General features: G+C 40.2%; 3 protein-coding genes and 3 non-coding genes across 6 annotated transcripts; 4 read left to right on the top strand and 2 right to left on the bottom strand.

The window, feature by feature from the left end:
* Positions 1-17,107: 17,107 nt before the first annotated feature.
* Positions 17,108-20,164, bottom strand: LOC117477501 (hepatic lectin-like). Its single transcript, XM_034124171.1, has 9 exons — positions 20,054-20,164; positions 19,711-19,788; positions 18,565-18,654; positions 18,378-18,434; positions 18,197-18,268; positions 17,956-18,015; positions 17,686-17,834; positions 17,466-17,590; positions 17,108-17,374 (listed from the first exon to the last, which is right to left on the bottom strand). Exons 1-9 carry the CDS (start codon positions 20,115-20,117, stop codon positions 17,203-17,205), a joined length of 867 nt encoding a protein of 288 aa, XP_033980062.1. The 5' UTR covers positions 20,118-20,164; the 3' UTR covers positions 17,108-17,202.
* A 5,014-nt stretch (positions 20,165-25,178) lies between these two features.
* LOC117477500 (C-type lectin domain family 4 member E-like) lies at positions 25,179-33,054 on the bottom strand. The gene is made up of 9 exons (XM_034124169.1): positions 32,972-33,054; positions 32,706-32,783; positions 26,653-26,766; positions 26,449-26,505; positions 26,268-26,339; positions 26,027-26,086; positions 25,754-25,905; positions 25,537-25,658; positions 25,179-25,445 (listed from the first exon to the last, which is right to left on the bottom strand). The coding sequence occupies exons 1-9, from the start codon at positions 33,033-33,035 to the stop codon at positions 25,274-25,276; spliced, it is 891 nt and encodes a 296-aa protein (XP_033980060.1). The 5' UTR covers positions 33,036-33,054; the 3' UTR covers positions 25,179-25,273.
* A 731-nt stretch (positions 33,055-33,785) lies between these two features.
* On the top strand, positions 33,786-56,866 carry ak2 (adenylate kinase 2). Its single transcript, XM_034125027.1, has 7 exons — positions 33,786-33,989; positions 37,026-37,151; positions 40,914-41,024; positions 41,958-42,052; positions 50,259-50,331; positions 52,550-52,769; positions 56,649-56,866. The coding sequence occupies exons 1-7, from the start codon at positions 33,891-33,893 to the stop codon at positions 56,654-56,656; spliced, it is 732 nt and encodes a 243-aa protein (XP_033980918.1). The 5' UTR covers positions 33,786-33,890; the 3' UTR covers positions 56,657-56,866.
* Positions 35,316-35,453, top strand: LOC117478505. The gene has a single exon (XR_004555469.1). It is a non-coding gene; the product is annotated as a small nucleolar RNA SNORA57 (small nucleolar RNA).
* Positions 37,757-37,894, top strand: LOC117478504. The gene has a single exon (XR_004555468.1). It is a non-coding gene; the product is annotated as a small nucleolar RNA SNORA57 (small nucleolar RNA).
* On the top strand, positions 48,404-48,541 carry LOC117478503. The gene has a single exon (XR_004555467.1). It is a non-coding gene; the product is annotated as a small nucleolar RNA SNORA57 (small nucleolar RNA).
* Positions 56,867-58,816: the final 1,950 nt, after the last annotated feature.

Genomic DNA, 58,816 nt, shown 5'->3' with positions numbered 1-58,816 from the left:
TCTATATCTATATATATCTCTATATATAGATATCTCTATATATATATCTCTATATATCTCTCTCTCTCTCTCTCTCTCTCTCTCTCTCTCTCTCTCTCTCTCTCTCTCTCTTGCTCTTGGCACATGTATACTATAGGACAGTAAACCAACAATATCCTTTAAAACTGGAGAGATTAAAAAATATGGATGAATAAATAAATGTTAACTGATAAAATAAGATATAATTGAACCAGCAAAAATCTTGCCTAGGGCAGCAAACGGGTCAGAACCGGCCCTGGTGTCATCCCCACAGCACCCCCCATTTGAAACATGTTCCCACGGCTATGTTTTCATATTTAAGTTTGTAGCAAGTAGAGGGCTGCTGGCAGGCCCGGACTGGCCATCGGGAGGGCCGGGAGGTTTCCCGATGGCCTAGCGATTATCATTTTTTTAATGTAGGCTATTGTGAACGCAACGCTGCGCAAATGTGGGTTTGCCTCACACAGGGTGACTGTCTGTCTACATGATGTGGCATCTGTTTCAGATGGGTGTGCACCAGATTGATGCATTTAACTCCAAAATTAAAAAAATATCTTACCAGGGGGGGCATGCCCCCGGACCCCCCTAGAGGATTTGAGGTCCACCCCCAAAATATGTTCACATGGATAGGTTCCCAAATACATTTGCAATTTTTTTTTAAATAGTAACCCCTGTTCATATGTTTATTATTGGTGTGTGTGTGTGTGTGTGTGTGTGTGTGTGTGTGTGTGTGTGTGTGTGTGTGTGTGTGTGTGTGTGTGTGTGTGTGTGTGTGTGTGTGTGTGTGTGTGTGTGTGTGTGTGTGTGTGTGTGTGTGATTGAGTTTGAGTGTGTGTGTGTGTGTGTGTGTGTGTGTGTGATTGAGTTTGAGTGTGTGTGTGATTGAGTTTGAGTGTGTGTTAGTTTCAAAGACCCCCATAGAGCTCAGTTTATAACTCGAACCCTGCTGATATATAATCATCAAATACACGGAGCCTGTCTCTTTTTCCTCTCTTCTGACAGCGTCAGTGTCTGTCTCATGCAGCAGCTGATCCTGTAATGAGTGACCCGACAGTAAAAATGAACATATTTATAACTAGTTTAGTTTGAGAGGTAATTAAAATAGCTAAGGGTGATGATCTGACTTGAAGTGTGTGTTTTGCTCCCGCTGCATCACAGCGGCAGGAGCTGCGTGTCTCCGTCCTGTCAGATTAGACTTCACTCGCGTTCATGTCCATATCGAGATAAAGATAAATAATCTGAATTCAAGGAGGAGCTCCTGTAGATGTTGCACAAAGAACTGTAGCATGGTCAGTAGCGACTGGAGCACGATAGCAACCCTGCGGGGGAGAGGCGGGGCTATGAAAACGAATGACCGTATAGGCGACTCCACGGCCCCGTTGGACCCCCCAGAGCGCTCCGTTCCCAGATCTATCCACCTTTGGACCCGTTGTCGTTTGCGGGGTCTGTTTCTACGTTTCCCTTACGGCGTCGTCGAGCTTAGAGGGCTATACGCATGAGAAATATGCGGATTCAACCCGTTTTCGTCCTCGTGGAGCCGGGGCCTCAAAAGGACGACATTTCAATCTGAAAGTTGGATTCAAGGAGTCTTTAAACAGCATGTAACCACAGCTTAGTTTAGGGGTTTAACTGCCTGGGATTAATGGGTAAAAGGTGAGTGGTGAGGCAGCTTATAGAAAAACCGACCGCAGTGATACTGCAAACCAGGGGCGTCGCCTGGACCTGAAAACATTCGGGGCTTAGCCCACAGTGGCGGCGGCACTACAGTGGCATTTTTCACTGCAACACTCCCCACACGCACACACACAGTACACCCGCGACTGTTACAATGAAGGCTCGATAATCAGCTCACGGCATATAGGCAGGGGTAAAGTGGTATTTTTTATGAGTGGGGGGCTCACCTCCTCTAGGGGGTCCGGGGGGATGCGCCCCCAGGAAGATTTTTTTTTAAATATTGAAGTTAAAAGCATCAATCTGGTGCACTTTGAGAGCAAAATGAAGAGATCTATGGATACCTCTCTCAACACCAAGCAGAACTGTAAACAGATGTACTTTTTCTTTATGGATATTTTACTAATCACTCCCCTTTTAAACTCTATTCTTGTTTTACTGCCATATAGTATTTCATAACTGTTTTTCCTTTATTCTCTTTTTTTTAATAACTATAATGATCATATGAAGGTGTGCCGCGGAAATAATCTTTTGAATAATTTGTGACCAAACCGTTTGAGACCCACTGAGATAACTTAGACTAAAGTTAACTATCTAAACACTCAGAGAGTCCTTTAGCTCACCTGAGTCTCTCAGTCTGAGAGGAGAGGACTCTCCTCCAGCTTCTTGTGGAACAAACAGCTCCTTATGTCCGTTAGTGCAACTAGCTAACCAGATGCTAACAACACGGTCCATGCTGACACCGGTCCCTCCCTCCCCCTCTCTCCCTCTCTCTCTCACACTAAATGCGCTATTGCCACACACACACACACATACCCCTTTCACACCAACGCAACTCCGGTTCAAGCTCCGTGCTAGAGCTTTTCAGGTTCAGAACCGGTACTTCGGTTTAGCTCCGGCTCTTTTCACACCGCTCAGAGCCCGACTGGTGCTACCGCTGCTGCGTCATGACGTCACAGTTTACGTCGCTGATTTTCTCCCCAACGGAGCTCACCTCACAACAACAACGGGCCGGGGACTGCGTCGGGTCGATGATCGTGTTGCTTTTAATCATACGAAGCCAGATTAAATTAAATAACGACTTCTCCAACCTCATACTTTTCTCCAGAGTGCCGTGGTTCATTGTTTATTAATGTGTTTCAGCGGCATTTACCGACCGCTGCAGTGCTGGCTGCTCTTCCACGGGAGTGTATTCTCCCGTTAGCTCACACGGCTCTAAAGTATTCACTGTCTGACTGTCACACAAGCAGCTGATACATATCCCCAGTTCCCCTTAAGTGAATGTGTGTCAGTCTGAATTGACGCTGTTTGGCATCAAAACGCTGTTATGAAAGTTTCTCTGGTATAACATGGGTGATGTTAGCATAGCAACCGAAGCTAAACTGACTATTTGCTAAGCCGTTTTCTACAGGCACTTTTTACCGGCGTATTTTTCATTATGATTCTACTTGTGATAGTCGGACATGACAACCTGTGCAGCCCATGTATTGATTCCATCCGATAGCTGCTATAATAACAAACAAAACGTCTGCCTGCTCTCCACAATGATCAATAACAGCGAACGGATGGTCAAAGTAAGGTACAAATAAACAGAATCACACGAAGCCTGGTTAGTGTTGCCTGACTTTATAAAGCGTGTTTTTTTTTTACAAGTGTGTGGTTGCGTTCTAGTCACTTTGCTCAGCACTACTGCTTGTTACAACTTTTATTTGCCGTACTCGCCTTAACTGTTAGCTCAGGTTAATCTCGCCCCCCTCCGACGTAAGCGTGACGTATGCGGTTCTTGCTTCTAGACGGACAACTTTTTGGTGCTCGAAACGAACCGGATTCCGGAGCTTAGAGGCTGCTCCGCTGCGGTGTGAACAGGAAAACCCGGTGCTTTTCAAGCTCCAGCTCCGAACCGGCCCTGAAACACCGTTAGTGTGAATGGGGTAACAGAGCCGAGCTTGAATGACACAAGCACACGTTTATTTCCATGCAACTCTCTGATTGGTCTGGTGTCATGCCTCTGTTGCATTCACTGAACACGGGAAATTACAGTGCTGCCGTCCTCTCTTGTGTCATGATGAGGTTCACGTAAAGCACGGTTAATGTATTATATTATTGAGGGAGAATTGTCCGGGGCTACAGAAAAAACATTCGGGGCTAAAGCCCCGGATGCCCAGGCCAGGCGACGCCACTGCTGCAAACAAACAAACACACACACGTACATGTATACACATAAACACACAGGTCAGGTCATTGGTCACTGTAACCTTGGACTCGGGTGACCAAAACACAGAGTGAAGTCAACCCCACCACCCTGACAGGTTATATATAGACTTTATAAATCAAATAACACACACACAAACAAATAGAAACACGCACACACACACACACACACACACACACACACACACACACACAGTAACCAGCAATTCCATTTGGTGGGAACCAGAGAAGAGGTGGAGAGAAACAGTGGGAGGTACAGTCAAACCACTGAATTTGAAGAGAGGGGGGGAAGGGCTGCAAGTCAAGGCCTCAAACAGGAAACACAAAGTAGTTACTAACAGGGTGTCTCTTTGGTGTCTGTGTGTGTTTGTGTGTGTGTTGTACGGAAGAAGTCAGGAGGATCTAATGGGACAGATTTGTCTCTGCGTGTGTCTACCAGTCTGCATATGTGCTCGCGCTTGTAATGCGATTATCTAAAGCACACTGAACTGCCTTTGTGCTGAAAACAGAGTTTGAAAAGGGGGGATTTCTGTGTAACTGACACCCAAGTCTGGAAACCCCTTTAGTACACACACAACTCCCCAACTCTCAATGAGGCGACAGAGCAAGGCGGCGCTCATTCAGTCCTGTGAATGCTTAATCCACAAATTAACCTGATCATTAAACCACAAGAGTAGATTTGCACAGTAAACAGGCTAACTTGTGGCCCATGGGTGTCTGAAATCAGGGCTAAGACTATAGCCGATAAGGACAAGTAACGATTGTCTTCATGATGGATTAAAATTCTCAAATAAATGTTTGGCCTATAATACATCAGAAAACCTTGACAAATGGCAGAATATCAGAGACTAAGTGACTATGAAAATTGTAAAAAAAAAAAGTGAATTTATTCTTTAGCTTTTGAGATTGCTTTTTGAGCATTTCTTAAGAAAAGTGCAGAAGTGTAGTAAATTGTAGAAAAGTGCAGAAGTGTAGTAATGTAAAGAGAGACATGACATGCAACAAAGGTCCCACAGCTGAAATCAAACGCTTGGAGGCCTGAAGCAGAAAACAAGCCACAGAAGATGCATCAGTCAGAAAACTGCAAGAAATATATAGCATTAAAATGTCTGATGCTGCCATAAGATTCAAAAAGTGCACAGATTTGAGGGTGCGGATGCTCTTTCATCGGGTTGATAAACGGTCTCTTTTTTTTTTTAAATGCAGCAGAACGGTTAGACAGACCAGGATTTCAAACATGAACAGACACAGTCTACGGAAGGCCTAAGTAGAGGCTACTGTCACATGGATTGGATTTGCTGTGCTGTGGCTGCAACACACAATAAATACACATAACATTCACACATATAGCACAGAGAGTCAACATATTAAATTCAATATGGAGCAATGGCTACTTGGTGTCACAACAACAGAGCATTGGTCCGCATGAAAGGTATCAGTTGCTCCTTGGTGTGTATTTCAGCTCATGTTTTATTCCCCACCTGGACTGATGTACGACACACAAGTCATGCACAGGGGCGGACTGGCCGATCGGACGATGTGGGCCGGTCGGATAATGCCCACTAAAGTCAGATAAAATATAGCACCCCCCCCGGTCGGATAAGTCACTAGCACCCCCCCCCTTTGACAATTTACTAGCGGTGATTACTTGCAGTACGGAGGTGGGCCGGTCGAGAGTCCCGGGCTGATTTGTAGTCCCAGTCCGCCGCTGGTCATGCAAGTAAAGAAAAAACGATATGCCTCCTTTTCTATTATGATTACCCAGATTCCTTCGCTCTGTTTCCCGCCTATTCTGTGCTGCGTGTTACAGCAGCAGTCACTTAGAACCTTTCACGTTGTCATTATTGACCAAAAGGAGTGCCGTACAAACAACAAAGATATGCAAACAAGCTAATACGCTGGTTGGTAGGGAGTTGTGAGCTGTTGTCATATTGTGTGTGTGTGTGTGTGTGTGTGTGTGTGTGTGTATGTGTGTACGTGTGTGTGTGTGTGTGTGTGTGTGTGTGTGTGTGTGTGTGTGTGTGTGTGTGTGTGTGTGTGTGTGTGTGTGTGTGTGTGTGTGTGTGTGTGTGTGTGATTGAGTTTGAGTGTGTGTGTGTGTGTGTGTGTGTGTGTGTGTGTGTGTGTGATTGAGTTTGAGTGTGTGTGTGATTGAGTTTGAGTGTGTGTTAGTTTCAAAGACCCCCATAGAGCTCAGTTTATAACTCGAACCCTGGTCTAGCCTACGGAGCGCTTCGTATTTATGTCACGTGATACGCGCTGTTCGGTTGCGTTGCTCCAGCAGCCTGCTAGCAAATTAGCTTACAAGCTAACTCAGCTGAAAAGGATCCAGAAACTTTACTACTTTTACATTTTTTGGAGATCACCGTCGGCGATGAATTAAAGAGGACCATGGCCAGGTAAATAAGATGAAGCTGTTCCTTTAGCCCCCAGTAATGTTACATTAGTAAGTTAACAAGTAAATTATATATAGCTGATGTAATTTAATCATATTATTTCATATTTAAAATAAGTCTTAATTTTTCTGTACTAATAAAACAATATGTTTTTTAAATGAACAAAAGCATGTTGTATAGATTGATTCTTAACAATATTAGTCTTCTAATCTTAATAGCTGTGATCATAACAGTTTATATTCTCCTTCTTCCCCTAAACCTGCCCAGATGATGTCCCACTGACCCCAGGTCAGCACCTCCAGGTCCAGCAGCACCGTGACCCCCCCGCTCTGCTGAAATACACAATTAAACATTTTCTATGACCTTTTTTTTGTATTAATAAAATTAAACTGAAGACAGTTTAATGACCTAGAGATATCCTATTATTCCACTGCTTATGTGTACATGTTGGAAATAATGGTTAAAACCTCAGTAAATGAAATAAACAATGTGTTTAACAATTACAATTTAATATTGTATTTTCATCTTATCACAAAGTAGAGGTAAGAATATATCCATCCTCTCTCTGCAGCTTCATGTCTTCTATTATTATAACTTTCATCATTGAGACAGAGGAAATCAATCATGTTATTTAACATCAGCAGTAAAACAAATATCAGCAAAAGTGTGTTTATGCAGTTGTTTATTTGTATTATATGTGCAGCAAGTATATAGAAGCAGTTGTTTGGGGAATCAGACAGACTCAAGCTATAATCGTTACATATCTATTAAAAGAAAGGACACATGCAAAATCATATTCTGAAACTAAGACACAAGTCTGTAGGACGGCAGTAAGCAGAGGTCTGGGTGGAGGATGTTCCTGATCGCCGTTTTGCTTTCTTCAGCACCACGGGGGGTCCAGGTGGATGGCAGCTCTGTCCTGATGATCCGCTGGGGTTAGGGGTCCTTCTCCAGCACCACGGGGTCCAGGTGGATGGCAGCTCTGTCCTGATGATCCGCTGTGCACTTTTCAGATCAGGGGTCCTTCTCCAGCAGATCCATTTCTCCAGAATTTTACTAATTACAGAGAAAAACAAGAGAAAAATAAAAAAGTGAATTAATCATATTAAACACAGGGTTGTAGAAGTATTATTGCAAAATGTAACTCTAAGCATTTCAGACAAACAATCCCTAAAGGATCATTTAAAATTATGTACTATTCTGGTTTTTAAAAAACTAAAGAGATGAAGACAGTCACACGTGCATCCCTTTGACAGCACGGCACAAACTAACATCAAGCAAAAGGCTGCTGTCTATTTTTGATTGTCTTATTATTATGGGATTAGGATAAATTAAATAAACTTTAACCTTATAAAAGATGATCAAATCTGGTGGAAATATTTAAAATAGGCTTTTCTTTTAGCCCTACCTCAAAGCAGCATGAGCTGAACACAAAGGTTGTAATGTTGTCCCAAAGTTTAATAAACAGTAAAACATTGCTACATGTCAGAGAAATAAATAAAGCAAACAGCAGCTACACGTCAGGGTAGCCTTTTATAAATCCCACCGTACTGTAGGCTATACCGGTCTAAATGTCACTTTGGTCTATTTATGTAATATAAAGTATAACTTATCTATAACAGAGCCAAGATCTCTGTATGACTTTAGTAAACTTCTGAATTGAATTAAAAATAAGTGTAAACAACAGTGCAGTACGTCCAGCTAGATAGTTAGCGTCACATATTTATCCGTATTATTTAACGAAAATGTACGTTTTAATGCCCCTTGGGTTTGACGTGTGTGACGTTAGTTAATTTAAAGTAAGTTAAAACCCAATACTCACATTTATTAGTGATTCCTCCGCTTGCTGTTGCTTTTAAATCCACTCTGCTGGGGAGACCAGAAGCCATTTCATTTGAAAAAAACTCACTCTTCCCTGCGTGCATTGCACCCTGGGATATGGTAGGCCGCGGAGTGTACATCAGATGTATCCTTCAAATTGGGGAAAAGTAGGCTGCATTTGTGGGCCGCATTCGAAGGAGTCTCGTCTTTTTTTAAAATTGGGACAGCCTTCTTTCGGCGGAAGTGACGTATGCGGTCTACGAATGCACCCTTCGAAGGATGAAACCCCTGAATTGAGACACGGCCGAGGGCTGCGTTTCACTTCGGTTAAATGGATTCCTTGCGTCCCTCACTTGCGTCGTTTCCCTGCGACTAGTCCCTCCCACCAGGGAAGCATGGAGAGACGCAAGGAAACCACGAGAAGCAGGGAAATTAGTTTTAAGAGCAATGGGACGTCCTTTCCTCCGGAGCGTCACGTGAAGCGACGTCCGTTTGTGATGACGCCGCACAGGTGATCGTGCAGCCAGCTCTGTCCCTGTTATTTTCAGAAACACCCCCGCCTCTGTTCGTACACATTTACTGACACAAACATTTGTATCATCTGTTGTAGACCCAAATAAATAAAATCAAATAAGAACTAATTCTCAAAAAATATAAACGCCATTCTTAAAATGTATAAACGAATATTAGTTTGATTAATATTGATGAGAGTGCACAATATAAATAAAAGAATTGAGAGAAGAAAAAGAGATATGTTATCTATCAAAACCCAGTTAGATTAACATTCATTGGATTGCACACTTAGTTTGTTTGTGTGGATATGTAGCAAATTAACATGTTAAATAGCACTTAATGACTGACTGAATGGAAATGACAATAAATGAAAATGTAAAACGAAAAAAGCGATCACGAAAATGTTTCCAATAAATGAATGAAATGATTTTTGTCCACTTTGTTGTTCAGATATATCACATATTTGTAACTGAATGATGCATGCATTGAAACAAAACACAGTATGAACTGAGGAGTTAGTCACGTGAGTTTCATGTGTTTTCTTCACTCCGCTGGGAAACTGCTCATGTCAAGAAGCATCAGATCATTGCATGCGCTGCATCGTCCAATCAGTGAGCGATACTCAGTAAGGGGGCGGGGCGAGTGTCTGAGGATTTCATCGAAGGATGGTCTGGTGGTTCCTCGATTATAGCTCCTCCATTATCGCTCCTCGCTCCTCGCTCCTCGGTCCTCCGGCAAAAATAAGGCCATTGGGACGCTACTCAAGATGGCGCAGACAAATCAACTTCCGGTGAGACCGAGACCGAGGAGCGAGGAAATGAAAAATAAGAGAAGTGAAACGCAGCCGAGGTTTCTCTAATTTCCCCTCCTCGACTCCTCGACTCCTCGACTCCTCGGTCCTCCGGTAGTGACCCGGAAATGGATTTCAGCGCGCCATGTTGAAGGACATCTAATTTCTCTAAATGCACATCGAGGACCCAGGCTGCTTCTCAGGTCGATTAAATGGAATCCTTGCGTCCCTCACTTGCGTCGTTTCCCTGCGTTTAGTCCCTCCCACCAGGGAAGCATGGAGAGACGCAAGGAAACCACGAGAAGCAGGGAAATTAGTTTTAAGAGCAATGGGACGTCCTTTCCTCCGGAGCGTCACGTGAAGCGACATCCGTTTGTGATGACGCCGCACAGCTGATGTCTGACAGCAGCTCTGTCCCCGTTGTTTTCACACACACCCCCGCCTCTGTTAGTACACATTTACTGACACAGACATTTGTATCATCTGTTGTAGAACCAAATAAATAAAATAAGAACTCATTCTCAAAAAAGATAAACGCCATTCTTAAAATGTATAAACGAACAATAGTTGGATTAATATTGATTAGAGTGCACAATAGAAATAAAATAATTCAGAGAAGAAAAAGAGATACGTTATCTATCAAAACCCAGTTAGATTAACATTCATTGGATTGCACACTTTGTTTGTTTGTGTGGATATGTAGCAAATTACAATTTTAAATAGCACTTAATGACTGACTGAATGGAAATGACAATAAATGAAAAACGAAAAAGCGATCATGAAAATGTTTCCAATAAATAAATAAAATAATTTTTGACCACTTTGTTGTTCAGATATCACATATTTGTAACTGAATGATGCATTCATTGAAACAAAACACAGTATAAACTGCAGTAGGGCCTGGCTCATTTCGTGGCATCTGCAGGCAGTGGCAAGTACTTCCGGCATATGCCACAGATGCCACAACTTGCCACAGATGCCACAACATGCCACAACATGCCACAACTTGCCACAGATGCCACAACTTGCCACAGATGCCACACCTTGCCACAGATGCCACAACTTGCCGAGGCATCTGCCGCTGCTGAACGGGAGTTGCCACAAGATGCCAGAGTAAGAGAAGGTTTACGGTAGCTGCCACTCGCCTTCCGTGGCAAATGCTGCTGTTTAAACCCGTATTTATCGTGTAAAATGTCGCTGTTTAGGCATGACTTTATCGAACTGACCTGTACACTGGACTGATGTGCGATCTCTATTTTTCAAAAAGATTAAACATTATAATTTCTATTAGATTTTACTTGGAGAACGTGGTTTGTTAAAATAAATAAACGTGCTATTTTTATGATAATACTCAAGATATATTATAAGTGAATAAAGACAATTTATTGACATTAAGATCTATCATTGTTGACCAGAGGTGGGAAATAGGCTAACTAAGTATATATACTCAAGTACTGTACACTGTGGACCGCTGTGTCGCCTGTCAGCGCAGCTTACATGATGCCGTTTAAAATATAATATAAATATAATAATATAGGGCGGTGTCGGCCGTCAGCGAACCGATCCGGCCTTTCTGCGCGACTGTCACTCAAATGCGGGACATAGTCTTAATTTCGTGGTACTCGGGACAAATAATAAAGATGCTGTGTGTGCAGTGACAGTTCCGCACACAGCGGGACATCTGTTCACCCTACACACAAACACACACACGGTGCTGCCCCTCACACACACACCCGCTTCAAATCAAGTTGCATAAATGCTTGAGCTACGTTTTTATTACAACTACTGTGAAATCTGCCTATTATGTTTTCGTCATTATTACAACAAATACATACTTGCAACTGAGGCAATGATTTTATATTTATTAGACTATTAAAAAAATGCATGCTTCAAATAAGTGGGGGTACGGCGTACCCCCGCGTCCAACGCCCACTACACCACTGGTCATGCCTAAACAGCGACATTTTACACGATAAATACGGGTTTAAATAGCAGCATTTGCCACGGAAGGCGAGTGGCAGCTACCGTAAACCTTCTGGCATCTTGTGGCAACTCCCGTTCAGCAGCGGCAGATGCCTCGGCAAGTTGTGGCATCTGTGGCAAGTTGTGGCATCTGTGGCATATGCCGGTGGCAAGTTGTGGCATCTGTGGCATATGCCGGAAGTACTTGCCACTGCCTGCAGATGCCACAAAATGCGCTTGCTGTCTCTCATAAACTGAGGAGTGAGTCCCGTGAGTTTCATGTATTTTCTTCACTCCGCTGGGAAACTGCTCTCATGTCAAGAAGCAACAGATCAGTGCATGCGCTGCATCGTCCAATCAGTGAGCGATACACAGTAAGGGGGCGGGGCGAGTATCTGAGGATTTCACCGGAGGATGGTCTGGTGGTTCCTCGGTTATCGGTCCTCCATTATCGCTCCTCGCTCCTCGATCCTCGATCCTCGGTCCTCCGGCAGAAATAAGAGCCATGGGACGCTACTCAAGATGGCGCAGACAAATCAGGGAATTGGGGAAATTGGTCCGTGCGCAAAGCATTGTGGGGATTTTAAGGACGCGAAGTCTACCCATGTGCAGCCTCGAAATTTCCCCCAAACCAAGGACGCGGCCTCGGTGGAATTCCAAGAATGCTGGAGATTGGAACAGTCCTTCGGCGGCACTCGATGACGTAGCATCCTTGAAATATTGGCTTGGAAGCCAGTTTCCTCGAGATTGAGAAACGGCCACTGATGGGTCCTCCACGGCTCCTCCGCGGATGCATTTCCGGGAACGGTGGAGGCGTGACGCACGGCCGGACTTATCTCAGCCAATGACAGCTCTGCATGCATCCCCTGGATATTATTTTAGTAACTGCTTGAATGGCGACGCGATGTTTACAGTGAGAACAGCTGTGAGATCCGTGCAGAAAGCAGAGCAGTGTGTAAAATATATATCACTCAGTATAACAGGCCTACATTACTCTCTGTGTTTGTATGCTGTAGTTTAGTAGATATCTACAAACAAAGAGTCGATATTTTTCGAAGACCATTTAGTGTTTCACATAATAAAATACACAACGGCTGTAGCCTAATTATGCTTTAGGAGCTGTAGGTGTGTGTTGTACAGTGTGTAGGTGTGTGTGTTGTACAGTGCGTAGATGCGGCGGACAGACGGGTCTCAGTTGGTTTGGTGTCCTATGCTTACTTTTAATACTTGTAAATACAACTTTTGGCCCGTAATTTCAATTCCCCATTTCAGCGACCAGAGAGAGGGGGGGTGATATATCCAGTCTCTGATTGTGTTACGTTATTATGAGAGTGCTCTCATACTTGTTTGATTCTGAACTTGTATATATTTATATAAATATATAATGTGTGTGTATATGTCTGCATCTGTAGCGTGTTATTGTCTCATTATACCGAACTGTCAATGAATTAAAAGTAAATATATAAGTCGTCGTGAACACATCTGTCCATCAGACTGTGGCCGTTTCTCAATCGCGAGGATGCTGGCTTGGTAGCACAGCCGAGCCGAGCATCTTGCTTCAGAAGCAAGGCAAGAATACTTCCTGGCATTCGGAAAACAAAGAGTGGAACAGGCTAGCAAGTGTGCAGGTGTGCGTCATATGAGAGGCCCCGCCTTACATCTTCCGCCACAGATTTGGGGAAATTGGTCCATGCGCAAAGCATTGTGGGAATTTTAAGGACGCGAAGTCTACCCATGTGCAGCCTCGAAATTTCCCCCAAACCAAGGACGCGGCCTCTATGGAATTCCAAGTATGCTGGATATTGGAACAGTCCTTCGGCGGCACTCGATGACTTAGCATCCTTGAAATATTGGCTTGGAAGCCAATATCCTCGCGATTGAGAAACGGCCAGAGTGCTGCTGTGCCTCCTGACATCATTAATGGACGTCTCTTTAAAATGACCGCTCAGAGGAGAGGAGTTCTCATTTCTCTAACCGCCTGCTGCTTCCCCTCCTCTCTCCTCGGTTCCCCTCCTCAGTCCTCCGCTCGCATCTCCTGTGGGCGGGACTAAGTCTCGAGGATAGGAGTCCAGGAGGGGAAATTAGAGTATTGAGAAACCTCTAACGTATCCCTTATTATTGTTCTTATTATACATCCATGGTGTATCCTCGGTTATAGCTCCTCCATAGAGCCTCCTCGATGCTCGATGCTCGGTCCTCGATGTGCATTTTTAGAGAAATGAGATGTCAAATCAAATCAAATCAAAATCAAATCAAATCAAGTTTTATTTATAAAGCACATTTAAAAGCGATTTTTGGTCGAGCCAAAGTGCTGTACATGTAATAAAAACACATTACTACAATCACAATAAAAGACAATAAATTACAACAGATATATATTAAAAAAAAAACACAAGGAAAAGTCAGGAGTCGCACTCCGCTCTAACTAGAAGGCCAGAGAGAAGAAGTGTGTTTTTAGTGTAGATTTAAAAACCCCTAGGGTCTGGGCCGACCTCACATGGAGGGGCAGAGTGTTCCAGAGCCTAGGGCCAGCTGCTGCGAAGGCTCGGTGCCCTCGGGTTTTAAGCTTGGTCTTGGGCACTACCAGCAGCAGCTGGTCAGCAGACCTTAAAGCTCTGGCTGGGGTGTAGCGCTGGAGGAGTTCAGCTATATAGGCCGGAGCCAGCCCATTTAGTGCTTTAAAAACAAATAAAAGGATTTTAAAATCAATTCTGAACCGAACTGGAAGCCAGTGTAGTGAGGCCAGATGTGATGTGGTCACGCTTTTTGTGGCCAGTCAGCAAACGTGCAGCTCAGACCCGGCTCCAGGATGAAATGACTGGCAATGTAATGAATTGACACACCAAGCTTTTTTCCTTCTCACTGCTCTACAATCTCTTTGCTTCTTTATTTGTATTCCGGATTTACCCCTCTCATTCGGTTCTTTTCCTCTGATCTTTAACGATAGTACATTATTAGATGGCTGCACTTTGGTTAACAGACTAACATTGATTTCCTCCATTTATAAATTGACAGGCTCTGTATACCATAACCTTTTCTCCTCTATCCCTTAACTCGTCTTCCTATACAGATTGACTTACTTACTTACTATCTACTCTATATCAGGATTAAAGAAAAATTAATCTGGTTGATTTTTTATTTCCAGGATTGAATGTTCAAACCAAGGCCTAAAACCTGGCATTTCATAACAAAGTGACTAATATATAAACTAAATGTAATATTGGATAAAATACTACACCAAATGGACAGACACAGATTAAACATACAGTCCCCTGGTTTGTCTCTAGAGTCTAACTGCCATGAGAAAAATCAAATCAATGTTCCAAAATCCTTCACTGTCGCTCCTTGTACCAATATGGTTTATATAATACATAACATATTATTATTATAGTAAAAGGGCTCGCTTTGGCAAAATCCTGATCCATACAGGCAGCCCTAAATAATAACAAGTAACCATCATGTGTGGTGCTATCTGTAGATGTCTGTCTTATTTTTTGTCGATTTCATATTGTTTTCACAGTGCTGTGAAAATGAATTTCCCCCTGGGGACAATCAATCTAATCTAAACTCATTTAAAATTCAATCCCGTACTTGGCGATTGAGAACATACATTCGTAATTTACCTTGTTTAAAGCACTTTTGTTCTAATACTATGGATTTAGTTGACACTACTAGCCAAGTTTCTTTTGTCCAATATTTTTGCGGGAAGGTACATTGAATTAGAAGTAGAACAAGAAGAAGAAGAAGTAGAGGTAGAAGAAGAAGAAGTAGAGGTAGAAGAAGAAGAAGTAGAGGTAGAAGAAGAAGAAGTAGAGGTAGAAGAAGAAGAAGAAGAAGGAGAAGAAGTAGAGGTAAAAGAAGAAGAAGTAGGGTGTTTCTCAATCGCGAGTAAAGCTGCTTCAGAGCCACTATTTCAAGCATACTACGTCATCGAGTGCCGCCAAAGTACTGTTCCAATCTCCAGCATACTTGGAAATCTACCGAGCCCGGCGTACTCCGTTTGGAGAAATATCGAGTCTGCACATGAGTAGACTTCGCGGTCTTAAAATCCCCACAATGCTTTGCGCACGGACCAATTTCCCCAAATCTGTGGCGGAAGATGTAAGGCGGGGCCTCTCATATGACGCACACCTGCACACTTGCTAGCGTGTTCCACACTTCGTTTTCCGAATGCCAGGAAGTATTCTTGACTCGCTTCTGAAGCAAGATGCTCGGCAGACATGTGCTACCAAGCAAGCGTACTCGCGATTGAGAAACACCCGTAGAGGTAGAAGAAGAAGAAGTAGAGGTAGAAGAAGAAGAAGTAGAGGTAGAAGAAGAAGAAGTAGAGGTAGAAGAAGAAGAAGTAGTAGAAGAAGAAGTAGTAGAAGAAGAAATACGCTAATGCTACAAACAGGCACAACACTGTTACTCTGTTTTTATTGACATGTAACATTTGATTTCACCTTGCTCTATGTTTTTTAACGCACATTCAAAAACTGGAACATTTTCGCGAGTTTCAACCGGGTACCGGCCACCGAAAAAGGGGACTTTGCCCGGAAAACGGGGACGTTTTGGTCACCCATCCGACTGTGTTTACAGCTAAGCACACACGCTAACATTAATTAAGACTACAAGCTCACTTGGGGTTGAGGCTTTTTTACACGTTGCTTGACTGCCTGCCTACATATCTGATCTAGACATAGTAACGTGTATTGGGGAAAATAATTATTTAAAGTTATTTAATAATTGTGACATTTATTTTACTTTTCGATGGATGAATGATGCTCAAAGTGAGGGGGCAAATAAGACAACTGAGGGGGCAATGCCCCCTTTTGCCCCCTCGTGGCGCCGGGCCCGGTGCAGCTGCGTTTTGGACTAGCTGCAGGCGTTTAATTGAGGCCTGGTCCATACCCACATACAGAGCGTTGCAATAGTCCAGTCTTGAGGTAACAAAGGCGTTAATAACCCTTTCTAAGTCAAATGTCCTTCAACATGGCGCGCTGAAATCCATTTCCGGGTCACTACCGGAGGACCGAGGAGTCGAGGAGGGGACATTAGAGTATTGAGAAGCCTTCTGGGTGGAGGTTTGCTTGGTAGCACATGTACCTCACGTTCAATCCACGTTATTCTAAAAAAAAAAAGCTTTCAAAGTTGCATACAAAAATACAAACAAGACAAATTATAGATGAAAATAATTTATTTCATTTTACAATTGACCAGGTTGTCGTAGCACAAATGAAACAGTTCGGTAAAATGTTTGTTAAATTCTTGATTACAATTTGAAAGTACTCATGCCAACTTCTACTCCACTACATCTCAAAGGTGAATACATTTTTGTATAAAAGTCTTGCATTTAAAATTATTACTCCGACTGTTATACCATTTTATATTATATCATCAAATTATTATTACCTGTCCATTCATATGATTTTACTGTTGGAGTCGGTTGAGGTGGAGCTTACTTTTTTTATATTTTGTATTGAAATGCAAATAGTAATAATTATGAATAAATCTGCTTATACATTTTTCCATACATTTTAGGATTAAAAGAAATTCTGTAAATAATGAGAAATGCTGTCACATTAACCCGAAGTCTAAAGTTACACTTCCACAATGTTTGTTTTGCAAATCCAATAAAATGATTTGCATGAAAAAGGACTTAAAGAAAAAGTCAATAGAGTACCTCCTCCTCCACTGGTTATCTTTCATCTCTTCCTCGATGTTGAACACATTCAAGAAACTGTTCTGTTTGCAGGACCGAATTTATTTATTTGATCATGAGCTTTAAACATGCTGAGCGAGACTTAAGCTGAACTGTTTTCAGACACACTTCAACTGTCAAGGTTCTTCTGGTTTCTCACAGATACTTTTGTGAGGGTCTATACAAGGTGCATCAAACCAACACATCACGTGTGCTGCTTTGCCTCTCTCCCCCATCCTCGCACAATCCTCTCCATCAGAATGGACCTCTTTATAGTTGTCTGGCTCAGTTCTGCTCCAAAACTTCAAACTGAGATATTTGGAATAGAAAGACGTGCTTTAATTAAAGTGATGACTCTGATATTGGAAATTGACAAATAATTTGTTTACAACAATCAAACCTGTTGTCCAGTGCTGACCCGTCTGTCCACAGCCATGTTCTCTCTGTCACTGAGTCCGTCAGTCCGATCCAGAACTTGTCCTGATCTGCAGTCATTTCATCTCTCACTTTCTGCTCCAGGAATTCCTGGACAGCAAAAACAAATATGTTGAATAACTTCTCTGTGCTAACTACTGCAGAAACAAAGTGGTGAATCGTGACCCTGCAGCAGTGTGTTATACCTGCTCCTCTCTGCTCTCTATCTTAACCAGATCTCCTCCTTTACGTCTGCATTCATCTCTGCTACTTGTCCAGGTTGCTGTATAGGTGGAGAAATAATAGCATTTCCCTCCATGACGCTCCCAGCCGACTGGACATTTTGGACAGTCCCCTTTAAAGAGATCAGAGCAAAGTCTTTATTCAGGTGATACACATCTGTTTTTTGTGTGTGACAATCTGTCACTTCATCATCAGAAGATGCAAACATGTGAGAAAGTAAATCCATCACTGACTGTTTACTTCAGGGCACTTTGGTGACTCCGGTTTGCATGGTTTTACTGCAGAGAATCTCTCTGTTTGGGAAAAAGATACAAAAGATTTCACTTTCATCAGAGGTGTCTCTTGAGAACCTGAACAGAGATCAAAACTCTTCCATGGTTCACTCAGTCGAGAAGAGACACAAAGATGAATATTTAACAGAACAATAAGAGTGTTAAAACATTTGAAAGAGATCTGGATGTGGACAAAGTTTACCTGTGAGGTTTTCTATCTCAGCGTCACGCTCATCTATCATCTTTTGGAGAATCGTATAGTTTGCAGAGCACACTATCCATCAGAGGCAAAACATTCCAAGGTCAATTTAGGGTGAAGGTTATTATTTTAGAGATATATAATGATAATATATGAGTGTTATTACAAAATGAGTTAAAACAACCTTTGAGATTATTTTCCACAGCCCCAATACTTTCTTTGGTTTGGTTGTCTTTATACACTGATGGTTAAAAAAGAGAAAGAAAGTATGGTTTGTAGAATAGTAGTAATCATTCCAATTTAGAGTGAGGATTATCATAAGGAAAGATCAAGGTAATAATTGAAATGCAGAGAAGAAGAGAGAAACTCACAGTGTAGGCCGAGAGTGATGAGATAAGCTGCCAGGAGAACGCTGAGAACAAACACAGCCGCTCTCTCTGAGGTGACTCTACATCGTCCATCTGAAAATATCAAATACTCTGTGCTCAGAAAGAGAGAGACCACTTGGGATGTGTTTTCAAAAAGGTGAGGGTCATTGTTCTAAAGATGTTCTCGAAACATTGATTTATTTTAATGAAGACATTTGAACTTGTAATAATCTCCACAATGGTCTTTAAAGCAGAAGTAACCCCTCATTTGTATTTGAATCTGTTTGTATGAGGGTGAATAGGTTAAAACATGTAACTTAGATGTACCAACATTTAAAAAACTTTAGATACAATAATTGTACAAGTTTTCCAAAATGGTATGTTTAAATATTCAAATGTGGCAGTATCTTATCAAATAACTCACTCCCCATTGATGCCCCCTGCACCCAGATCCACAACCTCTGTGTCATATTTGAACAGACCGTCTTCTTCTTCCCATGGCAACCATATCACCACATTCCCCCCCCCCCCCCCCCCCCCCCCCCCCCCCTCAAGAACATTGCCCGCCTCCGACCCTCCCTCTCTTTTACTGCTGCTGAAACCTTCATCCACCCCCCCATCCAGACTCTACTACTGCAACAGCGTCCTCTACAGTTTACCAAACAAAATCACCCACAAACTGCAATACGTCCAAAACTCTGCCTCCCTCCTGCTCACCTCCACCCTCCACCGATACTGATCACTCCGGTCCTCCACAACCTCCACTGGCTCCCAGTCAAAAACAGAAGAGTCCACAAAATATCACTCACCACCTTCAAAGCCCCAAACAACCTGCCCCCCCCCCCTATCTCTCTGACCTCGTCCACCGTCACATCCCCACCCGTTGCCTCAGATCTGCAAACACCCTAAAGACCACCAGGACTACTCCAGACCTGGGTCGACAGGGCCTTCTCTGCTGCAGCATCCCTCTGGAACGCCCTCCTTATACACATCAGACAATCACCCACCCTATCATCCTTCAAACAAGCCCTCAAAACTCATCTCTTCAAACTGGCTTTTCCCTTGGACCCCCCCCCCCCCTCCATGTCATAACTCTGCTAGGTCATTTTTCTCCTTTTATATTAATCTTTTATGTTTTTTATTACTAACCAGGAAGCTCTGTAGATGGCCGTCTCCTCACAATGCCGAATTCAGAGTAAGTGGTTTCAATCGGTGAGTTAGCGCTCCCTGAAAACACAAAACAAACACAAAACTTTCTGAACAAGCTGTGAATCTGTCCTCAGCATTGATTTAAAGCGAGATGAAACATTCATATCCCTCAAACATCAGAAACAAAGGCGTCTTCGAAGTATTTCTTAGAAAGCTATTGTACCTTTTTTTTTTTTTTTTTTTTTTTTTATAAATATGATCGATAGATAGATAGATAGATAGATAGATAAATAAATAGATAGATAGATAGATAGATAGATAGATTATTATACTTCAGACTCACCGTCAGTGTTTCCCCTCTCCATTATAATCTCCTCATTAGAATACACAACTTCAGCTGCAGACATTTTATCGCTGTGATCGTCAGTGACTTTGAAAGAGAACTACAGGAACGTTTCACTGCACACTGTTAGAAGAAAAAAAGACTTCCTGTTGGACCCGTAGATGGGGATGTCTTTAAAGAGAGTTCCTCAAAAATGTATCTAAATGAAGTCCTTATAAGGTTGTTTTTGCTTCCAGTCAAGATAACTTAACTGTCAGGTCTACTAAATATAAACTTAACACAAAAAGTAAGGCAATTTGTGTTTGGTAGACGATTTCTATGTTGTAACAATGCTTGTTGGCAATACATCTTATACTGTTGGAAAGCCTGTTTTCTGACCTTTCCAATGTTACCACATTTGTGAGGAACAAGCATTTGTGGGATGAGCAGCAGAGCTGAGTATGTGGGGTGCGCCCATGACAAATGTGACAAATCTCCTCTGCCAATGCCACAGAGCAGCCACTCTCCGGTCTCGTATGGCTGCTAGGAACCTCAACATGTGGAGGAACATTATGTTCAGAGCACTGGAACCTCAACATGTGGAGGAACATTATGTTCAGAGCACTGGAACCTCAACATGAGGAGGAACATTATGTTCAGAGCACTGGAACCTCAACATGAGGAGGAACATTATGTTCAGAGCACTGGAACCTCAACATGTGGAGGAACATTATGTTCAGAGCACTGGAACCTCAACATGTGGAGGAACATTATGTTCAGAGCACTGGAACCTCAACATGTGGAGGAACATTATGTTCAGCGGTGAGTCCAGATTCTGCCTACAGCACATGGATCGTAGGGTCACATCGTGGAGAAGACGCAGAGAAGGCTTTGCTGACTGCTGCACCGATAGAGTAGGAGTGGAGAGGATGGCCTGCAGTCCTGACCTCAACCCCAATGAACACTTGTGGGATCAACTTGGCCCTGCTGTCCTTGCCAGAGTGACCAACACAACCACGTTGGCTGACCTGGGACAAATGCTGGTTGAAGAATGGGATGCCATCCCACAGCAGAGTGTGAGCAGGCTGGTGACAGCATGAGGAGGAGAGGCTGTTGTGGCTGTGTTTGGTTCTTCCACACGCTACTGAGGCTGCTTGTTAAATGAATCAATTGTTAATAAATCAATTGTTGCCAATATGTCTGTATTTGTTAGACTTCAATCATCCAATCCACCAAACAACACCAAACTAGAGTCAGCAGCAAAAAAAACTATTTGGCAGAGGAGATTTGTCACATTTTTCATGGGCGCACCCCACATACTCAGCTCTGCTGCTCATCCCACAAATGCTTGTTCCTCACAAATGTGGTACCATTGGAAAGGTCAGAAAACAGGCTTTCCAACGGTATAAGATTTATTGCCAAAAAGCATTGTTCCCTTACTTTTTGTGTTAAGTTTAGTAAACAAGTCTCTTCACTCAGGTGTTTTTCCACAGGCCCTGAAAACTGCAGTCATTAAAGCCCTCTTAAAAAAGAATAATTTAGAAGCTTCAGTAATGAACAACTACAGGCCCATATCAAACCTCCCATTTCTAGGTAAAATCATTGAAAAAGTAGTTTTTCAACAGCTGAGTTTCCTGCATTTAAATAACTGTTTCAATGTGTTTAAGTCAGGATTTGAACACAGACAAAATATAATTTGTTCATCTATTTGTTTGTGAAAGAGATATTTCAATTGTTCTCTGTTTGGAAAAACTACTACTAATTATGATCTGTAACAATGGAGTCCTTATAGAAAAGGGGTTGGTTTGTCCTTTTTCTTCCACAAAAACCTGAATTGACAGAATCCAAAATGACCTTAAAGACTGTTCTGCATAAACACTAAACACTGGAGGTCAATCTGTTCCATTCAGTTTCTCAGGATTACATTTTTCTGGACTCTGGAGGATCTGTTTGTTTAGAGCAGGCCCAAAAGCAGAACAGATCATATTTGATCGTACATGAGTCGTTTTATCGTGGGAAGCCTCAATACCCCCACTGAAACACTTGATATACACAAGTAAATAACGTGTTAAGATTCTTAAACTGAGTGATGCTTAAGAAGTGTTTAGTTTAAAGTACATGTTTGTTTGTCTAACAGTTAGATGTGTATTGTATAACCATAGGTAATATCAGTCCAGAGCAGAGGTTTAATAAATGAAGCAGGAGCTGAATCACCAGAAGAAAAGACTAAATGTAGCTAATACAGTATAACAGTATAGACGTAAAGTAAAAGGTCAATCTGCCAGTATCTGATTTGTCAAATGTTGTTTAAGTACAATTCTAATTGTAGTATATGCTACAAATAGTAAGAAATTGAGTTTGAGTGAAATAGAGTTTTTGGTCATTTTAATATTTTGCTGTTCAGAGAAAAATATCAACAGAAGGTTACTGTTCTGCGTGTGCAATATTATTGTAAAAAAAAACATATATATATATATAATAATAATTATGTTTGTTCTTACATGTGTTTGTTGGATGCACAGTGAAGTTCCTCTTTATTGAAAGGCTGTTGTTAAAATGCAGGATGTTCATTTGACTTGATAGTGTTTTTGTTGTTGATCATTCTGTGACATTTTTTGAGCGAGCTGTCGAAGCACAAATAAAATGTTCTGTAAAAAGATTTTTAAATACTTCCCTTTACTAAAGTATACATAATTATGTTTTACTTCTTACTTCATAACATGCATCTGACAACTTTAGTTAGTAGCTACTTAACAAATACACATTTTTGAATAAAAAAGTGAAGAGATTATGATGTTTGGTTAGAAGTTAAACACAGCAGTTTATATAAGTACTGCTTAAACAAGATGTTGATTGACAGAAGGTAGACTAATACGTTCTAAAGTAATAATATCACTCAAAAAATATACTATCACCAGTAAAGCCCTGCAATATTATTAATAAGTAAAAGCACTCAAAGCTGCGATCGTTATAATATATGACCTCATATCCAGTGGCGACTGGTCATTAGGGGCAGGTGGGGCACAGCCCCACCTAGTGTCAGCAGAAAGTATTACAAATAATGATTACAAAAATGCAAAAAAATAAATAAAAAAATATATAAAATATATTTTAAGATCATGTTTAATCATCTGATTCGTCTGTACATTGCTGTTTTAGTCTGTGTTCTTCTAATTAGTGTGTCTACAGTCACAGTGTGTGCCTATTGAGCTGTTTAGAGCCATGTGGGACAAAACCTGATTATGCCCCTTCCTCTCGCTGTGAAGTCAACGGTGACTGTAAAAACTTCACTGCGCATGCTCAGAGTATTTTGTAATGTAATGTGTGTGGCAAAAAAATAATGACCAGAGGGGCACGGAGTTACCATCCCCACCATACGTCATCTCAAATCATTCAGAGCTGATTGGCTGTAAATACGTGTGCCGCGAAAAGTGTGGTGCTTGAAGAGGAGACGAGAGAGCTGCAGTGGCGCGTCCTAAAACCAGGAAGTAAGCACAAAAAAGCAATGAGATTTCTCCAGAGGATTTTAGAAAATAGCTCGAAATAAGATCTGTGGGAAACGTACCTGTTAGATAAATGCACGTTTTGATTAGCCGGATAACATCCACATGTCTACCCTACTTTTATAATTTTTTTATCATAAATCTATGGATTAGATTTATGATAGACTTTTGAAACTACAAGAACATAAGGAGGACTTTTACAAAAAAGTAATAGAAATGTTTGTCCAGAAGGATAGGCAAATGGACTTCATCTTCAAGTCAAGTTAAGACCGCCATTTGATTGAAAATGGGATCTTACTAAGAGAGAACAATTCAATATTTAAATGATAAAATTACATTTTTTGGGTATCCTTTTGTTGAACTGTCTGTTTAAAATTAATCGAAGCATCACACAAAAAAAGCTTTTGAAAATAATATTATATTTTGGTTTAGGTCAAAATATAATATTTGTAAACCTGAAGAGTCAGTGCCAGTGCCTCACCAGCCATGAACCTCACTGCACGTCACTGCAGAAGCTTATATATAGACATCTAAGTTTTTTGTGCCCCACCACTTTTGTACATATAAAAACGCCACTGCTCATATCTGATCAGATTGTTGTGCCTAATGCATACATTTTATTGTACTGTTGGAGTTGGTGGAGTTGGATCTCATTATTAAATGTTTGTATTGAAATGCAATGAATATAATCATTATAGATGAATCTGCTTAAATCATTTCTCCATCATTTGAATGATTGCTTGATTTGTAAAAATTGTGATAATATGGAGAAAATGCTGTCTCTCTGAGCGGTCATTTTAAAGAGACGTCCGTTAATGATGACAGGAGGCACAGCAGCCCTCTGTCTGATGGACAGAACTGTGTTCATGACGACTTATATATTTACTTTTAATTCATTGACAGTGCGGTATAATGAGACAATAACAGGCTACAGCTGCGGACATATATACACACATATATTTATATAAATATATACAATTTCAGAATCAAACAAGTATGAGAGCACTCTCATAATAACGTAACACAATCAGAGACTGGATATATCCCCCCCTCTCTCTGGTCGCTGAAATGGGGAATTTAAATTACGGGCCAAAAGTTGTATTTACAAGTATTAAAAGTAAGCATAGGCCACCAAACCAACTGAGACCCGTCTGTCCGCCTACTTGTATTTAACTGTAGTTTTTTCTTCTCATGCCAACTTCTACTCCACTACATCTCAAAGGTGAATACATTTTTGTATAAAAGTCTTGCATTGAAAATTATTACTCCGACTGTTATACCATTTTATATTATATCATCAAATTATTATTACCTGTCCATTCATATGATTTTACTGTTGGAGTCGGTTGAGGTGGAGCTTACTTTTTTTATATTTTGTATTGAAATGCAAATAGTAATAATTATGAATAAATCTGCTTAGACATTTTTCCATACATTTTAGGATTAAAAGAAATTCTGTAAATAATGAGAAATGCTGTCACATTAACCCGAAGTCTAAAGTTACACTTCCACAATGTTTGTTTTGCAAATCCAATAAAATGATTTGCATGAAAAAGGACTTAAAGAAAAAGTCAATAGAGTACCTCCTCCTCCACTGGTTATCTTTCATCTCTTCCTCGATGTTGAACACATTCAAGAAACTGTTCTGTTTGCAGGACCGAATTTATTTATTTGATCATGAGCTTTAAACATGCTGAGCGAGACTTAAGCTGAACTGTTTTCAGACACACTTCAACTGTCAAGGTTCTTCTGGTTTCTCACAGATACTTTTGTGAGGGTTTTCACAGCATACATCAAACCAACACATCACGTGTGCTGCTTTGCCTCTCTCCCCCATCCTCGCACAATCCTCTCCATCAGAATGGACCTCTGCATAGTTGTCTGGCTCAGTTCCGCTCCAAAACTTCAAACTGAGATATTTGGAATAGAAAGACGTGTTATAATTAAAGTGATGACTCTGATATTGGAAATTGACAAATAATTTGTTTACAACAATCAAACCTGTCCAGTGCTGATCCGTCTGTCCACAGCCATGTTCCCTCTGTCTCTGAGTCCGTCAGTCCGATCCAGAACTTGTCCTCATCTGCAGTCATTATATCTCTCACTTTCTGCTCCAGGAATTCCTGGACAGCAAAAACAAATATGTTGAATAACTTCTCTGTGCTAACTACTGCAGAAACAAAGTGGTGAATCGTGACCCTGCAGCAGTGTGTTATACCTGCTCCTCTCTGCTCTCTATCTTAACCAGATCTCCTCCTTTACATCTGCATTCATCTCTGCTCCTTGTCCAGGTTGCTGTATAGGTGGAGAAATTATAGCATTTCCCTCCATGACGCTCCCAGCCGACTGGACATTTTGGACATGAGTCCCCTTTAAAGAGATCAGAGCAAAGTCTTTATTCAGGTGATACACATCTGTTTTGTGTGTGTGACAATCTGTGACTTCATCATCAGAAGATGCAAACATGTGAGAAAGTAAATCCATCACTGACTGTTTACTTCAGGGCACTTTGGTGACTCCGGTTTGCATGGTTTTACTGCAGAGAATCTCTCTGTTTGGGAAAAAGATACAAAAGATTTCACTTTCGTCAGAGGTGTCTCTTGAGAACCTGAACAGAGGTCAAAACTCTTCCATGGTTCACTCAGTCGAGAAGAGACACAAAGATGAATATTTAACAGAACAATAAGAGTGTTAAAACATTTGAAAGAGATCTGGATGTGGACAAAGTTTACCTGTGAGGTTTTTTATCTCAGCGTCACACTCATCTATCATCTTTTGGAGAATCGTATAGTTTGTAGAGTTCACTATCCATCAGAGGCAAAACATTCCAAGGTCAATTTAGGGTGAAGGTTATTATTTTAGAGATATATAATGATAATATATGAGTGTTATTACAAAATGAGTTAAAACAACCTTTGAGATTATTTTCCACAGCCCAAAGACTTTCTTTGGTTTGGTTGTTTTTATACACTGATGGTTAAAAAAGAGAAATACATTATGGTTTGTAGAATAGTAGTATGTTCATCAGTGGAGAATCATTCCAATTTAGAGTGAGGATTATCATAAGGGCAGATCTAGGTAATAATTGAAATACAAAGGAGAAGAGAGCAAACTCACAGGTCAGTGCGAGGGCGATGAGAGAAGCTGCCAGGAGAACGCTGAGAACAAACACAGCCGCTCTCTCTGAGGTGACTCTACATCGTGGACCTGACTCAGATTGCTGTTGGGTATCTGTTGAGGAGAACAAGAGAGAGACATGTCTTTACATTAAGTTAAATATTCCTTGTTACTATTCCCATTTCTAGTTTTTCACCCCCTATGTCTGTGTTTACTCCCTGTCTTTGTGTTTTCCCTCCTGTGTGATGGTGAGATTCTTTACACCTGATGCCCTTCTGTCTTAGCATGCTCTCCCCAGCTTTGGGAAAGTGTGATATTTATGAACATTTCCCTTAGATTTGTACTCCTATTTAAAGCCTCACAAATATGTATCTGTTATGACATCTGTTACAAATAATAGTATGATAATAAATCATAGTCATTTTCTTGACCTTATTTTATTTGAAGACTTTTATTTTTCTGAATATTGTTGTTCTTTATCCTTTATTTTGTATGCCCTGTAATCATATTATCTTTTAAAATGCAAAGAAAAACAGTTTTGCTCCTTGTGTGTTGAACTTTTAAGACGCTATATCAGTAAAACCTTAATTCACATGTTCACACCCTACTGCCTGGTTCAAAAACCAGTTTCCTTTTTTGGACATTTTATAAAAATGCAGTCCATTACAGAGCATATTTTCACTATCTCCATTATCACTCCAAAAATCTGAAAAATACTGTCAACAGTCACAAAACAAATCTAAAATGCTCTATAAATCACGCAATAAGAACCTTAAGAATATAGATATACAACTGGAAGATTTGATGTGAGTACTGCTGACGTGGACATTTCTGGTTAGAAAGTATATGAATAAAATAAGACATTGCATTTCTAGCTAGTAATTTGAAAACATATAGTTGGCAAATATCAATGACAATTTATTTTTGTGTCACAACTTTATTTGAAATGTTGAAAAATGCAAATGAGCAGCTGAAATAAATTTGAAGAAAGGAATCAACCAGTCCAAACCCTAGACCTTTTTAAAAAAAGTTTTAAAAATGCTATTACAGTAAAACCACATTTGACACGTTCACATAAAACCTGGTTCAAAAATGAGTTTCCTTTTTTTGGACCTTATAGTCAAATGTTTTTTCAATGCAGATGTTAAATATATAAATAAAATGCTATACAAGTCAGGCTTTGAATGATATATGAACAAACGGGGGGTTACGTATTGTAACCCTAGTTCTATAAGCACAGGCGGAGTCCTCTACTGGACTCTATGGGTACTACTCTCATCAATGACATGCGAGCGTTCACATACTGAAGTTGTATAAACGTAGCCGGCCAATCAGGGCGAGCCTACCTGAATGCGCGCGCATATAAGGCAGCTACACCTCCTGATGGGTATCGTTAGGTACCGGTATTTTTCTATACTCTTATCGATACTTTTCAATAATTTGGTGCTCAAAATTATAGACATGATTACAAAATGTGAAGATTAAACAACAGTCATTTTATTGTAATTTATTTGTATTTATTATTTAATGTAACTTAGTGTGTTTGACAGTGTGTCTCTGGAAGGGGAGCGGTAATTAGGGGCAGTTCATAAATCCATGTAAACATGACCATTATTCAGTTAAAACGAGACGCTGCGTGCGCACCTCCTAAACCAGAAGCTCCGGTCGGCTAATATATATATAATATAACCATTATAATCCATTTATTGCGTTAATTATTTATAATTGTAATGATGGATTATCAGTAATCATTTTAAAGTTACACAGAGACATTGGATTAACCGTTTTTATGATAAAATGACGTTAGCCCCGTTAGCCCCGTTAGCCTATTTTGCTAAGTGTTGTTGATTTAGACTCTTGGTTCCGTGTAGGTAAAATGGTTAATATCGTCTGTTAGCTGAGTTTTTCCCGTTAAGTGGGTATGTATCATTAATAGGTTGTTAAATGTTAAGAAGCCTTGAGACGCTGTTTCTAGCAAGATGTTGCGTCTGCCCCTATGGTCTGCCCCCGGGAGTCTCACAATAATAAGAGCGCTGTTAGGAGAGATGACGAGTGGCATTCACAGTGGCCAATCAGAGTGGTACTCAAACCGGATACGTCACACGGGATGAGGGTTCCCAACCAACCAGAATTGTTTAAACTAAGGAAGTAGCGTAATTCATATACCGATAGCAGCACCGTTTGTCCAGCGGCTTAACGGTATACCAATACCGTCCAATCAGGTACCGGTACTGACTTAGTACCGGTTCTCGATACCCATCCCTACTCCTGACTGTCATCCTACACCCTCTTCAGCGAGCGGCATAGGGAAGACAGGGCCCCTAGCTCAAGGGCTCCGCCTGTGCTTATAGAACTAGGGTTACAATACGTAACCCCCCGTTCTATCAGACACAGGCTCCGATGAATAAACGCCCTGTTGCCCCACACATCGCCCCACCACACTGCCCCTGACCGGCCTTTGGTTAACAGCCATCGCACCCCAGCATCCTATCACCCGGTTGTGACCGCGGAGAAGTCGGGGCCGCAGCTTACTTGGCTGAGTAGAGCCTAATTGGTCTGAATAAGCCCATAGCTCCACCCTGCAGGTGCCAGCGCAAGTGACTACACACTGCGCACCACGTTTCCCAGGTCCCTAAGGAGCATGGGAAAACGTAAATGTACTATGTCTTCCACACTCACATGCTTACCTCGTGTAGAGTGTGCACAGACCTTATGGCGCGTTTCCACTGCAGAGGCGGAGCCCCGTTTAAGAGAGCTGTGACGTCAGCGGCCCGTTTTTGGTTGCGTTTCCACTTGGCCTAGTACCGGCTAGCGGGTCCTAATTCACAGTTTTTCTGGCCCCATAAAATTGTGGTTCTAGGGCCAGGAACAACCAGGCTGAGTCGGGCTGAGTATGCTAAACTAGAGAGAGGATCGCTGGCAAGGGGGCTACAACTACAACAAAATGAACATATTTGACCGTGATTTAATTGTAATTCAATTCAATTCAAAATGATGCCGAAGTAACAACATACTGATACCGGTTTAATGCTTTGACAAGTCTGCAGACAGACGGCAGGTGAAAAACCTTTTAAAATGCGTGTTTTCTAAATGGAGATTGGCTAAGCTAACGCAGTATATGCTCTGACCGTCCACACTCACAACAACGGCCTATACAGACATAAATAAACCAGCGACTGTATTCGCCATGACACAGGCAGTCTGTGGTTTGTACTTGTTTAACTTTTGTCTAGTTTCTGAACAGATATGAGGAGCTGTGAGCTTGAGTGCTAACAGCTAACGGCTGTGTTGTTTTTCTGGGGTTCTCATTGAAGATGACATCACGGCTCCACCTACACTGCGTTACTATAGTTACTACCCCAGTTCCTAAACTGTAATGGAAATGCAGCATAAAGTGAGCCGGTCCTAACAAGGCCTAGCCATACCGAGCGAGGCCGTGTAGTGGAAACGCGCCATAAGTGGGGAAGGCTCTCCCCGCCTGCTTCCAGCCCTGTATGGGGCTTACTGCGCACCACGTTTCCCAGGTCCCTAAGGAGCATGGGAAAACGTAAGTGCATTATGTCCAAGGGGGTCAGATACAGCTTACTGACCCACAGCCCCTCTCCTTTCACCAGTCCTGTGTTGCCCCAGCAAGCACAGACGATGAAAAGGAGCCCGACATGTCCAAAAGATAAAACCTTATGAACGGGCCTGGCGTAGACCAAGACGCCGCCGTGCATATGTCCTCCACACTCACGCCGTTGAACAAGGCTCTCGACACAGCCATACCACGTGTAGAGTGTGCACGGACCCCAGTGGGAAAGGCTCTCCCCGCCGGCTCATAGGCATGTGAGTGAGGACTCTGTGGAGCTGTGCTGCCAGATGGTTCACCTGTGAGGTGACAGAGGTTTGGAAATCCTCCTGGCGTTCTGAAAGGTCTTTCACTCCATGGCTAATGGTTTTTAGCTGCTCCTGGTGCTGATGGATGATGTTTCCCTGTGCGGACAGCGCGGTCTGGAGCGTCTTAGGGTTGGCTGAGTCCATACTGGCCAGTTCGTTCTGTTAGGAACCTTAACTCAATAGTATGAGGACTCAAATGCACAACCCAGAGACAAAAAAGGTTTGAAGAAAATAATCTTTACTTGAAAAAACAAAATCACTCTTTCAGAGGATATAACAAAATGTCAAAAGTAAAGCGCTCACATAAAAACACTGAGTCTCTTAAACGATGGCCTTATTTTCCCGGATTTGAAGGATACATCTGATGTATCCTTCGCGGTCTACCATATCCCAGGGTGCAATGAAGTGCAGTGAAGATTGAATTTTTTTCAAATGAAATGGCTTCCGGTCTCCCCAGCAGAGTGGATTTAAAAGCAGCAGCAAGCGGAGGAATCACTAATAAATGTGAGTATCGGGTTTTAACTTACTTTAAATTAACTAACGTCACACACGTCAAACCCAAGGGGCATTCAAACGTACATTTTCGTTAAATAATACAAATAAATACGTGACTTAAGTGGCGCTAACTAGCTGGACGTACTGCACTTATTCTTAATTCAATTCAGAAGTTTACTAAAGTCATACAGAGGCTCTGTTATAGATAAGTTATATTTTATATTACATAAATAGACCAAAGTGAAAACATTTAGACCGGTATAGCCTCCAGTACGGTGGAATTTATAAAATGCTACCCTGACGTGTAGCTGCTGTTTGCTTTATTTATTTCTCTGACATTTAGCAATGTTTTACTGTTTATTAAACTTGGGGACAACATTACAACCTTTGTATTCAGCTCATGCTGCTTTGAGGTAGGGCTAAAAGAAAAGCCTATTTTAAATATTTCCACCAGATTTGATCATTTTTTATTTAGGTTAAAGTTTATTTAATTTATCCTAATCCCATAATAATAAGACAGTCAAAAATAGAGAGCAGCCTTTAGCTTGATGTTAGTTTGTGCAGTGCTGTCAAAGGGATGCAAGTGTGACTGTCATTTCATCTCTTTAGTTTAAAAAAAACCAATCAGTACATCATTTTAAATGATCCTTTAGGGATTGTTTGTCTGAAATGCTTGGAGTTACATTTTGCAATAATACTTTTGCAACCCTGTGTTTAATATGATTAATTCACTTTTTTTCTCTTGTTTTTCTCTGTAATTAGGACAATTCTGGAGAAATGGATCTGCTGGAGAAGGACCCCTAACCCCAGCGGATCATCAGGACAGAGCTGCCATCCACCTGGACCCCCCGAGGTGCTGGAGAAAGCAAAACGGCGATCAGGAACATCCTCCACCCAGACCTCTGCTTACTGCCGTCCTACAGACTTGTCTTAGTTTCAGAATTTGATTTTGTATGTGTCCTTTCTTTTAATAGATAGATTTTTGTGAGTACAAAATAAAACAAGAAGTGGAACATAAACTAAACTAACATGAAACATGAACATGACAATCACAAACATGACAAAACTAACATATTTGACGGAACACAACAAACGGGAAACAAGTCAAACAGATGACTTAACACTTATATCCTTTCCTCTTGTTCAGTTCCTTATTTTTTTCTAAAACTTGTATTTTTTTCATCAACACATTTTACAGTAACTTACTAAACCCTGACATGAAAGATTTTTTTTCTTTATAACAAAAGTGTAAAAATGTCACCCTAACCTTCCACATACAGTATTATTCTCTTTTTTTTTTACAGCATTAATAAAGTCCAAACATGGAAGGTTTTTAAACTGACACATCAGGATGCAATATTTTTATTTTACTTTAGTAGGAATACACATTTTACCAAGCAAATTTATTTTAGTATATTGTTTCTTTACTGTAATATTTATTTGTGTACACAACCAAATCTTTCTTAAGGTACAAGCTGTTTGTTTGTTTTGTTTAATATATGTTTTGTTTGTTTCAAGGACTGAGCACTCAACTGTAAAATAGATGATAAGTAGATACACAGTTTTATTCAGACATTTTTTCAGACGTTTTTCAGTGGCAGTTGCATTCTGACTCAACTGACTGGAGGTCACTTTCCTGTTCGCCTTTCTTATTTATAAAATAGTTTTTGATCACTCACCAGGAAGCTCTGTGGATGGCTGCTTCTTCAAGATCCTGACTTCAGAGTAAGTGGTTTCATGCGGTGAGGAAGCGTTGCCTGCAACACAAACCACGAAACAACCCAACTTTCTGTTAAATGAGCTCTGAATATGTACACATTCACATTTCACTCAAATGACAGAAACACATGCGTCTTTTCTTTTTTAGAAAAGGTAGGTTTTTGTTTTTAGGAATAGATACATAGATACATAGATAGATAATTAGATAGATAATTATAGGACTCACCATGAGTATTTCCCTTGTCTCTTTTGAACTTTACATCAGAGTACAAAACTTCAGCTTCAGGCATTTTATCGCTGTGATCATCAGTGTCTTTAAAAGGGAACTAAAGGAACTCTTCACTGCACACTGTTAAATTAAGAAAATGCTGGGGGAGGGCTTTATACAGAGTTCCTCAAAATCTAACAAATGTTATAGGAGTTATTGGTTTGTATTTTACTGCCAGCTAAATAAAAAAGTGATTTGATTTTAATTGTTTAGTCAAGATAACTTCAGTAAAATTATATTTGTGAACATTTTTGTCAATTTATTTGGATTTCTTCACAAATACAAAGAAAAAAAGAAAATTATAAGAATATAATAAAATAATACAGAATATTAAAAATAATTAAAAATATACTACATATATATATATATATATATTATCATATACTTTATAGAAATGTCACACGCATAATACTACATACATTCCTGATTTAAAAAAAGTAAAACATGTGACATTTTACATTTTTAAAATACTAAACACATTTGACAACAAAAAGTATCCAATAATGAGCAGCAACTAATAAGAAGAAAACATTTGACTGAGAAAACAAAAAAACCTTAATTATATCATCATCAATTGTTTCACGTTTTTTTATTTGTATTATAGTTTAATTTAATTTAACAAAAGAAACATTCCTGATGGACTCCATGTCGGATATTACACAAGAGCCGTCACCCAGATTTCCTCCAATCAACGCTCACAATTAGTGACAGAGCAGTCTCGCGGCCAATCACAACAGCATTAGAGGGCGGGGTTTAGTCGCTGTAGCAGACAGGAGGCGGAGACGTGTCCTTTCCTGGCTGAACTTGTGTGAGGTGTCAGTAGGACGACAGACAGACTTTATTAAAGTTTCTGCCCTGCTGGTGTCCCGCTCCAGACATGCCCCCCAGCGCGCAACTGAAGGAGGCGATAGCCGATGTGCAGGAGGGGATCCGTGCCATCCTGCTCGGACCCCCCGGAGCCGGGAAGGGGACTCAGGTGAGAGGAGGGGAGCTAACAGAGCTAGCTGTTAGCCCTTTGCGCATGGTCGGTATTTGTACAAGCTAATGCTAATGCTAACACATCTAGTTGAACTGGTTGTGTTTGTGACTTCAACTCTTAGAAAAAACACACATGGACTCTGTGTTGAGATGCGTTTTATTATTCTTAAATATGTCTGTCAGTTTCATATTAATGTTAACAACTATAACAACCTCATTCAATACCCGAGACATAAGAAATATAAATATAATGAGGCTATTTTGTCTGAGATGTCATGCTAAAATTCTACAGGTGTTGTTTTTGTAGCAACTGGGTAATACAGAGGAAGTTTAATTCCTACATCTTATCAAGTCTATTCAATCATTTATCAATTGTGTTTCACTGAAAAAGCAGAAGATATTACAAAAGTTGAAAATATTACCAAGCCTAATTTTTTACCTCCTTAAAGCCACATTATATTTGTTTTGAGGTGTGGTCAATGTCTGCTTATACCCTAAATGTACATGGTATGTTTCTATAGAAGTTGTTATCACTTAATATATCTTTATTTTTAACATACAAACATGTAAGTTTGTTACAAGAAAGAATACTTTTTACAAAGGAATCAGGTGGTGTTTCTTAGCTTTAGCCGTGCATGTTTCTATTGTTTTCCAGTTAGGGTGGTTCCTATTGCTCCTCGCTCAAGTTAGTCAGACCTTGGCTGGGAAATGTTTCTTTCCTAATTCTTCATAAGAAAAACAGTTATTCTTTTGGGCTTCTTTCACCAGTATGGGGATATGTGACCCATACCATGTTTAGCTGTATGAGCTGCTAACTCCCAGGAACTTAAAACTATTCACGTTTCTTTACCACCCCTCTATTGATGAAGACAGGGGTGTGTCTGCTGTGTCCTCTTGTGTAAGATTACACTTACAGGACAGGTACTGAGACAACAACATGTAGTTGGCATTTACAGAAATGAAAAAAGGCCAGAGTATGTTAACAGCATTTATAGACATTTAAAAACTTGTTTTAGCTGTGAATACACGAACATACTTTAAAGGAAAAAAGGTAGGAAGTGCAAATGGAGTTATTCACATAAAAGCCTGTTTATAAATGTCAGTTTTTCGAAGGGATTTCAAAGTTTAAGCTGATCTTGGTACACTGTTTGATTCATGTAATCCAACAATTTCAAAAAAAAACAGAGCGATTTCAAAATCCAAAACGCTACCTTTTTTTATTGGAAAAAAAATTAGAGGTAAACATGTCCAACATGTTGTTATCCAACCATATGAATGGTGCTTCAATCGATACTTATTGGTGTTTGAAAAATATTTGTACTACCCTCCATTTCTTGGCATGCATGTGGTTGTTCAGTACTCATGTGTGCAATGTATGGAGGGAAACTAAAGGCAGTGCTATGTCTTCGGTACCGGTGTGTGTTATCGTCTGCCGGTTCTATCCTCAATCGCTGTCACATTCATGCCTTTAATGACTCAGTGGAGTCCATAGAGGGGTTTCCTCTGCAGATTCTTAAAAAGGAATTACAAAATTATTTTCATGAAATTCTTGATTTTCTCATGCTGGTCTGGTCAAGCAAAAACTTTGGACGTTTCAACATTTCTCAGAATACTGAAAATTCCTCTCTATCAAGTTATTGTTTAATATCTGAGATTTTTCTGAGATTTAGATAAGATTAAACTTTATTAGAGGACAGGTGAGGATTGAGTAGTAGAATTCTCCGGAGTACAAAGTATTTCTTAAGGCTCTATGTTGATGTTGAAGCCTTCATGTTCAGTCCCACATGACTATATGTCTCATGTTTTACTTGTGCTCGACATTTACACCTAAATTGGCGTGTAGGAAAACATTTTCATGTGTTTTTAAGTAGGAGCTCAGGCTTATAAGAAGAAAATGGCAATGTAACTAATGCTCACCTGCAATAAGCAGCATCTGCTAGAGAAAGTATGTGCAATGAAGCCTGAATATGTAAAATATTGTTTTATCTGTTAGGTTTCTGTGGTGTCATCGCTAGTGGATTTGTATCAAATTAGATTATTATCTAATAACTGTTCACATCACAAGCAAATGGGTCCTGCTTTAATGTGGGGATTTGTTTTGGGTTTTATATCATTATACATTAAATACTTTGGGTTGTAAATTGAATAAAAAATAATTTAAAGATGCCATATTGTGATAAGCAGAGATTGAAATTTCAACCTTTGGCTGCGCAAGGCAAACATGGCAGACGGGGTTTCTTGATATAAAGGTTACTGATTACGTATATAACCATTGCTTAAGGAAGTCCAGCTGTCCAAACATTTTTCTTAAGGGCACGTAGTTGCATTTGCCTGTAAGAACCCAGCATGATAACATAATTCAGATTTGTATTGTAACTTTGTAGGACACAGTAACTTGTGTGGTGACACCAAAACATTTTCTCACTGACCTCCCTCAGTCCCACAGTGTTGTCTTGTCAGATCAGTTACAAATAGACTGACCTATGCGCTGGCATTACCTCAGTGTGTTCAGTCTCTCTGACGCTTTACGTCCTCTGTTCTCAGTAGAGCTCTCCTAAGATTGACTAGTTTTGGAGATGCATTCCTGTCTTTAGAGATGAAAGAATAACTCAAGCCAAAAGGAGTGAGAAAATGTATTGATCATTAATCATTATTGATAAATCTGACAAGGAAAATCAGGAAATCCTCACTGAAGAGGCTTGACAATAATTGTAGTGTCACTATTTCTTGTTGAAAAATGACAAACAGTTAACCGATAATCAAAAACCCTTTCCAATTATTTTTAATTAATCGTTTTATTGGCACAACTAAATAAGTTGTGGGTTGGCATGAAATCCAAGAATCTCTGCTGGTGAAAACGTTTGAGTCTGACAGCAAAAAACAAAAACTGCTTTCATTCTTCTCAGCGAACAATGCAGGTGGTTGGCTCTTTGACAGAACAAATCCCCTGCCAAGCACTTTCTTCATCTGTCAGGGTGGTGGTGATAATCTAAAGCTCTTAATAAATCATAAATGTCTCTTGTTCTCCCTGCAGGCCCCGCGGTTAGCAGAGCGGTACTGTGTGTGCCACCTGGCCACCGGGGACATGCTGAGGGCCATGGTGGCCTCCGGCTCGCAGCTCGGCAAGAAGCTCAAGGAGACCATGGACGCTGGCAAACTGGTAACTATCTGCTCCTCTGCTTCTCATGATCTGTGTGTTTCCTTTCTCTGCCTCTTCAGACCCCTCTGAGGCTCTGTGTTGATGTTACAGCCTTTAATGTTCAGTCCCTCATGACTTCATGTCTCATGTGTTTGTCTTCAGTGACATTCACAGCTGAAATGTCTCTGAAGCACAAGTGTGCAACAAGTGAGAGACAGAAAACCAGACTTTTTCTGAGAAATGTTAATCTTTTGAGTTGGAGCACAGCCATAAATTGAGAAGTGTAACACTTACTAACACTTATTTGCATAGCTGCTAATGGAGTTTTGTTAAATGTAATTTAGACTGTGGTAAGACTGTACTGAACAGTTACCATCATAAAATTGACCTTGTTTTTTTGCATGTCTAAATGTGGTATTTCTGTTTGAATTAGTAGAATGAGTTTCTTAAAATGGCTGCGTAGGATTGTTTCATGTTATCCAAACAAGCGATTAAAATTACAAAAGTCAACCTTTTTATTGAAAAATACAAACTGTCCAGGTAAACATGTCCAACGTGTTCTTATCCAACAATATGTATGGTGCTTTTATCGATACTAAGTGGTGTTTGAAAAATGTTTTTACTACCCTCCATTTCTTGGCATGCATGTGGTTGTTCAGTACTCATGTGTGCAATGTACGGAGGGAAACTAAAGGCAGTGCTATGTCTTCGGTACCGGTGTGTGTTATCGTCTGCCGGTTCTATCCTCAATCGCTGTCACATTCATGCCTTTTAATGACTCAGTGGAGTCCATAGAGGGGTTTCCTCTGCAGATTCTTAAAAAGGAATTACAAAGTTCTTTACCTGAAATTCTAGATTTTCTCATGCGTTCTGTCTAGATTAGCAAAAACTTTGAATGTTTCAATATTGAAGAAAAATGATTTCAAAACTGACAATACTTTTCATCCCACAGAATAAAATAAAATGTTCTTTTACCGCAGTCAGAAAGCTGTTAGCACAGGGAGGCACAATAGCTAACATTAGTAGTAAAACAACACTAATAATTATCTATTTTGGCTCAATCACAATTCAAGTTAATGAACACTTTCTCAGTTAATCCGATTAATCACAAAAATAACTTCAAAAACATTAGCAGCAGCTTCAACAGAAGGTTAACCAATAAAAAAACTGTTGGTAAAGCCCATCTTCCACGTTGTTGTTTATTGACTGTAACACTTTCTTTTACTCATAATCCTACTTTTCTTTTATTTCATTCCCTTGTAGATGTTAAACTCACACACTGAGATTTAAAGGGGACCTATCATGCAAAATGTACTTTTTGATGTCTTTTATACATGAATACATGAATATGTGTCCCCGGTGTGTCAGGGAACTCAAGCAGTGTCAGAAAATAAAACTCTTTTCCTCCGTACCCAAATCTCTAAAAACGGGGGTACAATGGAGCTGATCCAGATTTGCCGCCGATATAGAGTGGCGAAGTCCCTCCCCTTCCGGTGGACCTCCATGGGACCTTATTTCGGAAAAATTATGTATTGAAGTCAATGGAGAGAGAAAGATTATCTTTCGATCCCGTTTGAATTGTACCACGAATTACACATATGTTGTTTGTCAATTTAAAAGATAATTTTGCAAGTCAAAAAAAAAGTGTCGTAAAACTGTGAAGGAACACTTTTGTTTGTGTGAAACGCTCAATGAACTACATCTCTGGTCTCGCACAACAACACAAGTCACCAAGATGGCCGTCACTACTGTCTTGTCAAAAAAGGGATTGACTATACCCTCACTATCGCCAGAATGAAACGCGTCCAGAAGAATGTCATGCAAAGCTGCCTGCCTGCCTTCCTTTGATTCTCTCTGAACTGCCTGGTCGTTTTAATGTTTAATGTCAACCATTTGTGCAGATAGCATGAAGTAGAGAAGATTGCCGATGCTAATGTAGCGTTAGCATTTCTCCCCCGGCTTAAATGGTGTATTATAGAATGATCACACCGGTGTGACAGTACTCTTCAAAGGGTTCACGAAATATGACTACTACTCTTACTGTTTAACATTTTGGGTTACTTAATGTTACTTCATGTTAAGGCAAATAAAAATGACAGCCTCGAAATTTCCTATGTATCCTGGACATTGGAACAGTCCTTCGGCGGGACTCGATGACGTAGCATGAGCCGGCAAAAGCTCCGCCCCCTCTTTATTTCAGTAAAAAAAAAAAAAGAAGCTTTATTTTTTTTATTTAGCCTTTATTTATACAGGCGAAGATCTCATTGAGACACAGGGTCTCATTCTCAAGAGAGACCTGTTTATACCCAGAATCAGCACTTTTGGAACAGGAAGAGAAATAGAGGATATGAGCAGTGTTGGGACTAACGCGTTACTGTAACGCAACTACCTTTTGCGGTAACTAATAACGTTACTAGTTACCTATTCCCATTCAGTAACGCCGTTATAGTTACTGTGATTTAAATGGGTGCGTTACTGCGTTACATTATGTGATCCAACTGAACCGAATCTCCCTGCGGATGTAACTTACAGGCGAATACAGTGATGTCCTCTCACAGTACCATGGAAAAGTGAAAGTGACCAGAGAGGAGTGGTGATTGGTTAACGCAGGGTAACATTTCAGGGTAAGCCAATCAGAGACAGAGTTGGGCGGGTCTTGCCTTATGGGGAAAATACACAGACACACAAACACTTGCTAACACACACACATACACGGCAATGCCCACCACCAGCGCACACACACAATGGCAGATGCGAGAGCAGCAGCGCATTTACAACTTGGAGATATAACCACTATTTTCAATTTGTGGGGATAAAGGACGCAAAAAATATTACGGTGAAATGTAAACTGTGTGCAGGACAGAAAGCATTGTCCACATCGAATAACAGCAATGCCAATCTCCTGAAGCACCTAACTAATATACATGGGGCTATAAAACTAGTCACCAAAGACCTCACGTCTCAACCACCGGCAGTGACCCAGATGGAGCAACACCATCTAAACAGCCAAAAAACGATTTTTTTTAAATCGCCACATGTCACCCAGAGTCAACTAAACAGATTGATTGCCAGGTATGTTGTTGAGGAGGCTACAATAAAGATGCCTGTCAAAATGTCTAAACATATCTTTTGTGTTTTATTGTTCCACTACATTTCATAATGATAATTGCTACAATGATGGGGAGTTGTCTTTTCTCTTACTGTGCCACAGAACAACACAAAAACTTGTATTTTTATTGTTATTATTTTTAAAGTAAAGTAACTTGTTACTAGTTACTTTTATAATTTAGTAACTAATAAAGTAACTAGTTACTTTTTTGAGAGCAGTAACTATAACTATTACTTGTTACTTTTTAAAAGTAACTTGCCCAACACTGGATATGAGGCATGGCTGGAATGGGTGATCCGTTTGGTTTTTTGACCAAAACACTTCATAGACATGTTTTTTATATTTTTTTTATATATCTGAGACCTATGCTATTGCCTAAAAATAGCATGTGTGGTGATGTGTGTGTGTGTGTTCAGTACGGTGAGTCTTTCTGAACTTGTTGCATAACCTCTCTCTGTCTCAGCATGTGACTGATTTCCTCAGAGCTGTTTGTCTCTGTGTTTGCTTATATAAAGTCTGTTTTTCTGGCCTTTTATGAAATGACACCTCTCCCTTTATTTCCTCCCTGTGTGGCCGGGGAAGAAATCCCTGTCCACATGTTGTTTTCTGGCTCTTGTGCAGAGCTGTTGCTATGCAGATAAAAAGATGGATGAGGATATGTTGCTGTGTTTCAGGTCAGTGATGAGATGGTGGTGGAGCTCATAGAGAAGAACCTGGACTCTCCGCCCTGCAGCAACGGCTTCCTGTTGGACGGATTCCCTCGCACAGTCAAACAAGCAGAGATGGTTAGTGTTTATAAAGGACATTATTCTCAGCACCTCTATTCACCCTCTGTCTGAAACCAGAGCCCATTCTGCTTCGATTGGTTAGCTGGCCGGCTCTGTTCTGATTGGTCAACCGTTTAGAGATATCCCACCCCCTTAAACTATCACATACAATGTGTTCAAGCGCTAGCCAATAGAAGTGCAAGTGTTGCGTAGTGATGTCACTATGTTATGTGTGTGTGGTAGAGAAACTCCCTCTGTGGGGAACTTTGGGATTTTAGCCTTTGCAGACCATTTACATGCACCAAAACCTATAACACTCTACAGGAAAGGGAAAACCCCCCTAAAACATGATATGGCCTCTTTAATGTGATGTTATACTTTCTGCTCTTATCTTGAGAAACACAACTACAGTAGTTTCACATTTTAGGAAATTTGTTCTACAATTTAAACGGAATTGAAAGGGAGGCTACAACGCAAGCAGGACAAACTGTTTGCGTCGCTTTCTTAAAATGTAAGGTCTAAACAAATATAAAGAGCAACAGAAAGATGGAAAGATACACCCTACATTTTTAAAACAATTATAAAATGTAGGATTATTTCTAGTTGGTGGATGATCAAATATAAGTTTGGAATAACTTAAGAGTATCAATAATAATAAAGGTATATCTCTAATAACATGTTGCAAACTAAAGCATAGATGTTTTCTTCATTAGTAGAAAGGAGAGAAAGAGAAGCCTGTTTTTGTTTCATGTGGAAGAGGCAAATTGTAAAGTAAAAGCAACCATATACTATTTGAAAATGTACATTTTAACAGTAAAACACTTCTATTTAACATATCACTTGCATATGTAACATGTCTGACATTAAGCTGATGTCTTCATTTAATCTAATCATTATACCAGACAAAAAGAAACTATAAAGCTTTTTTAACAGTATTTTTGTCTCTTGGAGCTGGACGATTTGTTGGACAAGAGACAAGAGAGCCTGGACTCGGTGATCGAGTTCTCCGTCGACGACTCTATGTTGGTCCGCAGGATCTGTGGAAGGTAGGACAATTAATTATTCACCACCAGGGGAGGGATGCAATCTGTTTTATTTCCCAGGCACAACAACGGGTAATGAGCTCCCAGGATGGAAAAAGCTCCTCATTCTCTCCGAGTGTTAAACCCATCCATAGATTAACTTATTTAAACAGAAGAGACTGGGACAGTGAGATAATGCTGGAGAGAAGTGGAGCGTGAAAGCATGCGATTAACTGAGGAGGAGGCCGGAGAGCGTCCTGCAGCTGCAAGGTCGCAGGACGCATCCTTAAAGAAGCCGATGACTGCCGCGGCTGCTCGTGCCTTACTGTATTTTTAAACTGTGTCGGAACGCTCCTTTTCATGAGTCTCCAAAGAGATATGTGAAGAACAAAAAACGTAATTATTAGAATTAAGCTACAGCTCCCCAGTGACTTTCAAACGAACAGGGAAACATGCTGTTATAGTAATGAAGCTATCAGAAACAAACCGGTGCTTTTAAGAAATGTGGCCTCTTCACTATAAGGCAACAAAAAACATTCAAATATATTTTAAGTTTAGTTTTGAGTGTTAAGATAAAAGACACACTGTTATGTTTATGGTGTTCATACATTTTTCACAACAGTCACCCAAGCCTTTATAAAAGCATAGTTCTAGAGCAAATTGTGTTCATTTTATTTTAGACGGATTGAATTTGTGACGTTTGTCTAGGGAGGTCAAAAGCATCAAAACTCTGATATTATTTTGTGATATGACCTGTATTTCTAACATACTGTAGGTACCAGAGGTGGGAGTAAGTCCTACATGTGCAAGTCATGAGCAAGTCTCAAGTCTTGACCTACTGAGGCCTGAGGACCACAGATGGAAATTAGCTATTAGCTATAATCTGGCATATTGCATCTCTTCTCTTTGCTGAGATTAATCTTTTTGTATGCATGGTCCTTCTATAAATAAATACAAGTATCAAGCAAGTCCCAAGTCACTGTGGTGAGAGTCAAGCAAGTCAAGTCATTGCTCAGGTCAAGCAAGTCAAGTCAAGTCATACGAAATTCTGATGAATAAGCCCAGTTTCTGCATTTAAATCAGTTAAAAGACAGTGGTTATGAAAATGGATTGAACCCACACTATGATCTTCATTACATACACAGTTAATCATTTGAAATCTAATTTAGACCGATGACAATCATATTAGATTCATATTAACCCTAGAACTGCAGACAATATGGCTAGGACTCAGTCAAAAAGTCTGTTAAAGGCAGAATTCCAGGTAAGAAAATCATATATGGCATTTGCCATTACACATATTTAATTTACATTTCTGTTAACACTAGAACCGCCAACAGCGTCAGCACCTACATAGATATCATTTTCAAATCATTTAATTTGTTCCTCTTCATAATTTCCTTATAAACTAAGTAGGACGATTTAAAACTCACTTAATTGGGTTAATCTAGAAATGGCTTCAGTTTATCATCATAACAGATCAAAAAGTTCAGATTCATTTTACAATAAATCAAGGAATGATGCACTTCTACAAACAAAAACAACATAATTAAAACATTTAAACAAACTACTAAAAGTAGATGAACTACATTATTCAACAGTTTACAGTAACTTCTGATAATAACACAGGGGAAATAGAGGCATCTCTTTTCCTCTCTCTCTCTCCCTCCTGACAGCCCGTCAGTATCAGGGTTAGTACAAATGAATCCCTTGGCGGTTCTAGTGTTCATTTACCGTTTTGTCTTCTCTTTGCAATGCTTAATCGATTTGAAACCAAGTCTAACGTAGCTTAAACTTAACGTTAGCTTTCTAGCTAACACAACACATTCACGCACCTTTCTCTGTGGGTTTTTTTGTAGTGACGAATGAAGTTGGATGTTGTGGTGGTCCTGTCACTGATCTTTATGCTGCAGACCCTGCATACCGCTGTTCTCTTCTTATTAGCGTCATCGACAACATAATCCTTGAATCCAAACTTCACTATTTGCTAGCCGCTGCCATGTTAACTGACAGTCCTGCCGTCTAGTGGGTTGCCAGGTTTGCACGCATGGCGCTATAATCACCCAATCACGTTTGGAAAAAACTAAACGTAATATCTCACTACAAAAACAAACGCAAATATTTAATTTTAAACAGTCAAGTCCTTTCAAGTCATCTGTCTCAAGCTTAAGTCAAGTCTCAAGTCATGAATACCAAGTCAAAGTCAAGCCAAGTCTTTTATCAATGTTAGTCAAGCAAATCTCAAGTCCAAAAATATGCGACTCGAGTCTGACTCGAGTCAAGTCATGTGACTCGAGTCCCCACCTCTGGTAGGTACCATACGTATACTTATCAAGGGGCTTGAGAATTATGGCATCCTGTCAACATTTAAAAAACTAAAATGACCCCCCCTAATAACGCAACATTGTAAACAAAACATCTGATTTGATATCAGCAGAAGGAAAGATAGTACATGTAAGCTGTTGGCAGCCAGTATGCGAGATGCTGTTGACTTGCATTATAGTTTGGTAGAGCTCCTTTAAGTTAAAATAAGTATTCACATTGTGGGATGTTGTGATGTGTCTGCGCAGTTGGGAGCGCTTGGTTGTGGTGCTGCTTCATTCTGTCTAACATGCACTACCCCACTGTCTCATTGTGTCGGTTTGTGTATTTATCCTTCATGTTGTGCGTTTTCTCAGAGATTAGGTTGTATGTGTGCAAATGTGGTGTATATTCTAATACATTTAAATAAGTATTTACATTGTATAGTGCAGGGGTCGGCAACCCCTGGCACGCGTGCCACCAGTGGCACACTAGGAATAAGTGTGCAAAATATTTCAATTGTATTTTCGGATCCTGAACGAGACCGCCGGAAGAGCGCGTCTCCCCCTGCAGAAGGAAGCCATGCACGCAACGCAGCGCAGAAGGATAACTTCTAGGCCCCGCTCTCTTTAACTCCAGTCGACTTTCTGCTGCTTTCCTCCATGGTGAAACGACCAGGGGTGTAGCGCACTTCACACATTGCATTACCCATAAGGAGCTGTACATGCCGCAGTTTTTGCGTGGCTGTGTCTTTAGTTAAAAACCCAGTGGCGATCTGCTCATCTGTCATCGAAAATAATATGCTACACAGGGGCGGACTGGCCAACTGTGTGTTCTGGAGAATCACAGTACGTCCGGCCGTCAGAGAACCGAACCGGTCGCCAGCGGGCCGTTGACGACCGGGCTCGGTTCTCTGACGGCCGGCACCGCCCTTTATTTATTTAACTGTGTTTAAACTGCATCATGTAAATTGCACCAGAGTCCTGCATCGGGTCGGGTGGGTTACCCGCAAAAAAAGTGATTCCCGGGTGGTATTTTTTCAAATGCTTTTTTCCGGGTTCGGTTCTGGGTAAAACAAAGATGATGCGGGTCGGGTCGCGGGTGTTGCATAATAAATATATTAAAATAATAATAATTTAGTTTAATGTTTAAATCCTCAGACCTCTCCCCCGCGGGACCGCGCATAATCATAACCTCTGCAGCGCATCAATCTGCTGCTGAGCACGCCACATTCGAAATGGCTGAGGCGAAGCTCGGAGAATACAGCATTTTCAATAACACTTCCTCAAGAGGGAAATCCAACGTCTGGGAGGCTTTTGGTGTCATCCTAGATGGAGAAAATAACCAACATCCCATGCTTTTTGAGACAAATATGCAACTGCGTGTGTTAATAATTGCACGTTTTCACTGCTCATATATATGCGGGTTCGGGTCGGGTTGCGGATCTCGTGCCGACGGGTCGGGTCGGGTTGCGGAACTAATTGGCAATATGTGCGGGTAGCGGGGCGGGTTCGGTATTGCACGTTGCGGGGCGGGAGCGGGTCTTGAAAATCAGACCCGTGCAGGACTCTGAATTGCGCTGACAGGCGACAGAGGTCCACAGCTACCCCGCAGCGAGGCTCCTCCCGTTGACAGTTAAAAACCTGTTACGCACCGCCCCCCCGGTACCGGGCGGATAAACGCGTCATTTGCAGGAAACAACGTCTAAGGAATCTTAATATTGAATAAAACTATGAATGTGTTATATCCATGTAACGGGAAGAAACTCAGCTAACTGATCTTTTTAATTTTTTTTTTTCAAAAAAACCCCACATTGCTAGCACTCAGCCTCTGAATTAGCCTCAAGCGAAAAAAACGTAACATACTAAGGCAACTAAACTCACTCTAACTCCCTTATTACTTATCCTAGATGCACAACCAACCACTCTTTTTTGGTGTCCTGGAGACACTGAATCTAACGGTGGCCTCCTCAACACTCAGTGATAAACATTCGCGACGCTATCAACGAAAGAGTACATCATCACATGTGGAGCTAAGTAGCTAAAAACGGTAATATATCTTACCTTGGTCAAAAGTGGTCTTCAATGGCATTAAAACGATAAAAAAACGATGCTGCAGTTAATCCATAGGTTCATCCAATGTGTCTGTGTTCCTTTGAAATTATTTCTGATAATCCATGAGGAATGAAATTGATAATCCATGTTATTCCGTTTCTAGATGTCAGAGCTAGACTGTAGCTTCACTCTAATGCAAAATTACATGCGCAAAGCCCCCACCATTTTTCTTCATAACGTGTGTGGGTGTGTGCCTCCCCTTCGATTCTATTGGCTCTAACGGTCACAAGGGTGTGTCAACCAACCAAATCGACCAAGGGAAGCCAGAGATATGTAAAAAAAAACATTTTCACCCAAATCACCTCAGAGGTGGGGGTTTTTGGCTAAACCTCTCTAAAAAGGTCAAATGTCACTTGTTTTGCATCAATCTTGATACAGGGTACTTATTATATGTTGTACTTTGGATTCCTAAAGCTTTTAGTCTACTAACCCATCATCCAAGGGTAGTTTTCACTATCTGTAAAAAATAATTTTTGGACGGACACTATAATTTACAGTTTTTTACTATGTAAAATCTGAATTTTCTTTAAAATAAAAAACATTTATATTGATTCTGACACTTCTACATCCAACTCACAGGTTTATCATTACTTTGAGAACAAAGATTATTAATTTAACCCTTTTTGAAGGGAAGATATGGTCATTTGTTCTGGGAATGTCATTTTCGAGCCTGAGACCTGAAAAACAGGCTCAGAGTGGAACTTAACAAACGTCGGCACACTAATCTTCTTTTTTTTTTTTTAAATGGCACTTCGTATCAAAAAGGTTGCCGACCCCTGGTATAGTTTAATGCCCTGCTGCCCTTCTGAAACACACCACCACGCCCATAGCTCACAGTCAGTCCATTCATAGTCCATATCATATTCTGTTCAAATGTATTCTTGTAAAACTCTGCTTTTTTTGTCAAGATGGAAGATGTTTTCACACAAATAACACATAAAGTAGATATGGAAACTTGTGATTTTTCTAAACAACAACCAAACTATAAAAAGACGTGTATGTTGAAGTAAATAAAGGGCTGTGTCTTCATTGATTATAAATCAGTGTGATTATAAATCAACAAAAATGCCAAAAAAAAATCCTTAAATTGTAGCTGCATTAAATACATAATTAAATGATCAACTGACACTCATGGCGTCTTTCTACTGCATGGTGCGGTTCAATCAGACATGACTGGCCTCGCTTTTTTTGGATTTCCACTCCAGATCAAATGATATTTAAAAATGCTGAAAATTAAGGAAATGAAAAGAGGTCACACATTGGTCAGAGAGATTTGTCACAAGGGCGTCACAGTACATCCTCCACATTTGAAAAAAAACTATAAAAAAAACGTTACAATATATGGCATTTCATTTTTTTAATATGAAATACTACAGGGTACAATTGTGTACCGAACATAATGGAATTTCTCTGGCATTGGTATGAGCTGAAACCTTTCTGGTATTGTGACAGACTCGTTTCGACATGTGCTGACCTTTAAGAGTACAGAGACAAATGGGGCACACCATCCATCAGCTGATTTATCTTTAGGGCGACAACATTTCATTTCATCAACATGTAGTTCAATCTCCACAGTTAGGCTAAGAAAGGGCTAACAGCACAACCCAGTGGTTTCGGTCGTTTACTGAAAACATGTCAGTCGGTTAAAACTGGATTAAACATTGTTCTCTTAAAAACGAGATTATAACTTATTTTAATGCTATTACCTTGTTTTTATCATGACCATGTTTGAACAGGTGCAATGTTTCCCATTAATTGGATGTGTGAATAATAGGAATCACTAGCGATGTCTGTAAAGGTCATCCATGTAATTTACCAGGAATTATATGTGAAAGAGGATGTCACATATATTACTGTGTTATTTCATAGCTTGTTAACCTCTGCTAACGTACCAGTTTGGTAGGGATGCACCAATGTCAAATGTATCTGCAGATGTTTAGAGTAACACCTTTGCTGATGCCCTCCATTTCTTGGCATGCATGTGGTTGTTCAGTACTCATGTGTGCAATGTACGGAGGGAAACTAAAGGCAGTGCTATGTCTTCGGTACCGGTGTGTGTTATCGTCTGCCGGTTCTATCCTCAATCGCTGTCACATTCATGCCTTTAATGACTCAGTGGAGTCCATAGAGGGGTTTCCTCTGCAGATTCTTAAAAAGGAATATCAAAGTTCTGTTCCTGAAATTCATGATTTCCTCATGCGATCTGTCTTGATAAGCAAACACTTTGGACTTTTCAAAATGTCTCAAAATATTGAAAATAATTTATTCCAAAACTGACAATACCTTTTATCCCTCAGAAAAGAAAACATATTTTTACTGCGTTCAGAAAACTGTTAGCTTTCTTGCTTGCTGATTTTAATTAATTTTTATAAATTATAAAAATATTAACTTTGTTTTAGCCATCTTTGAATGAGCACAAACTTCTAAAACTCTGCTGTACTATATTCTCAATGAGGAGATTTTATATTACAGCAATCGGTGAATGCATTTAATTCCGTTTCTGTCATAATTATTTTTCCTCCTGCAGTGCTATTGTGCATAAACAGTTAAATATAATACATGTCATTTAACAGGGATAGTTTTTGTGTGTTTGCCACAGACAGACCACTTCTCGGGTCCATGTTAATTCTGTTCTGACGACAGAGACCGCAGCACTCTGCTGACACACGGAGACTGAACTTTAGACAAAGTTAGGAAGTTGTGAAACATTTCTCATAACTCAAACACTCTCTCAATGTTGGACTTCATTTACCATTCCTGAAAACACATGCTATGCAGGATATCCTGCAGCATCCCCCCCCCGCAGCAGTAGCAGCTCCACACAGAGCAGAGGAGACGAGCTGTGAGTTACTGTAAAGTTATGGCAGTGCCCTCAGTCAGTGTTCTAAAGCCTCAATATGACGGACAGACTTCACATTTGTCCGTCATAATTGACAACAAGGAAGCTAATGCAACCTCTTCCAGTCAACGAGCAAAACGTAAACATCAGCGACTGCCATGGGCGCACGTCATCTTATTTGCCGATGTGCCAATGGAGGTGAATACTGCTAACATCGGCCGATGTCTTGTCGACGCATAGGTGCATCCCTACAGTTTTGTCCTTTCGCATATCTGGTTAAATAAGTAGACTTTTCCTCTTTGTCTTCATTTTGCCACAAGCAAAATAAGACAACCAACAGAAACCACTGCACAACCTGATTGTTTATTTCTCCACCTATTTTGAAAGAGGCTCTGATAGTAAATATTGCTGTTCTTTTCTAACCAGCTCTGACTCCTTTCATAATCTCTACAGGCTGAGGCCTGAAGAGAAAGCAAACACTTCTAAAAGTTTAATTGGCAGCATGTTGTTGTTTCCATGTCTACAGCCTCCACTGTGCAACAAGTCATGATTTACATAACCGGTTTCTGTCTGCGGGGTCCTTTTGCAAGGAGGAGGCCGCATGCTGCCTTTTTACAAGCCAAGTAGGGCAAGGGCAGCATGTGGGATGATAAAGGGACAGTTAAGCAGTTAGTGAGGCTGTGGCTACGTGGATGGTGTGCTGGACTTGGAATCAGGGGGTAGCAAGTTCGAGTCCCACAGCAGTCAGCATGTCGTTGTGTCCCTGGGAAAGACACTTCACCCCAAATTGCTCCTGTGGGGATTGTCCACAGTACTGAATGTATGTAAGTCGCTTTGGATAAAAGCGTCTAACAAATGTAATGTAATGCGAGTCACCGTGGCCGTCTAAACCTCATCCATCCTCCTCTGCTCTCACTCATATTTCTTTTTCGTCCTTGTCCTGCCTCTCTCACTGTGTCCCCTCCGTTTCCCCCAGACTAATTCATCAGCCGAGTGGCCGCTCCTACCACGAGGAGTTCAACCCCCCCAAAGAGCCCATGAAGGATGACGTAAGTAGTTTAACTATCAACCCACTTAGAAACCACTTCTGGCTAATCTGCCACCTACTTAAACTCACTGCCAAGTCTGAAACTGGTGACAATCAGCCAGCTTCAGACGCAAGCTGAATGTAGAAAAAATGTCCAGGGACATTTACTAAATGTATACATTAAGATGTTTCTGGGTATCATCATTTGGATGATACCCCGGTACCGGGGGCAAAACTCAACATCTTGCAAGAAACAGCGTCTGAGGGCTTCTTAATATTTAACAAACTATGAATGTGTCATACCCACTTAACGGGAAGAAACTCAGCTATCAGAGAATATTAACCATTTTTAGCTAAACGAAACACAAGGGTCATACCAAGCCTCTGAATTAGCCCTGAGCAAAAAAATGCTAACGCACTTAGCACAGAACTCATGGTAAAATATCCGTATTACTTATTGGATCTGCACAAACAATAGAGCAAGCTGAGATTCCACAGATTCTAGAAATATAAGTATCATCACTGAGCGATCAGAACTTGCGGCAGGGGAAGCAAACCCAGAACGTAGCTTTACGGAGGAAAAACGGGAGAAATGTCTTACCTTTTGCTGTTTCTGATCAAAAGTTGTGTTCAATGGCATTACAACGCTGCTGAAGCCGATGATTACTGATAATCCATCTTCATATTTATGTCAATAACGGAGTTTTCATATATAGTTGCTATGAGAGCTACGAGAATGTATGACAGCTTCCGGTTCTGGGGCATTCTGGCTACGCATCACTCATTCACCAATGGGTAATGTTTAGATGGAATTTAGGAACTTCCCCTCGATTCTATTGGCTCTAACGGTTAATAAGAGGTGTCAATCATCAAAATCGACTGAGGGGGGCCAGAGATATGGAAAATGCACCCAAATGACCCCAGAAGGGTTTGTTTTTTTCTAAATCTCTCTAAAAAGGTCAAATGTCACTTGTTTTGCATCAATCTTGATACAGGGTACTTATTATATGTTATAGTTTGGATTCCTAAAGCTTTTAGTCTCCGATCCCATCATTCAAGGGTGGTTTTCACTATAAGTAATGTTTTTTTTTTTTGGACGGACACTATAATCTTTGTTTTTTTATGTTCAATCTGAATTTACTTTAAAATAAAAAATTCTATATTGATTCTGACTTTTCTACATCCAAATCACAGGTTTATCATTGCTTTGAGAAAAAGGATTATTAATTTACCCCTTTTTAGAAGTGTAGATATAGTCATTTGTTCTGGGAATGTCATTTTCGAGCCTGAGGCCTGAAAAACAGGCTTGGGGCTTAACTGGTTGAATCTTGAATCACCACAAAGGAGTTGATTAACATGAAGAGACTCAATAGTTAAAGAAGATGACATCTAGTCTATTTCCTTCATTAAAGAATGTACAAATGTGTAAAAACACTGCAAATAAACGCATTCTTTTGTTTTGGTGAAAAGGAAAAACATTTCTCAGAGAGAATCCTCACTAGGGTATTACAGTACATCTCGCTCAAACACCTCATCTTACAATTATTAAGTGCAGACGTTCCTTTGTTTGGATTCCAAACAAACCATGGCATTTTCCAATAGTCGATCGTACTAGCTATACAGAAACTCTATGGCTGCCGACAAGTGCAAACACGCTTCAACGGCCCAAAACACCTGCACTTAAAAAAACTATGGAATTATAAAAACACAAATGTGCCAAAATACATGCAAATGAAGAAACCGCTTCACCAACTTGACAACACATGCACCACATTTAGAAAACATTCAGCAACTTCACTCAACATGTGCAGTGTTTCCTTAAAAAAACTCAACGGAAACCAGGGGACACTAAAAAGTGATGCCCACAGCTGGGACCGGAGCGCTTATTGACTTTCAGGGATTATAAAGCTTTCTAAATGCTACTCATGTTGTCAAGTTGGTGAAGATGTGTCATTTTGATGTGGTTTGGCACATTTGTGTTTTTTTCATTTGCATAATTTCTGAAGCTGCAGTGCGTTTCCCTGAATGGAAGTGTTTTAGGCTGCTGAAGCGCGTTTATACCTGTCGACCTCCGTAAACGCAGCTCAAAATGAGTGGAGTTGAGCTATAGCATGCATGTATGTGGCTTTAGGTTTAAAACTGAGGAGCATTGATCTGATTGTACAGGTTTCACAATCTCAGCCCGTTCTCTGTCTCTGTCCTTCTTCTCATGGGTTTCCTCTGCTCTTGTCTGCACTCAGCTGACAGGCGAGCCGCTCATCCGCCGCAGCGACGACAACGAGAAGACGCTGCATTCCCGTCTGGATTCCTACCACCGGCAGACCGTCCCTCTGGTGAAGTACTACAGCGCCCGGGGCCTGCACGCGGCCGTCAACGCCTCCCTGAGTCCCAATGTGGTCTTCGCCTCCATCGTAGCTGCCTTCTCCAACGCCACGGAACTCCCCGCCCTCGCCGTCGCCTGTAAAGACCAAGTTTCCTTCATTTAAACCCTTTTTCTTCCTTCCTCCCTCCTTGGAGATTATACAAGAGCTGATCAAGTTTAACAGTGGCAACAAAAAGTACCTTTGCAATCTAAAACATGGAAGATGGAGACTCAACTTGGCACCAGTGTGATCCCTGTTGTAGAAACAGAAAGGATGTAACGTTTTGTTTCTCTTCATCACAATATCAAATCTGAAAGAGAACTAATCAATAATCACAACGCAAGCTGAGCTCTACGCTGCTTCTGCCTTTCGCTTACACAAAATAAGATTAAATGTTTTGACATTTAGCAGAGCAGAATGCCATGCACGTTTCTACAGAGGCCTTTCACAGGAAGGCGTTTGAAAGTATTGACGTTTGCCGCACATTGTTTGCCCTCGCTGGACAGGTTTGCTCTTGTTTAATTGATGACTCTGCCCTTTTCTCTCCCTCAGTCTCTGATTCTCATGCACAGACTGTACATTAGGACTCCTGTTTTCCCCATCAGCTACATTTCCTCCTCTTTTCATGCCTTTCATGTAGAAAATATTACAGACTTGCATTGTTTTACCTGCCAGTCATTTTTAAAGTACTTTTAATGTTCTTTAATTAGTTTTGATGTGTAGCAGTGGAGAAACCATCAATGTTGGTTTCATTTGCAGTTAGAAAACCACAATGACAATTTTATTTTACAATACTAAGGGAAATAATATAATGCATGACCTTATTGCTGAAAAAATATCCTATAAAAGCTAAAACGGGGAGGAGAAAGTAACATTTAATGAAACCTTAAATCCAACATTTGTAATTTGCATAGCCTTTATTTATATAGAAATATGGCATAGTGACTTCATCATAGTCTCTATACGGTATCAGAGGGTTTCACACTGAGACAGGCTAACTGAATCACGGCTATTTAAAACAGTTGACACCCGATTTTCTCACTTTGCTTAAAAGAAATGCAGGACTTTTTATAGTCATTCATAAACTTGCCGTTTGCTTTTATATTCAGTTGGACTTTTTCTTTCTGAGAGCCTCATTATCCCTTATGCCCAGGGAAATAAATAATAAATACATGTAAGAAATGTCCTTAAATCTACAAAGAAAGTCTTTGAAACAAATTGAACTTAAAGTAATAAAATGTTCTTTATTAACAAATATGTACATATAATAACCAGCACATTTATGCATACAACTATAAAAATAGTACTCCAACTTAAAACTCAAATCATTCAATGAAATCCATCCTGATCTTTTGAATATTGTGCATTTTTTATATTTATTTTTTCCCTTTTTATGGCACATTTATTTAAAAAAATGGTGTGTGGGGCAGTTGAGGGAGGGAAAAAATAAAATAAACTAAACTTCTTTTAGAGACCCTGGATTCTTTACAAGTTATTAATTTAATATAACATACCTGTATTCTTTTTTTTTGTCGCGTATTATTGACATATCAGTATTTAAAAAATAAATAAAATGTAACTTGATATCAATATAGAGCTACATCCCTAGTGAGTGATCCAATACTTGACCAAATGATTTTATTTGAGGAGTTGTTGTTTTTTTGTCAGACTTTGTTAAAACCTATCAGTAAGATGTATTGGTTTAATGTTGCTAGGTTTGAATCTTAGACTTAAGGGGTTCAAATAATGTGTATCTGACTGTGTTCATTGGAACCCAGGATGTACTTCCCTTTCTTCGTCGATCCTTCTCTATAATCTGCTGCCTCCTTCCTCATACTGCTGTCCCTCTGGCAGCAACATGAATGAACTTGTATACACTTCTGAGACCGTACTGGTAAAAAAAAAACTGTATTTAATTGTTAGCTCATTTGCTAAATCAGTACTGTGAAACAGACTGTACCAAAGTAGCAGAATTGTTCCTTGTTTAGACCTTCCAGTGTGTTTGAAGTTATCTCAAATGTGGCTCTACCCCTTTAATGGTTTTACACGGTTTAGTAATGTGTGGTTTCTGCTCTCATTTTCCTCTCAAGTGATGCATGGGACTTCCTGTTAGTCTTCTCTGGAATTTTATCGGAACAAACTATTTCTGAGAAGCTATTTTCCTCAGTATCCATTAGTGTGAGCGCCACAAACAAAACCGGTAACACTTTCCGCCATGCCCATATTCTTTGATGCATTATAACCCCAATTATGTTTAACTATAATTTACTCATATCACTGTATTATTATAAGCCACATTTGTATAGTTTTTTACAATAATTATAACACGTAAAGCATTTTATATGTAGAGCACTTGTTGAAGCCCTTTTTGAGATGTACCTAATCCCTCTGGAGGGAACACTGGGATTTGAGTCTTTGCAGACCATTTACATGCACAGAAAACTATGTAAAACTGAATAGGGCTATACTTAAACATTTGGAAGTGTGTTCTTTTTCACAGGCCTGGTGGATAACCACACTTTAATTTTGGACTCAACGTTTTAATGCTGCTCCCAGAAGTCGTTCTTTTTGTTCCAAAGGCCTGGAGTTGCTTACTACGTTTTTTTTTTCCCTTTTCCTGACACTGGAACCAATGGGAGTTGTTAAAATCAATTCTTAAAATATCAACAGAAAGCAATTGTCCTCCGGTGAAAGCCAACCTTAAGGAAACTCCTCTGAACACTCAAGCGGCTTTGGAGGATTTGCCCTTGAATCGTCTCTTCCTCCTTCACCTTTGCGTTTCCTCCTCGTCTCTGTAGTCACCTGCTGTTGTTGTACAGTGGAAACATCTTGCATGCAGACTGTCACCTGCACTTTCCCCTGAATACTGATGTCTCTATTCTCACCGGGGTTGTTGTGATGAAAAACAATAGCAGATGTTCAGGAGGCCCAGTAGGCAGATTTGTGTCTTATTCAGCTCAACCAGGCAATTTCATGCCAAGTTTCCACTTTTAATATCCTTTCCTGTGCTCAATGATGCCTTAGTTACTTCTTTATTTATAACTTTTAAAGCTATGAACGTATAGATTTTGAAATATGACGGCTAACCTTGCTGCTTGTTTTGGTAAATGTTTGAAAAGCTTAGTGTATATTGTATAAAGTGGGTTTATATGAGGTCACTATCCATAGTTAGTGTGCTGTAAAGTAGATGGTGGAGATGCACTTCCAATTTAGAGAAACAGACAATATTTACTGCAACAAAGCCAAGTAATGCAATGATGTGCCAGGGGCAGCAGCAAAATGTATTTAAGCTATAGCTAAAAAGAAATCAATAGCTGTTTGAGTTTGCTATTTAGAGAATATTTTCACCGCTTCACAATGTATTCAGACAGCTCTTCAAACGAGGAACTGAATCCGTTATCTATGCACTCTTCAAAGCCACCAGACTTGATTGGAAAAATGTAATTTTCCTTGCAGAACATGTGATTTACTGGTTAAATGACAGTGTGACTGGTGGATCATAACTAACCCTTTAAAACACATTGACAATAACACAAACAAACTTACCCACCTCTCACATGTGTTTGAGGAAGAACAACTGTTTTTGTTAATGGGATCTGGAGGCTCTTACATAGATAACAGCTTTAGATCCCCATAAAATGGCGTTTGGTCGTGGTGAAAATATAGCTTAAACTGATATTGGTGTTTTTAGGTGGCTTGAATATTTTTTTGCTGCTTGCCCCGTCTACTAAGTCCCTCATATAACTCCCACTTAGAAAATATCCAATCTATCCCTTTACATGAATGTGACTTTTAAATGTGCACTTTAAAGTCAAAGCTGGCAGTCTAAAAGCACTCAAAGTAGGACAGTACTCATTTTTTCGTGTATTGCGCTTGACATTTTCAGCAATTAAAAGACCAAACATTATGTTATTAGTCATAGTTTGTCATTTTCTCTGTCATTCACCCACATCGTTTCTTCTCATTTCTCTTCTAGCTGGTTGAAAGCTGAGCGGCTACATTCCCACCATGGAGGAGGGTTGGATTTGGAAAAAGATCTCCAGTTGGTTGACAGACAAAGGGGGTTCAGTTAATATAAGGAATCCTTAGACTTTGTAAAAGTTAAGGTTAATGTTGCGGTGCTGTCGGGCTCACAGTGGTCATATTCCTCATGTTTACCCTTCTAATAAAAATCATGCTTTCCTACAATATTTATATTTTGTGCACATTGTTGTTTTTTTTCAACCTCCCAGTGTGCAATCGACACTTCTACAATGACAGTTGTAAACAAAATTAGACATGACTTTGACCTGTTAGCTAATTACGTTGGCTGTAGAATAGACGAGGAAACTGCAGAGTTTCTTTGTTTGGAGAAGGGAATTCCTAAAAAAAAACTCAAGTTGAATATGTTTTTGTGTCAGTCCTAAAATTAGACAATGATTGATATTTTGGCCTGGTAAGGAAAGAAAAAGAGCTGTTTGTACATCACCTTTTAAACAATGAGGACATTTAATGAACTTTGCATGTTGCAGGGTAACCAACCAGGAAACAGCCAAAATCACAGCGTTTCTGGGCAATAGCAGCTTTTTCGTCACTGTGGTAGCCTACTTGCAAATTTGTGAACGTGGTTCCTTTTCCTAAACATAAAAGGCTCATGAGAAATGACCTCAAAATATGTAGACATTTAATTTAGAGGGTATTTGTTTCTGCAAAAATATTTTGAAGCCGCATCTACTGTACTGTCAGTCAAGTATGGAAGATTTTAAAAGGCATTTAAAATAAGGAACATGCTGATGTGTCCATTGAATTAAAAACAAATACAATGAAAGATACAAAAAAGATAAATGGAATTAAAATGAAATGGCAAATAAAGAGACATTGCTTCTTGCTAATAAAAGTTAGCGCTGAGCTTCAGTCTGCAATGTTCAAAACAACAGATAAAGCCAGAAATCTAGGTGTAGTCATGGACTCTGACCTGAGTTTCAACAGTCACATTAAAACAATTACTAAATCAGCCTACTATCACCTAAAGAATATATCCAGGATTAAAAGACTAATGTCACAGCAGGATTTGGAAAAACTTGTCCATGCTTTTATCTTCAGTAGACTCGACTACTGCAATGGTGTCTTTACAGGTCTCACTAAAAAATCTATTAGAAAGCTGATTCAGAATGCCGCTGCTCGAGTCCTCACTAACACTAAGAAAGTGGATCACATCACTCCTGTTCTGAAGTCCTTACACTGGCTTCCTGTGTGTCAAATAATAGATTTCAAAATATTGTTGCTGGTTTATAAAGCTTTGAATGGTTTAGGCCCAAAATACATTTCTGACTTCCTGCTAAATTATGAACCATCCAGAACTCTCAGGTCTTCAGGGACTGGTCAGCTTTCTGTCCCCAGAGTCAGAACTAAACATGGAGAAGCAGCGTTCAGTTATTATGCTCCAAATATCTGGAACAAACTCCCAGAAACCTGCAGGTCCGCTGCAACTCTTACTACTTTTAAATCCAGGCTGAAGACTTTTCTTTTTGCCGCTGCTTTTAATTGAACTATTCACATCTTAAACTGCACTGTAACTTTTAACTTTTATCCATGTATTTTTTCTTTTAATGTTTATTTTATTATCTTCTCTTTTTAATGACTGATTTTAAATGCCATTTTCTTAATGTCTTCCATTTTTGTAAAGCACTTTGAATTGCCTTGTGTTGAAAGGTGCTATATAAATAAACTTGCCTTGCCTTGCCTTGCCTTGGTTTCTCTTTTTAATAAACAATTTTTTTGCAGAAAAACTCCACAAAGAGGAAATAGGCTTTACGATTAAGACTCATTAAAAATAAGTATTTATATAGCCCAATATCACAAATGTTACATTTGTCTCTGGACTTCACAGTTTGTACAGAATATCAGTATGACAATACGACACCCTCTGTCTTTAGACCCTCACATCGTACAAGGAAAAACTTCCAGAGAAAAACCCCACAGTTTAAAGGGGAACATGGGAGAAACCTCAGGGAGAGCATCAGAGGAGGGATCCCTCTCCCAGGACGGACAGACGTGCAATAGATGCCGTGTGTAAATCGAAGAGATAATACATTTTACAGCGTAGGTAGACCAAATGTTTGGAAATGCATTTGTCGATAATAAGATGAATCCACGAGGATGTCC

This window comes from Trematomus bernacchii, unplaced genomic scaffold (assembly GCF_902827165.1).
Source record: "Trematomus bernacchii unplaced genomic scaffold, fTreBer1.1, whole genome shotgun sequence".
NCBI lineage: Eukaryota > Metazoa > Chordata > Actinopteri > Perciformes > Nototheniidae > Trematomus > Trematomus bernacchii.
The sequence above is the reverse complement of the archived record's forward strand: the minus strand, read 5'-3'. Positions and strand labels throughout refer to the sequence as shown.

Coding starts and splice junctions, on each gene's coding strand:
- LOC117477501 (XM_034124171.1), bottom strand. CDS start 20,117: ATGTCTGCAGCTGAAGTTGTGTATTCTAATGAGGAGATTATAATGGAG. Junction 18,435..18,564: donor CATCACTCTCGGCCTACACT/GTGAGTTTCTCT, acceptor TTTAACCATCAG/TGTATAAAGACAACCAAACC. Junction 17,375..17,465: donor GGGTCAGCACTGGACAACAG/GTTTGATTGTTG, acceptor CAAATATCTCAG/TTTGAAGTTTTGGAGCAGAA.
- LOC117477500 (XM_034124169.1), bottom strand. CDS start 33,035: ATGCCTGAAGCTGAAGTTTTGTACTCTGATGTAAAGTTCAAAAGAGAC. Junction 25,906..26,026: donor AAAGTGCCCTGAAGTAAACA/GTCAGTGATGGA, acceptor ATCTCTTTAAAG/GGGACTCATGTCCAAAATGT. Junction 25,659..25,753: donor TAGAGAGCAGAGAGGAGCAG/GTATAACACACT, acceptor TTTGCTGTCCAG/GAATTCCTGGAGCAGAAAGT.
- ak2 (XM_034125027.1), top strand. CDS start 33,891: ATGCCCCCCAGCGCGCAACTGAAGGAGGCGATAGCCGATGTGCAGGAG. Junction 33,990..37,025: donor GAGCCGGGAAGGGGACTCAG/GTGAGAGGAGGG, acceptor TTCTCCCTGCAG/GCCCCGCGGTTAGCAGAGCG. Junction 42,053..50,258: donor GTCCGCAGGATCTGTGGAAG/GTAGGACAATTA, acceptor CGTTTCCCCCAG/ACTAATTCATCAGCCGAGTG.